We start from the raw sequence: 72,089 nt of genomic DNA, 5'->3' as shown, positions 1-72,089 counted from the left end.
GTCCCTATAAAATTGGGACATCTGGTCACCCTACTGCATCCAGCTGAGTCGCCAAGCATGTGAAGCTCTCTCTGTGAAGTGATTGAGGAGTTTTAAAGCACCCTAACTCACCACCAATCCCTCAACTGTGTATCCGCTGAGTCATTTTTGTAATAATTTAGCCTCAGCTGCACACGGTCATCTACACACACACACCCACAAAAGGAAAGAATGGAGGACGTGGGACATCAAAAAGAAGAGGAAGGAAGATTGAGAGAAGTCATGGGACAGGAAAAGAAAAGCAGCTGGAACTCTGGCAAATTAGTTATGTTGTACTGAACGGTGAGAGTCTGGTTTACCACTCTGTTGTGCCAGTTTTACAATGGTCTGATTCCAATGGAGGCTTTTTGCACATAAATGCTAAGCCAGAACATAGCTTATGAGAACACTGAGCAAAAGGGAAAAAAATAAACTGCTTTATGTATGGAAAGGAACCTGTAGCATGAAAGAATCATCCTTCCTTGTTTACAGAATATTATTATTATTATGGTCCTGGTTCTTCTTCATAGTTTCAACTCTTCCTCTTTCTTTTAGCCCAGTTTCTACAGCATGATTAGAATGACCGCAGTTGCCCAAACAAGGAAGGAGATTTTTATTATATTAGTCTGATGTGTATAGTCCCTTTAAAGTATATAAACGTAGTTTTGTAAAACACAACTCTTAAAGTTACAGAGGCCAATACTATGCAACAAAGTGACAAATCATTTTTAACCCCTTTGGTATTATTACTATACATCATTATAAACCGAGTCTTGATGAAGTTGTGGTAATGAAAGCTCCAGTATTCATTCAAACAGAGAAAATATTGTAATGTGTGTAGCACAATTTCTTACAGGCACAAAAATAAATGATTAATGTTAATGTAATTTGCTAAAAATCTGAGTAATGCTCATGGGGGAAAAATGATTATAGAAACAAGAAGATTAGTGAGACCACATGCAGTCTCCGATACAACATTTTCAATGAATTCTAGCTGGCTTCAAGTACACCTCTACCTCGATATAATGCGACCTGATATAACATGAATTTGGATATAATGCAGTAAAGCAGCACTCGGGGGCCGGGGGGGGGGCTGCGCACTCCAGTGGATCAAAGCAAGTTCGATATAACACGGTTTCACCTATAACGCAGTAAGATTTTTTGGCTCCTGAGGACAGCGTTATATCGGGGTAGAGGTATAATATCAAAATTGTGACATCAGGGAGCTATGTGCATAATAAGTGTGATAATTTTTTTTCCTTTTAATATGTATGTTCTTTTTATGTCAGGAGTGTGAATTTATGTTTTGTTATCTAGTAAAGTCAAACTTGAGCTGTACTTATTGGCTGAGGAAACAATAATAGAAATGTCTTTGTCGTCCTATCACTATACAAGACACTGCATGATGTGATACTTCAACCTAGCACTTCAGGAAAAGCACAGCCTACAAAATATTAATTTACAGTTCCACAAACAGGGCAGGATATTTAATAACTCCGTTAGCTCAGATCAAAATTCTGTTTCAGAGAAATGCATAAATAAATAAATCCTCCAATGAAAGACTAATTACACATGACATTAGCACTCCAAGAGCTACATCCTGCTCACTTTAGTCATCTGTGTAGCCCCTTTGAAATAAATATAGCTAATCATGAATAAGGCAAGCAGGATGTTACTCTAAATCTATTCTTTATCTCTTCCATTCCAATTGGCTACTAGAAAGTGTGACCACACTAGAAACAAAGCAGGCTCGTTGCAGATACTTAATTTAGATTTTTTTTTAAAAAAAAGAAAAGCTTGGAGTAAAATTTGGACTCATAAAACCTCTGCATTAATTATAAACTCTGCTCGAGTTAAAACAAAAAACCTTTTGACAACCTGCCACCAGATACCTTTCTGAAGAGTGAGTCGCTGTCGTTATTCCTACAGACCCAGTGCATATGCACTGATCCTCTCCTGCTGCAGCTTTTGTTTTCAGGCCTTCTTTTTTCAATGGTTGCCATAGAGTCTACCAATTATCATATGAAAAGCACACACACACAAAACCCCCAAAAGCCTGCTGCTAAAGCCATGAACAGTTTTCAGTGTTCATGTAGAAAGGATGGGGGAGGAAGGGGGAATGGTGGGTGTGTGCGGGGGGGGGGGGGGGACAGAAGTCCTGAGGGAAAGATTGTCCTCCCCCCACCCCTTCTTTAAGATGACTTGATTATTACTTTAATAGGTAGCATCTTTTCCCTCACATAGTTCATTATGGACACTATTCTATTTCACTATTTTCACTAGTCTATCAAAGGTTTCCACTATCTGTTCCCACACTCTTACCTTAAAAGCAAGCAACAGAGAGGTTAAAAAAAACTAATAAACAAGCCTTCCTTCTTTTAAACCTTTCAGGGTAGGTGACAGCCATTCACTGGAAATAGTGACAATGTCAGTCATGGGGGCTGAGACACCTGAAGAAGATGAAACGTCCATCTATTTACCTTAATGCTCAGAGAAATACACCAGTGGTATGCTAGAGTAATTCAGCTGAATTCCACGAAGTCACACCAAAGTAACTCCAGCAGTTTCAGAGGAGTTACTCCAATGGCAAACTGGTGTTATGCAATGAAGAGTCCAGCCCCTAGGAGCTGAGAATCCAAGAGGGGAGCCGTAGTTATCACTGGTTATGAGGCCCAGGATATTTGAGGAATAGCTGCATCAATAGGATGTAAGTAGAGGGTAAAATTCTCACCCCATGGAAGTCCATGGGAGTTTCAGCATTAACTTCAAAGAGGCCAGGATTTCACTCAAGGATTCACAAACTGTCTATATCCCTACACTTTGTGTAATCATTTGAACCAATGTAAATTGAATGCAAAGTGGGTGTAACACACTACTATTCTGTTTCATTAATGTTTTACCTCCCACTTTGCACTGATGTAAATGAAGTCACAAGATGCACAGCAACAGATAATCAAGCCTCTGATTTTAAGGTTAAACCTGGATGTGGTAGGTCCTGTTTGCTTCTGCCTCTGCTCAAGTCCACAAAGAGCTCAGAGACCTTATTTGCTGGTAAGTCACCCAGTGCAGTTTACTTACAATATTGATTTCCACCATCCTTTTATACTCTATAGCCTCACTCCTCAGTCCTAGGGAGCTATCAGCTCCTGAGGCAAGCCAGGAAGAGAAACCTCTCTCACCCTCTCTCATTGTGCTTCCCCCCTTCCCACTTACTTCCTGTGTATTTTGTATCATCTTCCTAATGGCCTAGTTAGCATCTTAGTTGTCCTCAGCCCATCAATTAGGCACAGCTCTTCTTAATGAGGTCTGCTCTGGAATAATTAGACTTGCAGTGACCAGAGTGCTGGCTGGCTCATCTGCTGTTGCCCAGCACTCTGTTACACCCGGGAGGTGGGGGAATCACATTAATCCTAATTGTCAAAAGTGTACGGGGGTAACCTAGCAAAAACTATTCTCTAAAAGTGTCCTTATGTGGCAGGTTGCAATTTTACCTAGTTTGTTTGCAAAGAACTTTGTGCCATTTCACATTTGGAAGGTCAGTGGCTCAACCGTTCATTGATGACTTTCATCCACCATTTAGACAAGTATCTTCGGCCACCAACATCATCATCACAACAATGGAACTACTTGAGAGTCTCTCCTCACTCCTTGCCAGCAGAGATCTGCTAGAACCACCCAAACTCCTGTATTGTATGTAAATATTGTTATTTACGAATGAGTAATTCCCAAATTCTTCAGCATGATGGAACAGACACGAAAGAGGCTGGTGATGGCTCATAGCTACTTATTCTAGTCTAGTGTTTAAAAGCTCCTTGTACAAATGATCAGCTTTTACATAAACAATGAGGGAGGGAGGAATTCATCCTAGAATTAAAAATAAGGTTTTAAACTTTCCTGCAAAACTGTTGCATTATTTAGCACCATTTTTAACTTGAATTCCGGGGGGCGGGGAGCCAAACTACCAATAATCCTGCATACCAGACTTTTCCTTGTACCTGAGTTTTTCTTGTTCGTACTCTAAGATGAGGATGCTGATGTCAAAGAAAATGCTGCTGGATCAGCATAAGTGGGCTTCACTGAGAACAGAGCTGCACCTACACAGATCTGATCACACAATTGGGTAGCTTTAGGTAACACTGATTCTAAAGTATCAGAGGGGTAGTCGTGTTAGTCTGGATCTGTAAAAAGCAAGAGTCCTGTGGCACCTTAAAGACTAACAGATTATGCTCCAATACATCCGTTAGTTTTTAAGGTGCACAGGACTCTTTGTTGCTTTTTACTGATTCTAAAGAGACACTACAGTTCTTGAGATGTGAGATCCACTTCTCATCACTTATCCTGGGTTGCTGATGGGTGTCATTGGCTGGGCTAAAGAAGTGGCCTTAGTCAGGTTCTTTGACTGTTAACCTGAATAAATAAGTACAATGCAGTATGTTAAAGAAAAGTTAAAATAAGACATTAATAAAAAGTTTCAAAAAACAAAAAAATTGATGTGAGAAAACATTTCTTAATATTTTGGTGTGTGCTAAAGAGAACTGAAACAACTTCTGAATTCAGAAGAAAAAGGTGTAGAAGAATGCTGGGAGGGCAAACAATCCAGACAAATAACAATCAGAGGATTGGAAGGGACCTTGAGAGTTCATCTAGTTCAGAGCCCTGAACTCCTGGCAAGACTAAGTGTTATCCAGACCATCCCTGTCATGTTTACCAAAGGAAATAAAAGAATGTTAGCACAAAAGAAATGTCTTCTTAAAAAAAGGAAGTCTAGCTTCGAAAAGCTGTCTAGAGCTTGTAAATAAACAACATACGTGGGGGGCTAACCTAGGGTTGAATGTGACCAGATAAATTGAACTAAAAGGTTTTAATCTATGTCTACACTAAGGACTAGGTCAGGATAAGTCCCAGTTAGCTATCACATGCTAGCCTACTTTGATCTAATCTTGACCTCTTTTCCTAATCTAGACAAACCCTTATGTGCTGTGCTAAACTGAAGAGACAAGTGGAACATATCGGCAGACAGCCAATAGGATGATAGGAGGGAAAAGAAGAGCAGAAAGCAGGGATAAAAGTTAGTAGGAGATTAGGAGAAAGTGAGAAGGAGAGTAAAGAGGAATGAGGAGATACAAGTGTGTGGGGAAAGAGGAAAAGAGCTAGGAAACAGGCAAGGAGACAAGAAAGGGAAGAAAATTAACATTCAAATGGGGAAGGGGGAGAGACTGAGAAGGAATAAGACAAAATGAGTTATAGGCAAAGAGAACTAAACATGGAGAATGATAAAATTTTAAAAAGCGAGAGAAATGTGGAGGTGACACAGATGAATGTGGTGGAGAAATGGACCAGAGTATGTGAAAAGGGTAAATGGGCCAGTGTATCTGTAGATAGGTGAAATATTAGAGACAAAGTGAGTTTTATCAGACCAACTTCTGTTGGTGAGAGAGACTAGCTTTCAAGCCACACAGAGCTCCTCTTCAGCTCTGGGAAAGGTACTCAAAGCATCACAGCTGTGATGAAGAGCTCTGTGTGGCTTGAAAGCTTGTCTCTCTCACCAACAGAAGTTGGTCCAATAAAAGGTATTATCTCTCACCCACACTGTCACTCTAATATCCTGGGACATGTAGCTACAACTACTGTACACTGCATAAAGATAGAGAGGATGTTAACTGTAATATTCGTACTGTACCTACTTGTATTTACTGACAATGGGTAAAATAAATAGCTATGGTATCAATTTAAAAATGTATACGTAACACTAAATGACAGATCATGTGTGAGTAATATTCAGAGTGTAAGCTGGGCTAAGAAAACATCCCTCCCTCAACCCTATTGATCCAAAATATACTAGAAGACCACCTTGCAAGAAGGGTGCCATCTTAGGAGTCCTCTAATGTTTGCAGATATGTTGCATGAATAACCATTTAATGAGTCCATTATAGAAACTTTTGGAAGAATAGTCCATGGGAGGTCTCTATTCCAATGGTAGTTACTTATAGGGGATTATCCTAAAAGATTTACTCCCATCTTCCTGTTTCCAAGTGACATTGATAAATAAGCTGGTGTCCACAGAATCAATTAATTATATTAGCCTGTTTCTTCCACAGCCACCATGGTAGTCTGCAAGTCTCTAAGGAGGAAGAAAAAAAATCTAGAATTTTTATTTGGTGTTCCACACTGAAAACTCATGTTTTATTATTTACCAAGATTAATATTTTAAAGGAATACAGTTAAATTCTAAATCAATATGAAGTTTGTACTTCGTACAGTAAACTTTATGGACTGCATTATTAAAAATATTGATGAGCAATAGATCAATGATCTCTGTCAGGGCTGGATATTAAGAAGACATAACTGGAGCTTTTTTTTTTATATGTCATGTTCTGGTTACATGCACATGAGTCATCCTTAGCCCTGGTCTACACTACAGAGTTAGGTCAAATTTAGCCACGTTAGGTCGATTTTATAATGAATGCGTCTACACAAGCAACCCCATTCCGTCGACCTAAAGGGCTCTTAAAATTGACTTCTGTACTTCTCCCTGGCAAGGGGAGTAGCATTAAAATCGACCTTGCTGGGTCGAATTTGGGGTAGTGTGGACGCAAATCGACGTTATTGGCCTCCAGGAACTATCCCAGAGTGCTCCAATGTGACCTCTCTGGGCAGCACTTTCAACTCCGATGCACTAGCCAGGTTCACAGAAAAAGCCCCAGGAACTTTTGAATTTCATTTCCTATTTGGTCAGTGTGGCAAGCTCGGCAGCACAGGTGACCATGCAGTTCCCCCAGAATCACAAACGAGCTCCAGCATGGAGCAAACGGGAGACACTAGATCTGATTGCTGTATGGGGAGAAGAATCTGTGCAGGCAGAACTCTGATCAAAAAGAAGAAATGCCAATATATATGTCAAAATCGCACAGGGCATGATGGAAGAGGCTACAACAGGGACACACAGCAGTGCCATGTGAAAGTCAAGGAGCTCAGGCAAGCCTACTAAAAGACAAAGGAGGCAAAAGGTTGCTCTGGGTCAGCTTCTATATTCATGTCGCTTCTATGATCAGTTGCATGGCATTCTGGGGGGGACCCTACCACTAACCTGCCATTGTCCGTGGACACCTGCAAAGTGGGAGTCTCACGCAACATGGAGGAAGATTTTGTGGATGAGGAAAAGGAGGAGAAGAAGGAGGAGAATGCACAGTAGGCAAGCAATGAATCTGTTCTCCCCGGCAGCCAGGACCTTTTCATCACTCTGGAGCCAATACCCTCCCAAGGCGGGATTCCTGACCCTGAAGGCAGAGAAGACACCTCTGGTGAGTGCACCTTTGTAACTAAAGTACAGGGTTTAAAAGCAATTGTGTTTAATGTTTGATTTTCCCTGAAAACTTGGGATGCATTCGCAGCCAGTACAGCTACTGGAAAAGTCTGTTAACATGTCTGGGTATGGAGCGGAAATCCTCCAGGGACATCTCCATGAAGCTCTCCTGGAGGTACTCCGAAAGCCTTTGCAGAAGGTTTCTGGGGAGGGCTGCATTATTTCGTCCTCCACGGTAGGACACTTTACCATGTCAAGACAGTAGCAAGTAGTCCGGAATCATTGCAGCACAAAGCATGGCAGCGAATGGTCCTGGGTTTTGGTCGCATTCAGGCAACATTCGGTCTATATCTTTCTGCATTAGCCTCATGAGAGTGATATCATTCATGGTCACCTGCTTGAAATAGGGGAATTTGTGTAAGGGAACAGTAAAAGGACACCATTCATGTAGGGCTGTTTGCACTTGGCTAAAAGGGATCATCCCGGAGAATAGCCACATGGTGGGGGGAGGGGTGAAGGGATCATCCCAAATATGGAGGGGTTGGGGGAGATGTGTGCTGCACATCCACCCAAAAACCGCAACCCCTCTTTTTTAATGGCAAACCCAACAGGCATTGCTTACTATGGGAAAGGAGGGTGATGCAGTTTGAAAACATTCCCACATGTTATGAAGACGTTAGAAGCCAAACCCAAGTACCCTTTGGCTTACCATGGCTACCTGGAAAATGAATTCTGTTGCCCAGCCATGTGTGATATGTCACCATACCGGCAATTGCTCAATATAAAAGGCAAAATGCAACCTTGTACCTAAAGCACATGTGCTGTCTGCTGTGAATTGCTTGATTCACTGTGAAAGAGTCTTCCTTTTGTTCTCAGAAATGAATCATCTTAAATTTTACTCTCCCCTTTTATCCCCCTGCAGGTGAAAATGCTTCCATGCTCCCCCATCATCTCTGTCCCTGAGGTTATCGCAGATTAGAAGGCAAAAAAAAAGCACTCGCAATTACATGTTTTCCGAGCTCATGCAGTCCTCCCGCACTGATAGGGCACAGCTGAATGCATGGAGGCAAACAGTGACAGAGAGCAGGAAAGCAGGCAGTGAGTGTGATGAGAAGAGGCAGGAGGTGACACTGAGGCTAATGGGGGAGCAAACGGACATGCTCAGGCATCTGGTGGAGCTGGAGGAAAGCCAACAAGACACCACTGCATCCACTGTATAACCAACTGCCCTCCTCCCCAAGTTCCATATCCTCCTCACCCAGACGCCCAAGAATGGGGTGGGGAGGCTCTGGGCACCCAGCCACTCCACTCCAGAGGATGGCCCAAGCCACAGAAGGCTGCCATTCAAACAGTTTTGATTTGTAGTGTGGCTACAACAAGCAATGTGGCCTTGTCCTTCCCTCCTCCCCTACCCCACCCGGGCTACCTGATTAGTTATCTCCCTCTTTTTTTAATTAATAAAGAAAGAACGCATGGTTTCAAAACAATAGTGACTTTATTTCCTTTGCCAGCTCTGATCGAAGGGAGGTGGGGAGGGTGGTTGGCCTTCAGGGAATTAAAATCAACAAAGGGGGTGGGTTTGCATCAAGGAGAAACACACACAACTGTCACACCATAGCCTGGAAAGTCATGAAACTGGTTTTCAAAGCCTTTCTGATGCGTAGCACACCTACCTGTGCTCTTCTAATCGCCCTGGTGCCTGTCTGCTCAAAATCGGCTGCCTCAACCTCCCACCCCACCATAAACATCTCCCTCTCACTCTCACAGATATTATGGTCACACAGCAAGCAATGGGAATATTGGTTGTGCTGAGGTCTAACCTAGTCAGCAAACAGTGCCAGCAAGCTTTTAAATGTCCAAAGACACATTCTACTTCCATTCTGCACTTGCTCAGCCTATAGTTGAACTGTTCCTTACTACTGTCCAGGCTGCCTGTCTATGGCTTCATGAGCCATGGGAGCAAGGGGTAGGCTGGGTCTCTAAGGATAACTATTGGCATTTCAACATCCCCAACAGTAATTTTCTGGTCTGGGAAGTAAGTCCCTTCTTGCAGCTGTTCAAACAGCCCAAGTTCCTAAAGATGTGAGCGTCATGCACCTTTCCCGGCCATTGCACGTTGATGTCGGTGAAACGTCTCTTGTGATCCACCAGTGCTTGCAGCACCATTGAGAAGTACCCCTTGCAGTTTACATATTGTTTGGCAAGGTGGTCCGGTGCCAAGAAAGGGATATGCATTCCGTCTATCACCCCACCACAGTTAGGGAACCCCATTGCAGCAAAGCCATCCACTGTGACCTGGACATTTCCCAAAGTCACTCTCTTGATAGCAGAAGGTTAGTGATTGCCTTGGCTATTTGGATCACAGCAGCCCCCACAGTAGATTTCCCCACTCCAAACTGATTCCTGACTGACCGGTAGCAGTCAGGCATTGCAAGCTTCCACAGGGCTATCGCCACTCGCTTCTCAACTGTCAGGGCAGCTCTCATCTTAGTATCCTGCACTTCAGGGCAGGGGAAAGCAACTCACAGAGGTCCATGAAAGTGCCCTTAGGCATGTGAAAGTTTCGCAGCCACTGGGAATCATTCCATACCCACAACACTATGTGGTCCCACCAGTCTGTGCTTGTTTGCTGGGCCCAGAATCGGCATTCCGCTGTATCAACCAGCCCCACCACCATCATGATGTCCCAATTGCCACATCCCATGCTTTCAGGAACATCTGTGTCCATGTCCTCCTCACAATCGTCCTTGTGCTGCCGTCTCTTAGCCGGGTTCTGCACATACTGCAGTATAATGCGCGAGGTGCTTACAATGCTCACAACAATAGTGGTGAGCTGAGTGGGCTCCATGCTTGCCGTGCTATGGCGTCTGCATGGGTAACCCAGGAAACAAGGTGCGAAATGATTGTCTGCAGTTGATTTCACGGAGGGAGGGAGTGGGGACTGATGACATGTACCCAAATCCACCTGCAACAATGTTTTTGGCCCTTCAGGCATTGGGAACTTAACCCAGAATTCCAATGAGCAGTGGAGACTGCAGGAACTGTGGGATGGCTTCCCACAGTGCACCGCTCCGTGAGTCGATGCTAGCCACGGTAGTGAGGACGCACTCCACCAACCTAATGCTCTTAGTGGCGACATACACAATCGACTGTATAAAATCAATTTCTAAAAATCGACTTCTATAAAATCAACCTAATTTCATAGTGTAGACATACCCTTAGTTTTTTCTTTCTTGTCAAAGACTAGTGTTCCTGTATTGGCAATTTTTATAGCTTGGCTATTTGTTGCCATTTGAGCATGACAGAAAAAGACTTCAGATTTCAGCACGTCTGTATCCCCAGGACTCTTAACTAACCAGTCAGAAGCTCTTGGCAGCCTCCAAGTGTTTTTGATTGTGCCTACAGCCATATGCAGCTGGAGACAAGATGTTTCATGAAGGCAGCACAAGCTGATGCTGTGGTAACACAGCACCATACACAGAGAAACTAACAAGAAAAATGGACATGGAATTCTGTAATGAGCTTCATTATCTTAGGACCAGTTCCTCCATTGGGCTCATTTCTTTCCTCATGTACCCTCATCCAAATACCATTAAAATCAACAGGAGTCCCACCCCTTTATCTGAATCAGAATCAGCCTTTTTAATGGTACAAACCTAAATACTTTAGGGCCGATGGACCAGCATGAAGTGGAAGTCTGTAAGGGTGAAATTTTACCCTTACTAAATTGCAAAAACATTTCTATATCCCTAATTTTGGTTTTAGCCTTCATTCGTTCTGAGCACCATTATTTCCTCAGGCCATGTGGCCTTTAAAATTTGATGCATTCTAACATCCCTGGAGAGGCAGCTGAAAATAAGAGCATCCTTTTTTCTGACACCCTGTGTTCAAAGGATGACTCCCTGATGACTGATCATCATTAGAACCCAATCATCTCTAGAGACAGACCACTGACTTGAGGAGGATCACCCAGTTGAACATATCAAACCTCTCAAATGATACCAGTTTATTCAGTGGATGCCAGTGCTATCAACTTTTCTTGAAGAAATCTGCTAGTTAATTTGTACCTTGCATTAAACTGCACGAGATTCCAGCTCACGTAACTAGCAATACCAATATATGGAGCCTTTTTTAAATTATTATTCTGTATATGCCTGCTAGCTTTTATTATATCTACAATGGAATTCAAAATTCTTACCTGAATTTTATGAGTCATTGATAAATATTGAACTACCTACTCTCGCCTATCACAAGGCAGACCCTTTCATATGCACTGACAAGGAAACACTGAATGAGCTTTATACGCCAACAGTTTCATGCACAATCACTGTACACGTGAGTATAGAATTGGAAAACTGTCCTATGAAAGAGACTCCATAACTGATCAATAATCTTACCCTAAAATGTAATTTGATGTCCTTATTTGGGGTCTTTCATTGTATGCATGTGAAAATAGACACATACAGACAGTGCCAAATAGGTTGATTTTGTCAGATTTGTTTGTTGTGAGGTGAACAAATAACTGCCTATCTATATGTACATACATGCAGTACCTGCACAAATCTACATATTAGGGTCATGTATGTGAGTTCTGCAAGAATCTTTATAAAGCATCACATCCCTTCCCTGTAATGCCAGATGCCATAATTAACATGAGCAGGAGGTTACAGAACTCAGTGGCAGCTATAAAAAGATTTTCTGTAACTAAAAAGGTTACAGTTTTAAAGTCCATCATCTTGGAAGTTTCTAGCACTAGATGCAAGCACCATTCAGCTCTGGGAAGCTGAGAATCTCTGCTCACTAATGCAAATTCAATACCTCCCACCTCTGCAGGACATGAAATAAGACAATATAGCTGCAATGTTTTTATTGATGGTGTAGGACTGAATTTTGCCCCTCTTGGGCAGAACGTAGGGGTAATGTCAGGAGAAAATCCACATCTGGAGGAAGAAGGAAACATTTCTCTGGTGGGTGGATTTAGTTCTAATTTCTTTATTTAGTGCCAGCTGCCTGAAGCTGTTCGGGTATTTGGAATGTTAAAATAAATCCCAGGAGAGATTGATTAGTTAGCAGAGGGCCCATGAAGTGTTCAAAGTTATATGATAAATCCACCTATCATATGGTTCTGCAATTGACATAGTAGAGAACTCCTTTCCTCCTTTCTGCTCTCCCCAGGAATGCAAAAAAGCTTGTCCCTATTGCCTCCATTTCTCCTCTTTAACCACATCTCCATAACCTCCTTTTCTGCCTCCTGACTCTTCCAGCCAAACCTGGCTCCTGGCAACTTTTAGCAACCCCCTTGCCTTCTTTCCCTAATTCAAACAGTAACATGGCATTGAATCCTAACCCAGGTACACAGCTTACACAGCCCACTGCTGGAGGGCTTGCAAGGTGTCTGTACGTCTGCTGTCACCAAACCTTGCTCAGCAGAGTTCGGTTTGGTGACCTCTCAGCAGAGCTTCATGCTTTAAAGAGATGGGGCAGTGGAAATACAGCCCTGACACTCCAACAGCGCGCACACACACCCCTTCATTTTACACTAACAAACTAAGGGTGCATACAATTACTAATCAATGAGTCATGTAATACTAGAACTATAACTCTACAGTGCAAAAGGACACATTCACAAGAGGCCGGCTCTGGTGGTCAGGCAATATGCTCAGGCTCTGAAGGGATGAACGTGAGATGCACACCATGATCCCTGTGTTACACTTCAGTGTAGCAGTCTGCAGTTGCGCCTGCTGTGCATGGCTGTGGGAAGGCTACAGCAGAACCAGCCACAGTGCACCAGAATTTGGAAGAGCAGAAAATACATCTTAAAAGTTGCACAAAGAAATGATGCCTCCAGCAGCAGCACAAAGCTGGGCAGGAAATGAACCCCCGAGAGGGCTCCCTCTCTTCTCAGCACCAGCAATTATTGTGTGTGACCCCACTCCTGGGTGCACCCCACATCTCCACAGTCATCAGCAAGGCCACGTGCCATCCCAAACCTCCTACATCCAGCTCATGGGACGAATAAATTCCCAGTGCTTAGAAACTTGCCCAGAGCAGCGGGGCCACAGTGGGAGGGAGGAAATGAGGCTTAGCTGGGGCTTCCCCTCCTCAATACATCTCTGGACATGCAACTGTATAGGAGAAGCACCAGGTCATGTGGTCTCAGGAGCAGAAATATTTCCCAGGGAAGAGCCAGCCTGGCTGCACAGAGGAACCAGCAGCACATCCTCACAGCCCCTGGACACCAGTGGAGTCATATAATTAGCTGCAGTTTTCACTCTGGATACTCTTTTCCTCTGCTTATTAGCTCTGTGCTCCATCTGCCTTCCCAACCTCTCCCTCACAGGCCCTTGTCTGCCAAATCTACTCTCCCTGCTCACAATACTTCAAATGGGATAGAAGGAAGGCAAAAAAATGTAAAGCCCTCTACTCAGTCCTTGTGTCTTTCCAATTAACTAGTCCTTTCTTGTTTTCTTTCTCACCCCACCCCTACCTCAATATAGACATGTATTAAAAAAGAAACCCCAACAACCTATTCATCCCCAGTATATAACCACCCTACAAATATTAATGTGACATTTGCCAACATTTGGTTGTAGTTAAGACCTATATGTGTATTATAAATAATAACGCAGAAGTTCTTGGTGGTGTTAGCTTCACCAGCTTCTGATGATCAATTGGCAGCAGTAGGCTTAATTAAAGGACTGGTAGGGACCAAAGGTGACAGGCACTGAAGAAAGCAGACTGCATTGGGAGTCTGCAATGGGTGAAGGTTGACTGTAAATTAGCATCTCTGGTTTACAATGCAGCCCTAATGGTAAAATGAACAGCAAGTCATAGCAAGGACTGATTTCAGTCTGCAGAGAAAGGTCTGAGAGCCCATTTTTTTAGTCTGATCTTATTATGTTGTCCCTGGTTTCTGACAATGACACCAGCATCAACATCCTGTATCTCCCATGTACATCACCACACTTCCTTGAATTCCAGAGCAACTCTATGCCACCTGAGGTTTTCCACTCAGCGGTTGGCTGTGCCAGCTTTCAGGCTGTTTTCTATTGCCAGAGTTGCTGGATTGGGTCCCAATATATGACCCTTTAAGTGAAAAAGCCATCTTTCCTAAGCCTTTTGCATCACTTGGCTTCTGAAATCTTTCCTATGAACTGATCGTAAGTAATTAATAAGCAAAAATATTGTTCTGACAAGGGAAATAAGCATTATTACCTGATAAAGGACAGAAAAAAGAAAGATGGCTGTTTACAATCTTTTTATTTTTATGAGGCAGGGTCCACTCACTATTGCACACCTCACTATGGCAGGGTCTGAGGATTAGCTTTCAAGTCAGATACCCCTTTTTAACAGCAGCTCACACCTCATCCCTCCTCACTCTACAGGACTCCCAGTGCTCTCTCTTCATGTCTTGGCCCTCTGGCCAGCTCTTTATAGTTTCCCCCTTCTGGGGTATCAAAGTCCCACTGGATCTACAGTCCACATGCCATTTCAGACAGACAATCTTCCAGTCCAAAGCCAGGTCCTGTGCCAGTGGCAGGTGAAGGAATCCAAGCCTGCCCACTACTCCGGGTTGCATTCCAGTGACTCTATGTCTAGTAACTATGGCCTTCTTACACCCAGGCCCTGTCACTATTTCCCTGGACTCCTTCTTACTTCCTTGCCCTATCCTCTACCTCCCTACATGGGTTTTACCAGCCTAATTTCCCTCCTCACAGGGGTAACTACAGGCTACCTCTCTCTCTGACTTCTTGCCAAACTCTGTAGCCCTTTCTCTCAGGGAGTAACTACCAGCTACTTCCCTACAGCCCCCTTCTGTTCTCAACCTGCAGTCTTTTTACAAGCTCAGTATCTATCCCTGCACAGCAGGGCTTTGTCATCAATTAGCCTTTGAGGCCCTGGCTCTCCCACAGGTGCAGCCTATCAGGCTAATTGTCCTAACAATCTGCTTTGCCTTGTGTGGGGTGGACACCCCATCACAGGCACACATGGACATCCTGATGATGAAGGCCTTCATGATGATGTCCCACAAAAATTCTACTCAGTGTTACATTAACTTTCTTCCATTAAAATACTCACTACAGCAGACAAAGACCTGTGCAAATTGTAGCTTTGGTAGCTTGTCATCTCTTTCAGAGGTGGGCTGGTAATGTCCATCTGTACGAGTATGACCACAGGCAGCACTAAAGTATTGGTCAATTCACTAAGGTGATTCCAAATACATGATAGTGTTTGTCTGGATAGTGAATCCTATTAAACTAGAGACAGCAAAGGACCTGAAAGAAATAAGTCAGTAAAAGTTATCAACGATAATGCCTTTCCCTACGCATAGTAACATTTTGCTTGTAGTGCTACAGGAAGCCTGATAAGTTGTCTTGCTCGATGACACTCAACCCCAACCTTGGGAAAATAAAGTTACACATAGAGGTGAGCTATCTTTTCTCTCTGGAAGATTCCAAAGTTCTTGTGTCTGATAGGTCTTCTCAGGGGGGATGCTACAATTTCCTATTCTTTCCCCCTTGCTGTTCAGTATGTATGTGAGGTCAGCAGGGAAGACAATGAAACAGTTTGCATTACGCTGTGTGATGCTGCTAGACCAGGTCAGATCAGGGCCACAGGCCAATTCACTTGTGTATTAGTATAGATCAAAATGAGTATAAATGTAACAGTGTATTCAGATGTTTAAACTTCATGAAAACTAGTGGAATGTTACTTGTATTGTTGTCACTCATTTGTTCCTGTTATAATGTAATGGCAAACATTTACATTGCGTATACTCCTGTAACTAAATAATCCATCAAATTATTATCAAGAAATCCATTTCTTGTGAAATACTAATGAAGTACTTAAGGACTTTAACAGAAAATGCTAAATTCAAAGCAAATGACTATTATGTAGGAGGGTCTAAAGTCAAAAGAGTGAGTGCATTTCTCACTCACCATCATCAAAGGAAAAACCCAGATGGATAGAGATACTGTCAACTTGCCTTCTGTGTGAAGAAACTATACATTTGGATTCATGGAAAGATCCTTTACCTTTGACTGTTTGGACTCTTACAGGGAAGGTACCAGATGCAAACCTGAGATCCCCAGAGACAATCTGTGTTACCCTGAAAGACTTTTTGGAAACTGGCAGTTCATTACATCACTGCCACCATTTGGAATTACAAACTATGACTTACTTATCTGTTAATATATTTTACCAGCTTTAACCTCTCAATAACTCTCATTTCTTTTTCATACTTAATACATCTATAGTTAGTTTACTATAGAACTGGCTGCCAGCATGGTCTTTCATGTAAGATCTAGAGTACAATTGATCTGGGGTAAGTGGTTAGTCTCTTGGGACTGGGAGAAACCTGATGTGGTGTGATTTTTGGTTTAAATAACCTTTTATCACAAAGTCCAGTTTGTCTGGGTGGTAAGACAGACTGGGAAATCTAAGGGAACTGTCTGTGACTCCATGGTAAAACTGGTATAGTGATCCTGGAGTTCACATTTGTTATTGGTTGGATCAAATCTACTTATAGAACACAGCACCAGCTTGGGGAATCTGCCCTGTTCTCTGACAGTCTGCACTGAGACAGGCACTCACAGTTGTGAGCCACTCCAGACAGTGTGACACACTACCATCAGTACAATCATGACACTCAGCTGTGTGTCTCTTCTTCATTTTCTCTGAACCATGCAGCCCTTTACCTTTCCCAGTATCTAACTAAACCTGGGTCTGGATGAGAGCTAACTGGCTGAAGTTCAGTCCAAACAGGCTGAAGTGATGTTAGTAGAATAGAGGAAATATCAGAGGTTGAGATGAGTCACTGAAGTTAATATTTCCTTCTTTAACACAGAGTTTTGTTCAGTAAAGATCATAATCTAGGATCCCTTGCTGCCTTTTTTTTTTTAAGATGATTAAGTAGTAGTAGACATTAACAGAAAATTTTCTCTCTCTCTTTTTGGCAGGGAGACTACAATTCTTTGGATTTAGACCTTGCCACATTCATTCTTGGCTTTTTTACCTCTCCAGATTGGATTACTGCAGCGTGATTTACTTGAGGTTACACCTGGAGACCTCTTGAAAACTCGGTTAATGTAGAAAGCTGCTTTCTAACCACTTGGTTGTGTTTCTCACAAGGAGATATCACACCTGTGCTCCACATTCTGCTCTGGCTTCCACACTGTTTCCAGATGCAACTCTAGGTGCTGGTCTTCACCTATAAACCCCTATAAAGTTTAGCCTCTAACATCCCTGAGAAAGATACGCTCTCCCTGTGTTCTATCCTCAATGTTGAGATCAGGGGAGATATTCAGCCTAACATCCCACCTAGTTAAATACTTGCGGGGGTGGCAGTTCATGTGCACAGAGAACTCTGGAAGATGTATTTTGTAAAGCTAATAAATAAACAAATCAAAACAAATTATACACCTGTATTTTGGGGAACCTGAATGTAATTCAATCCTGGCTTTGATTTTTCAAACTTGGAACCAGTCATTGAGATTTTACAGAACTAAAAGCAAGCTTGACTTCCCCCCATTTTCCAGTTTTACCTGTCTACAATGGTAATAGGATCTAACAAAACTACTTACCCAGAGGTATCCTTTCACCAGCACCCTCAAACAAACAAACAAAAAAAACCCCAACACTGTGAAGTATGAATAACTGGAACCTGAATTTAAACTGAGTTTGAATTTGCAAAACCAAATCCCAACCAACAAAGTTTTGCAAAACTAATCCACCTGGGGTTTCTCCCATCCTCACCTGAGTCCTGCTCCTGAGAAGTGCTGAGTGTTTGCAGCTTCCATTGACTTAAATTTGACCTGCTGGCAAAGATAGCATCTCAGGGGATGGGAAATGCAGCACAGAGAGGTTAGACCATTTCTCTCACACTGCCTCTATCTTCTTTCCCTTTACCCCCAAAAGATATCCTGTAATTACTTATGTTTTGTAAATGGTTACAGATAAAAATGCATAATAAATGTATAGGACAACCTAGCAGCCCTAGGCCCATTCTTCAAATGAGGAAAAGAAAGAAAATAAATGAGAAGTTGGTTGCTTGAAAAATAGTCACCATGTGATTTTCCTAACTTCTATTGCCAGACTTTTTCATTCTTCTTCCTTTTAGGGACACATTTTTCTTTTCTCTCCAATCAAATTTATTTACAAAATGCAGAAGCTAAACCTGTGATTGAGAGGAACTAGCTCTGAAATGTTTCCTCCTGTTCCTAACACACACACAGAAACCTACAGACAGCAGCTAACATGTCAAGGCAGGATCAACTTTATTCCTCAGTGTGAATGCATTTATTCATGTATGACCAGTGGGTTTGGGGGGGGGGGGGGGAATGAACCAGGGATGAGGTGGTTGGGGGAAAGGAAAGCCAATTGGTTATTTCTGAAAAGAGATAAGAAAATAAAAACCTCATCCAGACATGCAGTGATTTTGAAGTAAGTAAATAATACCTGGCCTAAATCTCTCCCTGGCTTCCCATGCTGTTGAAAAGTGTCAGCTCTTCTTCTACATATCTGCTAAGTACATTTTTTGAAAAAAAGGCAAAGAGTAAACTTAATCTTGGAATCCTTAAAAAGTCACCAGTGCATTTTTCTAGCTCTTGGTACAGCAAACCAGGTTGCCATGGGAAAATGGGTCAGAGCAGTGAGCAAGTCAGCCTGTGTAACTGAAATCAGGCTCCTAGTGCAGTGATAGCAGCAAAGGCCAGACCAGACAGTAATCTACAGCTGAATCTAGGTCATTGGGATTCTTTGAAGCTGCAGCTGTCCATGTGGGACCCTGATCTCAGACAGGGCTCACAAAACCGTCATGACGGCTGGGCTTCTGCTTAATGGTTAGAATGTATTGCAGTAGCTGCTGCTTTGTCTCCTGCAAGAACAATTCATAATTTTAGATTTTTTGTTATATAGACATATATATGCAGTGTTTGAGTGTATACACACACACAAACACACACACACACTACAGTATAGAAAATTCTTAGTAGGTTCTGGGCACCAATTAGGTGAATTAACATTCACAATACAAATTATAATATCCAAATGTGGACTATACATCCCATTCAAAAGAACACATAAATATGCACCAGCAAATATAATCAGAATCCTCCCTCCCCCCGACCCATAGCATACATAATGAACCCTCAGACAAATTCCCTCCACAAAAGCATGGGAAAAAAGCAGTTCTTTGCAAAATGCCCACAAAGTTTGATAGACCTACACAGATTAACATTCATTCCTCCCCCTCCCCTCCCCCCGCCCCATGCATATACTGCTTCAGTTTCCTATGTGTAAAATGGAGATAATAGTACTTCCCTAACCTCCCAGGCTGATACAAGGATAAATACATTAAAGACTGTGAGGTGCTCATATGCTACAGTGACGGGGGCCATATAAGTATCTTAGATAGTTAGAGCATTTTTAGGGCTCTAGTCAAAACATCATATGCAAGGCCCATCTAGGTTCTCCTCTGCAGAGTAATAATAACCCCACCAGATGCTTCCTGCCTGTGACATCTCTCACAATGTGGCAAGCCCCTTACAACCATTACCTGTTTAGAAGGTGTGTATGCACAGGTCCCAGAATGAGCAGGGCCAGCTGCCTAAGTCACACAGCCTTGAGGCCACCACTAAGAAAAAACAAGGTCCTTTCCCTCAAAAGCTTGCATGTCAGCTCAGACCAATATGGTAGGGACAGTTCAAAAGTCAAATGGGTGAAGGTATAATCAGCGAGAAGACTAATGCCTAAATCTATAGTAGGCACTACAATATATTCAAAGAGTGAGATGACTTATTCAAAGAGGCTATTAATTAATTGATAATAAGATCATATTTTAATTTAAAATAACTATATGAATGCACAACTAAATTTTAAATAAAAATATGTTTATATTATAAATTCATCAAGAGCATCATTGAATAAGTTGTCTGATTTTTTTTAATAAGTTCTAATGCTTACTATATATTTAGGTATTAGTCCTCTCACTCGGGTGACCACGGGTCCCGATAAAATTGGGACTGTCCCAATATTTAGCTGTTTGTCCCACATCCTGACCGATGTACGGTCGGGGGCTATTTGTCCTGATATTTGTTACGGGGCTGGATTGGTCACCCTAGCTGGTGGGGAAGTGGCCAGCAGGATCCTGTAGCCCCTAGGCGGAGGGGCGGCCAGGGGGCTCTCCGTGAGCTGTGCCCGCCATGAGTACCAGCTCCGCAATGGGAGCTGTGGGGGCAGGGCCTGTGAGCGTAAGGAGCACACAGACCCCCGGCTGCCCCTGACCCTAGGAGACAGAGGGACTTGCCTGCCGCTTCCTGGGAGCCACCCAAGGTAAGTGCTGCCGAGACCCCGCCCCCAAACACAGCAGATCCCTCTGGCTCTTAGGGTTGGGGCAGCCAGAGGGCTGTGTGCACTGCTCATGCTCGCAGGCCCCACCCCGCAGCTCCCATTGGCTGTGGTTCCCAATGGCTGCTGAGCCGGTGCATGTGGTGGGCACAGCCTATGGAGACCCCCCAGCCACCCCGACCCTAGGCACTAGATGGACCTGCCGGCCACTTCCGGGAGCTGCCCCAGGTAAAGGCCACCCAGACCCTGCCCCTGCACCTCCTCCCCCTGCCCCAGCCCTCAGGTAAGGAGGTGAGCAGCGGGTGTGGGGGACAGCCAGGGTCAATGGGGCATGCATGGCATGGCCAGACACGCATTGTCTGCCCGGCCCTGTGCTGCCAGCATGCCCCTTCCTGTTGTGTGTGGATCTATGCCACACCACACAGCTCCCCCACCTGGCACCCCCTGGACCTGCTATGTCAGTGTCCCCCTGCACAACTCCCCCACTAAAAATGGACAGTGCCCTGCACGCCACCACCCCTGCCCAGCATCCTCCCACCGACAGCCCCACCACAGATGCCCAGCACTCCACACAGAACCTCCTACTCCCTAGTTCCCCAACACACACAGATCTCCCTGTCCCCCACTACCCAGTGCACTTCCGCAGAGCCCAACTACCACAACTACATGATGCCCCACACAGACCCCTACTGCTCAGTGCCCTGATACACAGAGATCTCCCCCACTGCCCAGTGCCCTCCCAACAGACTCCCCACTGCCTAGCACCCCGAAGCATACAAACCGCTCCCACTGCCCAGCACCCTCCACCCCCTAACAGCCCGGCACCCCCTCCCCCCAGACTTCCCAGACACTCACTCCCCCATGTCCTGCCCCCTCCCCTGGCCACACTCACCGGCCCTGCTGGGAGGTGAGGTGACTATTATCTGGGCTGAGCCAGCAGCGTGGCTGGGGTTGGAACTGGAATCATGCGCCCCTGCTCTACCCCATGGCTTCTGCTGGGGGCTGGAACTGGAGCTACGAATCCCTGCCCTCTGGCTTGTGACAGGGACTGCAGCAGGGGCCATGCGCCCCCTCACAGCTTCTTAGGGCTGTGCACCTCCCTTCCCCATGGCTCTGGTCAGGGCTGTGCGCCTGTGGCACCACTCCTTCCTCACCCTCCCCGCTTCCCCCCATGTGTCCTGATATTTTACTCTTGTGATCTGGTCACCCTACCTCTTGCTGATCATATGGTATGATTATACACTTGTTTTTTAAATTAAAGTATGATGAGAGAGACAGAGAGAAGAAGAAGAAGAATGGGCCTGATTGTTAAATTTAGATTGCAAATGCACATGCAAATTGTGTGACCAATTGCATGGATCATTTGTCCAGAAATACCATGAATATGTAAGCAAGCTGTGTAACTGTGTACAAATGGCCAGTTGCATCCATAAATAACGTGCAGAGGCCTGGCTGTATATGCAAATTAGAGAATGTGCAGCTGTATACAGACATAGTAACATATTTATGCTCCAAAACCATAAATAATACAACAAATGAAGCGGAAAAAAAGAGGTAAAGCAAAGGAGAGAGAGAGTGAGCAGGTAGGGCAGATTAAGGAAGGATTAGTCTTCTGTAACTAGATAAACATGTTTCTTCACTTAAGCTATAGTTGATATGCATAAAAGGAAAGAATAAATATCTCAGGCCTTATCTGCCTTCAATGTACAAATAATGTATATTTCCTTCACTAATTTCCACAAAAATTGGGCTTAAATCCATTAGTCTTCTTCCACCTGATTATTCAGTAATATTTTAACAGCTCTGATAACCTATGTGAGGCCATAGAGTGACTGAAATATTTGTCAAACAAGCATCTTCTTGTAAAATCAACAAACACTACTTTATTCAAAGAATCCTATTGAAGACAGCAGCCAAATGTATTATTGGTGAAGCACACTGCATATGAGATACGTGCCTAATGTTCACCAGAACATACTCATTTAGATATCTCCAGATATAGTTTAAAGATCTACTATTTTGTTGATAAAATTCTTTTCATTCCTTTGATGACTAAATAGCCAACTCTGCAGCATCACAGAAAGCACTGGCCAGGCATACAGCCTTACCTGGGGGATGTGTTTCTAGTACAATCAGAATACAAGCCTCAGCAAAAAAAGATTACAATCTGATTTCAGGAAAATGAATTATGAGGAATCTTGCTGTTAAGAGGACACCTAAGAAAAACTGAACGTACAACTTGGGAGCGGAAAATTAGTAAAAAACGGAAAAGAAAATAAGTATTGCATTTCATAACTTTTAAATAATTCTCATTTCATGTTTGCATACAGCTCTTAGCCTTCCTGTAACTACAAAGCAGTAAATCACAAACTCTGGGGATTGTATAAAAGTTTACAAAATGAACGATTTGACTAGATTCCAGGGAGTGTGGAGGGAGGGACAGATTTACAGGTATAAAAAGAAAAAATTCCATGGAAGTAAAGCTGGCAGACAAATCCTATGTTGTTATCTATCCCCACATTCCACTGTTAAAGGGCCATGAGTTCATAATAAGATGTCATTCTCTTTAATCTGGCCAAACAGGCACTTCATGGAAGAGAGCTAATGAACTCTGCAGCATAGAGGAGGAGGTGAGGTATTTAGCATACCTCTGTGTCACACTCTATTGTCTAACCCGTGTGGAGCAGATGTTGACTAAAGGAGAAGAATCAAGGAAATGCTATCTGCTGAAAATTCCCCCTTTGAACTGATTTCCCCCAGGATGAAAGTGTTTTAAACTGCAACACAAAGCATAACCCTAAAAAATGACTGGGCCGAATCCTGAAGCTGATACTCAGGTTTCACTCAGTCCTTACAAACATCAGCCAGACTCTGGCTGGTGTAGCTGTTTCTCAGGCATCCAGCAGCTCTCAGGATTTGGAAACATGGGGAATTTTGCACCTGGAAGGACTTCATGAATTGGTCTGCTGAAAACAGAAAAGATGGAATTTCACAAAGGTCTTTTTGAAGATGCACATACACCCCACCTACTCGCTAGATTGCCAGATACATACTTTCATAACAATGACCTTGGGGATTCCACCAAAGAAGTGCTGGGAGTTGCCTACTCACTTAGTCTGGGGTGGATATGGACTCTTCCCTTGTTGACTGACAACCAAGGAATGTCATAATTGCACAATTATTGCCTCTAACCTCTTCAAATACTGCTGGGAAGGGGAACACAAATATCTGCCGCTCTCCCTGGAATGTGCTAGGAAGGGGCCAGTCACTCAGCCTGCGAAAAGGATAAAATCCCCTTTCCAAAAAAATGAATTCCTTGAAAAGCAAACTGGAGACACCCTCCAGTTCTTCCTAACTCAGGCAGATGTCATTTTAAATGATCCTTTAGAGAATAGATTGCAGAGTTCATCTCCCCAATTGTGATTGCATAAAGCATTTATATCAGAGTGAGAATATCTTATTAAATTATCAGTTGACTCACACATCAAGGATGACAGTTATCACAGTAAATCAGCTCAACCAAGACTTGCTTAGCAGATACAGTGTAGCCTAGTGGGTGAGGCACTAGAGTAGGCCTCAGACCACATGGGTTCTAGTCCCAGCTCTGCTACTTACCTATTGGGTCTCCTTGGGCAAGTTACTTCACCTCCCTGTACCTCAATTTCCCCACCTGCAAAAGAGAGACAATGATACTAACCTTCTTTGTAAAGCACTTTGAGATCTCCTGCTGAATAAGGCTTTATTGTTAAATAAAATGGCTAAGAAGTCTGCTGCGTTGGTTACCCGCCATCAAAATCCACAATCTTCCAATACTTCTATCTGCAACGTAGCTCTGCTTAGAAAGCCATGACTAATATTTGATTAATCAGCTGGGTTTTTTTAAAAGGCTCTGTAATGAAAAGGATATACCAGGAGGACAGGCCAAACTACAGAAAATTGGAGCTCCAGCAACAAAATCTAAAAGAATGGGCATTTTAAACAGAAATACTTTAATCAAGCATAATGTCTGGCATGGTAACAGTGGAGGAAGTATTCCATGTCATCAGTGTGGAAGCCTTCAGGCGAAAAAAAAAATTCCTTGGCCACTCAATAAGTGACGAGAGTTATAAATATTTATGTAAACGTTAATTTGCTTTCAGCTGTACCTTGGAAAGCTCCTTCAGTTCTGCTAAATTATGCTGCTACATGTCAAATTCACAATTTTAGAAAGTTATTGTCAACACTTTGTTATAAGTGGATATTAACTAGTATTAAATTGTGATGGAGTTCCATAAAACTACAACGAAAGAAAAAAAGTTAATGGATACCGCCAGTACAATGAATAGAGCCCTACCAAATTCACAGTCCATTTTGGTCAATTTCACAGTCATAGGGTTTTAAAAAACATAAATTTCATTATTTCAGCTATTTAAATCTGAAATCCCATGATGTTGTAATTGAAGGGGTCCTGACTCAAAAAGGAGTTGGGGGGGGCAAAACGGGGGAGGGTTGCAAGGTTATTGTCAGGGGGGTTGCAGTGCTGCTTACTTCTGTGCTGCTGCTGGTGCTGCTGCTACCTTCACTCTGGGCAGCTGGAGAGCGGCGGCTGCTGGCCAGGATCCCAGCTCTGAAGGCAGAGCTGCCGCTGGCAGCAGCACAGAAGTAAGGATGGAATAGTATGATATTGCTACCCTTACTTCTGCACTGCTGCCTGCAGAGGTGGGCCCTCAACAGGGCCGGCTCCAGGGTTTTTGCCACCCCAAGCAGAAAAAAAAAAAAAAAAAAAGCGATCGCGATCTGCAGCTCTACCACCACCGCTTCAGTCTTCGGCAGCTGGTCCTTCACTCTGAGAGGGAGCGAGGGACCTGCCGCTGAAGAGCTGGATGTGCTGCCCCTCTCTGTTGGCTGCCCCAAGCACCTGCTTGCTGGGCTGGTGCCTGGAGCCGGCCCTGGACCTCAGTCAGCAGCCCCCACTCTCCAGCCACCCAGCTCTGAAAGCAGCAGTGCAGAAGTAAGAGTAGGGTGACCAGACGTCCCGATTTTATCGGGACTGTCCCAATATTTACTTGTTTGTCCCGCGTCCCGACCAATGTTAGGTCGGGACACTGGACAAACAAGCAAAGAGAGCGAAGGAAGCCCGCCTCCCCCCCCCCCCTCTCCTCCCTCTCCTCCCATTCCCCTTCCCCCAAATCCTCCCCCCCCCCCCCCCCCCCCCCTGTCTTGTCTCCCCCAAATCCCCCCCCCCCCCAAGCGCACCATGCCCAGAGACTGCGGGAGGGAGGAGGAGGTGGGGAGTGCGGGTGTGGCCTGGCGGCCAGCCCCGGGCGGGCGAGACTCGGCGCGAGAGGAGGGGAGAGAGGCGGCGGCCCGGGTGGCGGCTGCGCTGGTCTCCCCCCCCTGGGGGGGCTCCCACTCGGGCTGCCTGGCTGCCACTCCTGCGGGCGGGGAGAGGGCGGCGGCACGCGTGGCGGCGGGCTGCGCGGGGCCCGGCGGCCCGAGGCCCCCCGCCGAGCACTCGGCAGCCCAGTCCCGCTCGTCTCTGCAGACCCCCGAGCGGATGGGGGGGGGGGGCCTGCTGCCCCCACTCCGGGCCCGCCCGCAGGGATTGCACAGGCAGCCAGCCCAGCCCAGAGGCGAGGGGCCAGGGGCTGCGCGCGCGGCGCGGGCCCTGGGTCAGCAGGCCCGGGCTCGGGGGGTGGGATGCCAGCAGCCCGCCCGCGCCTGGCCAGCACCAGCTCCCCGCCACAGGGAGCCGCAGCAACAGCAACTGCTGTCTGTGCTGCCCAGGTGGGGAGAACAGCCGCGCTGCTGCCCCCAGGCCACCCCCCACCCTCTCCCTCCAGATACCACGCCTGAGTCCCTGCTGCTCGGGCCCAGGCTGGATCACACTCACCCCCCCCCCCCGCCCCCTCCCGCCCCCCTCCCAGCTCTCGGAGGGAGAGGAGGAGGGAGGGGGGGGGGGATTTTTTTTTTTTTTTTTTCCGAAGTAAGAGTGACATGGTATGGTGTTGCTACCTTTCTGTGCTACTGCTAGTGAGCTGCTGCCTTCAGAGCTGGGCGCTCGGCCAACAACCACCACTCTCCAGCCACCCAGCTCTGAAGGCAGCACAGAAGTAAGGGTGGCAATATCACAACCCCCCTAAAATAACCTTGCGAACCCCCAGCAACTCCCTTTTGGGTCAGGACCCCCCAATTTGAGAAACACTGGTCTCTCCCATGAAATCTGTATAGTATAGGGTAAAAGCACACAAAAGACCAGATTTCATGAGGGGAGACCATTTTACGTTTCGTGATGCATTTTTCATGGCTGTGAATTTTGTAGGGCCCTAACAATAAATAACAATAAATAAGTGAGCATGATTTTCCACTGCTTGTAATAAAATGTTGCCAACAGCTAAATTAAACTAGACTTCTTGTTACAAGTAGCCACTTGAGTCAGTGAATACTGACCCTGGTCATGTGACCAGGGATATTAAACTTCTGTAATCCTGACCCATATCAGGTGACTAAGGCCAGTAAAGAACAGTAAGGCAGTAAAGAACAGTCTCTTAGTAGCACTCCCATTCATCAATCTTTATTGCATGGTGCTATAGGAAAATTGAATCTTTTTGACAAGAATGGAGTCAAAACAACCTCATGAATCACTCATCTGGAAGGGAATCTGGGAGAGTACAGAAGAGATGGTTCCAACACTTAGAAATTTTCCTGGATGCAAATTTTATTGATGAGAAATTGGGGTGAAATCCCTCATAGTGATACAGAGACACTGGAGATCTCAAACTGCTATATAAAGTCATTCAGAAATTTAAAAAAATACTATGATCCTCACAGTAACGTCAAATAGAAAAGGCACATTTTGTTTACAAGCAAATAGTGGCCACGTGAGGCCATTGCCCATTATGTTACAGACCTACATAATAAAGCTAAATTAACTTGAACAGTTAACAGAGGGGCTAATTTTCAAGATATCAAAAAATTCTCCTGTCCCCAGTCAGTAGAAATATCAAACCTTTGGGGAAAATGATAATCTGGGGGAGGGGGAGAGAGTGGAGCAGGTCAATCAAAACATTTGGCTTTGATAATTTGGAAATGTTCATTTCCAATTCTGACTTACCTATCTCATAGAACTAGAAACCCCCTTAAACCTCTCTTCCCGGCTATTTTAGTATCAATCATCAAAAATTTCAGAACAAGTTGTTTCAAACCTACAAACTAAGATTTTCATTCTGGAAAAAAAAATGTCACAATGGGATGTTTTGATAATTGCAAAACTTTTTTAAAAAATTGAATTGGGAGATTTATCTCAACCAATCCTTTCCCACGAACAGTTTCACTTCAATGAATAGGTTTTTCCAATGGAAAATAATTTTTGCCAGAAAATTCCTGACCATGTCCACAAATTAGAGACCAAAATATGTGAGGTATAATTGATAGTAAGGTCAAAGTAAGGTAATTGTGAGGAATGGATTTGACTGCAAAAAGCACTGAATATATAAAGAGCTGGTGAAAACTGAGCTTGAAATAGAAGTATTAGCAAATAGTGAAAGAAGTTAATCTAATTAAGAATGCGTATGAAGGCATAAAGTCAGAAGCAAAGGAAAACACATGGCATAGACAAGAGTAGTAAATGCAATAAATGTGGAGCCAATCACAACTTAAAGGTGTCCAGCCTAAGGTGTGTTGTGTCTTGTAATACAAGCAACCAGATTGTAAAAATGTGTCACTCTTTGCACAAACTGCAAAGAAATTAAAATAAAAACACATTCATTAACATACAACTGCAGGACAAGGCTATGATTATGATGCAGAAACAAGCCATGCATGATATCTTTCGTGGGTCTTTTAATACATTTACACAGTAAAGTTCTACAACAGATTGTTTTGTGACACTGGAAATAAATGAATAAAAAGTGAATTTCAAATAGATATAGGTGCTCAGGAAGCATATATAAAAAATCTGACTGCTCAGTGTTTAAAAACCCACACACTTTTATATAGTAAACACAGAAAGAGCCCATGTAGTAAAGTCACATTGGCACATCTGTAGAAGGAGAGATACCACTCAAGTCTGATGTATGCTCGATTTGAAAAGCAGTTGACAAATGCAGATATCAAGCAGGTTTATAACTTATCTACTAAACAGGGTGCAAAAGAATTTGATCAGGCCCATGTTTAACATCTCAGGGTGCATTACAGTTATACTACATAACAGTAATATATAAATCTCCACCACAGAAGTCTCAATAGCTCTGTGACACAAAGGTTTCTAGGCAAAGGTCCTTCTGTTCTTTGCAAACCACTCTTACCTCAGACCTGACAAACTCATTACACCAAACGCATCTTACAGGATATTTATCCATAAAGAGTAACATGTAGGTATCTTCAGAAAGCTCATAATGTGTCAAGATTCATAAACACTGCATGTGATAATTACTGGTAATATTTAAGGAATAATGTATTTATACTGAAGTATGCTTATGGACTTGGAGTAAAACTTAGTCACCAGGTGAGAATCTATCTCAGTGATGGTCCACTCATGCAGAGGGAGTTGTCACCCCACCCTTTTTGCCAATGATTCAATACAAGGTTCAATTGTTTAGCTTTATGCAATATTAAGACTTTCAAGGAAAAACCATCAGATGCAATTGCAAACAACTAAAACCAGTAAGACGAAAAAAGCATGGGCGGCCAGGTTGGAGGCTAACCTCCGGCTCCTCCCCTTGTGCCCGAGGCCCTGCCCCTCCCCTTCCGCCCCCCTTCCCCGCAGGAGCCCAAAGCACCCCCACCATGGGCCCCAGCGCCATCCGGCCAGGGGACAAGGCCCCAGCCCCAGTGCACCGCAGCCTCAACGCCCACAGCCCCTGGGCAGCGTGGCCACAGCACCCACAGCTCTGGGGCTCCAGGCGGTTGGGCAGCTTGGCTGCTGTGCCCCCAGCCCTGGGTGGCCCCCAGTCCCGGTGCTCAGGCAGCCAGCCTCAGAGCACCGGGCAAGCAGCACCAGCTTCCCCGGCAGCCCCAAGTCCCTGCGGGAGGCACGCTGGCCTGGGGGCAGGGCCACGGTAGGCTGTTTGGGGAGGCACAGCCTCCCCCTGCCTACGACACCCACCGCCCATGGAAAAAAGGAACATTAGAAAAAAGGAACATTAGGGGTTTGCCCTGTCTATGAATAGGAGCAAAAGCCTGTTTCAACTATAACACAGAAGAGGGAGAGACCCCCTGGCTTCATTCACTGATGAACCCCCTTGTGAAGCAGGGGGTGTTTTCTGATTAAATCCTTATGGTTCTTGTGAAAGCAGCCAGCTCTGCAACAGACTGAGGGGGACCTACTTTATCAGATAGGAAAGGAAAACGTTAGTAAATATAAACCCGGGTTTGTGTGTTATGGTTTTGTTTTGTATTGTAATCATTTGTTTCCATCACTTCCTCTCGTTTCTAGTTACATCTTTATTTTTTCCCTTAAATAACCCTTCTTTTGTTTCATTAGAAGTGCTCACAAGTGTTGTGTGGTTTACAAAAGTGGTGCTTGATGGTAAAATTAGTAAACTGGGGTACATTGCCCCTTTGGGGGCAGAGGCTCTGGGATTTCTGTGAGTAGCCAGTGTCAGGTGCTGGATACCACAGGGGGCACTTCAAAGTGACTTGGGGACTAAGTGCAAGGCAAAGACAGGCCTGGTATAGCCAAGGAGAGAGTGCTTGAGTGGCTCAAAGACTGGTGGTGTTAGGGAGCTGACTCCCAGTCAGGCACAGCCAAGACTCCTTCATGTAATATGAGGGGGGTGTAACAAGGTAACTCACCATCCTGGGTGCCCCAAGAACCATTACAAGCTCTGACGTCTATTAGATAAAAAGCTGAACTTGATAGAATGTCAAAACTACATGTTATTGAGCAAATTCTGACACAGACTAACAGGCTTAACAATATGGTCACCATAATAAAACCAAGGCTATGTATAGATCCAACATTTTTGAAAAGGGCATCAAATATGAGTGCTTCTCTATGAGAACAGATGGTGAGGCCATGTCTAGACGTCAAAACACAAGGGCATTTTCAGTTTTGGATGGAAGCCACTGTTCTTGGCAGGGCTGATTAAACGCAGAAAGTTTGAAACTCTGCACTTTCAGCTGCCCATTGAGTAAACGTATGTTTAAGTACCTTCCCTTTGGGATTGTCTCAGTGTCTTAGTTTTGCCAAAATATTGCCTCCCAGATATTTGAGCGGTTGAATGAGTTGGAAGTGATTATTGCTGATCTCCTGATTGGGCCTGAGAATGATCAACCACACAGTAAGAGCTTGTATAATATTCTGCAGAGGACCAAAGAATTCTAAACTGAATAGGAGCAAATGAATAAGATTCAGTAGGTAGGACACTATACTAGGGCATGCTGTCCTTGAACTGGATCAGACTTTAAGTGGATAATGCTGTATGTCTTAGATCAGTTCCAGCCCAGAGTTTACTGGGGACCAGGAAATTACTTGGGTAGTCAATGTGCTGTGTGGTCAATATATGCGTGCTGGTTTAGTGACTGCATCCACAAACCCCAATAAAAATTATTTGGCTAGGCATCACTGGGGTTGTCTAAGGGTGGTGTTTTTAAGATGGTCTTGTCTGTGTTACCTAAAAGGTGACTAGTGTCATAGTATTGCTCTAGAGGGTGAGGGTCCCAGGGTCATTTTTCCCTCTTTGATTTCTAATTGGTTAGATTGTCAGATTGTCCTTTCTCAAATGGTCCTATTCAGGGCCATCCCTAGCCATTTTGGTGCCCTATGTACCTATGTAGCCCCAGGCCTCCACCGGGAGCGGGGCTGGGGGGGGCTGGCCCCAGGCCTCTGTGAGTGGAGGAAGAGGGGGCTGGCCACTTCCTACAGAAAGTGGAGTGACCCAGCCCCAGCCTGCTCTGCTCCCCTGGCTCCCAGGCTTGGGAGGCAGCGAGGAACCGACCCTCCAGCACTCACTAGCAGAGCGTCTGGGAGCCAGGGGACCAGAGAAGGCTGGGGCCAGGTCACTCTACTTACCATGCAGTGAGTGCAGGGAGCCCAGCCCCTTCTGCAGTCCTCAGGGGAAGGGCTGGCTAGAGTGGGGGCGGGGCTGGGGCGGAACAGGAGTGGGAAGAGGCAGAGCAGGGGCGGGGGCCATGTGGAAGAGGCAGAGCAGAGGCTGGAGCAGCAGACAGCTGTATAGGGCACCAAAAATGTGGTGCCACAAATTTCCTGGTGCCCTACGCAGCTGTGTATTTTGCGTATGGGTAGGGACGGCACTGGTCCTATTTTCCCTCCATCCACTTGGAACCTAATTTAACTACAGAATACAGTAAAACACTTAGAATTATAATATCCATAAATTTGCTAAACTTTGCTTTTTTTAAATCAATTATTTCTGCCATTTTCCTCAGCCACATTCTTTTTAATGCCACAGGAATGCTGACTTTAATATCTTTTTATACTGTTCCTGTTTCTGTAGTATGTTCATGCTCAGCATGACCCACAATGATACTTTTGATAATACTGAGCTGCAGAAATGGCTATTGCTGGTTTTGTTAAATTAAGCTACATGCAAAATATAAGAATGTCTCTCTTATGGACAATTTACTGCACCAAATTGGGCCAAATTGATTCCTAACATAATTTCATTAATGTTAATGAAGTTACACCATGATTGACTTTGGCTAACTGTATTAAACTGTTAAAGAAAGAAAAACTTTGGCAAGCCTTGTTTTCTACCACGTGGAGCTAAGTAATAACAAATCTTAACCAAAAACATACTGTTTTGCTTGAATCAAGATTATTACAATAATTTTTTCCCATTCCCAGATGGAAACAGAAGTAACTGTACAGAAGAATGAATAAATACAAAACTAAAAAAATGTTCCTAAGCACTCCTTTACTTCTGAAAGATGACTGATCAAAATAAGTGTAACAGATTTTAAAATGTCTCATACTCCTTGGAATTTAGGGATGCATAAATCAACCCCAATAAAATAAAAATTGAACCAAACATTAATTAAAAAATTAAATCAAAGTGGAATTTCACTAGATCAGTTTCAAAGAAATTGTGTAACTTTTCTTGTGCTTTGGTTTTTCATTAACATTTTGATTTTGGTGAGGACCAGAAACAGAGATACCATCATAACAAGTGAAAGAACATTTCTGAAATGCCTGAAACTCAGAAATATTTAATATATTGGAAAAATATGACCTTATGAATTGTCCAGTGCAATTTCCAAATCAGAGAAGTTCTAATAAATTAGGATATGCTTATCCTAAAATCACTACTTGAACAAAAACCATGCCACCAAAAATACCCATTAGTAATCAAATAACACGACAAACCATTTTTGACTTTGCAGAAATCATTGGACATTTGACTGTTCAGTGCAACATTGGATCAATTATCATTCCGCACCATTCAGCAACCACTGTTCTTGAAGGAAGGAATATATCAAAAGAAAGCATGAGGGGCTGAGAAGATCAATGATTTGCAGCTCTTTGAGAATATCCATCCTGACAGTGAAATGCATCTGTTTCAGGTGTAAATGTGTAGCTACCCTAATGCAGGTTCATTAGTTTCATTATCATGCAGGTAGGTCACAGATGAAGAAGTATGAATGGAATGCAAAGCATAGTATGTGTATGTATAGCTAATGACATCAGCCTGAACCCACAGATCAGAATACACCTAAACTTTGGGGCATTCACTTACTGATCCAAGCTGAGCCATTCAGTTCCATCTCTAGTGCTAACTACAGATGATGGACTTGATTTTATCTTGTGCCAAAGTTCCTCTCAGTACAATAGAAAAGATGGGGGTGTCAGGGAGCTGAATGCAATAACTTTCTGATTCTCAGGGCAGCCCCAGCCCTGACTTAGAGCTGTTCCCTGGCCTAGAGCTTCACAGATGTCCACACCTTTCATAGTATATTGAGGAGGAGCTAGGTGTGAATTTTGAGTTTGTAATCCAAACCAGGTGAATGTCTTGTCATTTGGGGTTTGAATATGCATGTTTTGGACAGCTCTCGCCATGATGATGCACTGCAACTTCTTGATTCTGTCACTGAATTGTGACATTGCCAGGGGCAGCTCTATGTTTTTGACCGCCCCAAGTACAGCAGTCAGGGAGCCTTCAGCGGCGTTTCTGCAGGAGGTCTGCCGGTCACGCAGATTTGGCAGCATTTCTGCGGGTGATCTGCTGGTCCCGCGCCTTCAGCGTACCTGCCGCCAAAGCCGCGAGACCGGCGGACCTCCCGCTGAAACACCGCCAAAGGCTCCCTGACTGCCGCCTGCATGAACACCGTCACGCTGTCCCCACCGGCCTTGCCGCCCCAGGCACGCGCTTGCTGTGCTGGTGCCTGGAGCCGCCCCTGGACATTGCAACACATCACAATTTTTCAAGCTGAGTATACTGCATCAGTCCTGAAAATGTCTCAAATCAGACTTGACCTAAAACCAAGCTCCTGACCACTTGAGATAATTAAAATATCTCATCGCACTTTTTGTAATAGCAAAGGTATTAAGATTGCTTCTTTGTTAGGGTACTGATAACTCTTAGCCATGGGAATAACCCTTCCAGTATTCCAATCTGAATGATTAAATTCTGCCTACACAAAAGCCCCCTGTGGTTTCAGTTGAATATGGTGTTATTCACTCCCTGTGTTGAACAGTCCTATACTGTTGATGTGAACTGTAAACAGATGCAATGATTCCACACCAGAAATAGCTGCACTTCAGTGGAGGATGAAGTGTATAGCCTGTTTGGGAAGTAAAACACTTTGGGATCCTTTGGGAGAAAAGAGATATTTCTTTATTACTTCAGGTTGGCTTTAAAATCCTGGCTTTAAAATCTTTCTTGCAGGAAACACTAAAACCAAATCAGGGCTGTCTCCTGAAATTGGGGCAGGTGACAACTTCAATTAAAATGGACATTTTTCTGTTTTTATTATTCTGTCAAGGCAGATACATAATTTCCCTTATCCCAATCTACTACAGCTCCTTTTTTTCTTTCCTTTTATATCTTAGTGCTCTGTATCTCAGAGAATGTTTATCTCCCAAACCGCTGTCACAGGCCACTAATCTGTGACAGAGCTCAGTCTCCATCTCTAACAAAGTTCAGAAAGGGAAAGTCACAAAAAAAGCCTTTTTTCCTCTTTGGCTTTGCTCTTTTCCTCACCCAGTTTGCAGCAGGGATGTTCCACAGCTTGGTGACTAACTTGCAGCAAATGAGAGATGATGGAATGTTACAGGAAAGAGCCTGGAGCAAAGCCCAACCCCCTGATGTGTGGTTTCAGTGTGTGGACTGAAGAGATGCTACTGCTGCCATTTCAGCATCTGTCTCTGGCTCTGCTGTTTCTGCCTCATCTGCCTTTACCTGTACGGATGCTAATTCTGCACCTGTCTCTGCTATCATTTCTTTATCCCACATGCTCTTTGATAATAAAAACATTACAGGGGTTGGTTATTAGTCAATTAAATTTTATTGTTTTCTCTGGGTCTTCATTGATACTTTCCAGTTATGTGAGGTTTTTAGTCTTTCATTCTCCCCTTTCCCCATCCATCACTGTCTGCACTTTTCTCTCCTCCCTCATCCACACTGAAATTTAAATAAACAATTAGTAGTGGTAGTAATTTTGTTTTGTATTAATTTGTATTATCGTAGCACCTAGGAGATGGGATGTTGTTCCAGGAAGAAGGATTGCTAGAAAGAGATGGGATCCACCTAACAAAGAGAGGGAAGAGCATCTTTGCAGGCAGGATTGCTAACCTAGTGAGGAGGGCTATAAACTAGGTTCGCCAAGGGATGGAGACCTAAGCCCTGAGATACGTGGGGCAGTTGGGTACCAGGAGGAAACACAAGGAGGAGGGTGCAACAGGGAATGCCTCCTGATTCCTACACAAAGGCAAGAAGCTTGGGAAACAAGCAGGAAGAATTGGAAGTCCTGGCACAGTCAAGGAACTATGATGTGCATGGAATAACAGAGACTTGATGGTGTAATCACATGTCTGGAGCACTGTCATGGATGGATATAAAATGTTCAGGAAGGACAGGCGGGGAGAAAAGGTGGAGGAGTTGCACTGCATGCAAGAGAGCAATATGATTGCTCAGAGGCCCAGTATGAAACTGAAGAAAAGCCTGTTGAGAGTCTTTGGGTTAAGTTTAGAAGCGAGAGCAACAAGGGTGATGTTGTGGTGAACATCTGCTATAGAGCACCAGACCAGTAGGATGAGGTAGACGCGGCTTTCTTCAGACAACTAACAGAAGTTTCCAGATCACAGGACCTGGTTCTCATGGGGGACTTCAATCACCCTGATATCTTCTGGGAGAGCAATACAGCAGTGCACAGATAATCCAGGAAGCTTTTGGAGAGTGTTGGGGACAACTTCCTGGTGCAAGTGCTGGAGGAACCAACTAGGGACTGTGCTCCGCTTGACCTGCTGCTAACAAACAGGGAAGAATTGGTGGGGGAAGTAGAAGTAGATGGCAACCTGGGCAGCAGTAACCATGAGATGGTCGAGTTCAGGATCCTCAAAAAAGGAAGAAAGGAGAGCAGCAGAATGTGGACCCTGGAATTCAGAAAAGTAGACTTTGACTTCCTCAGGGAATTGATGGGCAGGATCCCCTGAGAGGCTAACATCAGGGGGAAAGGAGTCCAGGAGAGCTGGCTATATTTTAAGAAGTCTTATTGAGGGCACAGGAACAAACCATCCTGATGTGCAGAAAGAACAGTAAATATGGCAGGCGACCAGTTTGGCTTAACAGAAATATCTTCGGTGAGTTTAAACAGGGGGAGGGGACCTAGTGACAGATGAAGTGGAAAAAGCTGAAGTACTCAATGCTTTTTTTGCCTCGGCTTCACAGACAAGGTCAGCTCCCAGACTGCTGCACTGGGCAATACAGTATGGGGAGGAGGTGAGCAGCCCTCAGTAGTGAAAGACCAGGTTAAGGACTGTATAGAAATGCTGGACATGCACAAATCCATGGGGCTGGATGCAATGCATCTGAGTTGGATGATATGATTGCAGAGCCATTGGTCATTATCTTTGAAAATTCATGGCTATAGGAGGAGGTCCCGGATGATTGGAAAAAGGCAAATATAGTGCCCATCTTTAAAAAAGGGACAATGGAGAATCCAGGGAACTACAGACTGGTCAGCCTCTCCTCGGTTGCCAGAAAAATCATGGAGCAGGTCCTCAAGGAAGCCATTTTGAAGCACTTGGAGGAGGGGAAGGTAATCAGGAACAGTCAACATGGATTCACCAAGGGCAAGTCATGCCTGACCAACATGAATGCCTCCTATGATGAGATAATTGGCTCTGTGGATATGGGGAAAGCGGTGGACGTGATATACCTTGACTTTAGCAAAGCTTTTGTTACAGTCTCCCACAGTATTCTTGCCAGCAAGTTAAAGAAATATGGATTGGATAAATGGACTAAAGTTGGATAGAAAGCTGGCTAGATCTTCGGACGCAATGGGTAGTGATCAACATCTCAATGTCTAGTTGGCAGCCAGTATCAAGCGGAGTGCCCCAGGGTCTGTCCTGGGGCTGGTTTTGTTCAACATCTTTATTAATGATCTGGATGATGGGATGAATTGCACCCTCAGCAAGTTCACAGATGACACTAAGCTAGGGGGAGAGGTAGATATGCTGGAGGGTAGGGATAGGGTTCAGAGTGATTTAGACAAATTGGAGGATTGGACCAAAAGAAATCTGATGAGGTTCAACAAGGACAAGTGCAGAGTACTGCACTTAGGAAGGAAGATTCCCATGCACCACTACAGGCCTGGGACCAACTGGCTAGGCAGCAGTTCTGCAGAAAAGAACCTAGGGGTTACAGTGGATGAGAAGCTGGATATGAGTCAGCAGTGTGCCCTTGTTGCCAAGGCCAATGGCATTTTGGGCTGTATTAGTAGGAGCATTGCCAGCAGATCGAGGGAAGTGATTATTCCCCTCTATTCAGCACTGGTGAGGCCACACCTCGAGTATGGAGTCCAGTTTTGGCCCCCCCTACTACAGAAGGGATATGAACAAATTGGAGAGAGTCCAGCGGAGGGCAACAAAAATGATTAGGGGGCTGGGACACATGACTTATGAGGAGACGCTGAGGGAACTGGTCTTATTTAGTCTGCAGAAGAGAAGAGCGCGGGGGGGGGGGGAATTTGATAGCAGCCTTCAACTACTTGAAAGGAGGTTCCAAAGAGGATGGAGCTAGGCTGTTCTCAGTGGTGGCAGAGGACAGAACAAGGAGCAATGGGCTCAAGTTGCAGTGGGGGAGGTCTAGGTTGGACATTAGAAAAAACGATTTCACTAGGAGGATGGTGAAGCATTGGAATGGGTTACCTAGGGAGGTAGTGGAATCTCCATCCTTAGAGGTTTTTAGGCCCGGGTTGACAATGCCCTAGCTGGAATGATTTAGTTGGGGTTGGTCCTGCTTTAAGCAGGGGAGTGGATTAGATGAGTTCCTGAGGTCTTTTCCAACCTTAACCTTCTATGATTCTAAGATTACAGTATTTGAATCCCTTCCTTTTCCCCCAGCATGATATACATGGTTAAAAGACAGGGAACAAAGGGTAGGAATTAATGGTAAATTCTCAGAATGGAGAGGGGTAACTAGTGGTGTTCTCCAAGGGTCAGTCCTAGGACCAATCCTATTCAGTTTATTCACAAATGATCTGGAGAAAGGGGTAAACAGTGAGGTGGCAAAGTTTGCAGATGATACTAAACTACTCAAGATAGTTAAGACCAAAGCAGATTGTGAAGAACTTCAAAAAGATCTCACAAAACTAAGTGACTGGGCAACAAAATGGCAAATGAAATTTAATGTGGATAAATGTAAAGTAATGCACATTGGAAAAAATAACCCCAACTATACATACAATATGATGGGGGCTAATTTAGCTACAACGAGTCAGGAAACAGATCTTGGAGTCATCGTGGATAGTTCTCTGAAGATGTCCACACAGTGTGCAGAGGCAGTCAAAAAAGCAAACAGGATGTTAGGAATCATTAAAAAGGGGATAGAGAATAAGACTGAGAATATATTATTGCCCTTATATAAATCCATGGTACGCCCACAGCTCGAATACTGTGTACAGATGTGGTCTCCTCACCTCAAAAAAGATATTCTAGCACTAGAAAAGGTTCAGAAAAGGGCAACTAAAATGATTAGGGGTTTGGAGAGGGTCCCATATGAGGAAAGATTAAAGAGGCTAGGTCTCTTCAGCTTGGAAAAGAGGAGACTAAGGGGGGATATGATAGAGGTATATAAAATCATGAGTGATGTTGAGAAAGTGAATAAAGAAAAGTTATTTACTTATTCCCATAATACAAGAACTAGGGGTCACCAAATGAAATTAATAGGCAGCAGGTTTAAAACAAATAAAAGGAAGTTCTTCTTCACGCAGCGCACAGTCAATTTGTGGAACTCCTTACCTGAGGAGGTTGTGAAAGCTAGGACTATAACAGTGTTTAAAAGAGAACTGGATAAATTCATGGTGGTGAAGTCCATAAATGGCTATTAGCCAGGATGGGTAAAGAATGGTGTCCCTAGCCTCTGTTCATCAGAGGATGGAGATGGATGGCAGGAGAGAGATCACTTGATCATTGCCTGTTAGGTTCACTCCCTCTGGGGAACCTGGCATTGGCCATGGTCGGTAGACAGATACTGGGCTAGATGGACCTTTGGTCTGACCCGGTACGGCCGTTCTTATGTTCTTATGTACATGCCCTCTGCAGCATGTAACCCATATATCTCATGCTGGAGGACAAGGAAGGTATTAGGATAATGCAGTGGTTCAGATAATTTTTGGGTAAATGGGAGTATATCGCATATTTCTTTACATTATAACAAAAAATCTGTTATTAAATATGACTCTAACAATAAAAAAAAAGATTGTTTCAGAACAAGGTGCAGGAGTTTGAAGGGTTTTTTAATCCTCATGTAACACAACTCAAAGCAGCTTAATCGTTTAAACTGAAAGGTTTCCAGACCATTCTTGCATAATGTGGATTCCATGTGCCCTTCACTGCTGTTAATTTAACGGAATAGCTCTGCCAGATGGTGCCTCCAGGACTGGGCAGATACTCCGGTGCACAAAGGAACATTCCAACAGGGGGCTGTAATGACGCAACTGCTTCATTTTGTGTAGTTCTAAGGAGAACTTTCTAAAATCCTTTGGAATAATGAGCGCATATCGAGCTAAAGGTATGGATTTTCAAAAGGACTTAAAGAAGGCGTGGTCTACACTAAAAAATTTGATCTGCATAATTCCATCGCTTGGGAGCATGATAAATCCACATCCGTGAGCTGCGTAGTTAAACTGACCTAAGCCCTTGTGTAGCTCATGCTGGGTTAATGGAAGAATTCTTCCATCGCTCTAGCTATGGCCTCTTGGGGAAGTGGATTACCTATGCCGACAGGAGAACCTAGCCTGTCACTGTAGGTAATGTCTACACTAAAGGGCTACAGCAGCGTAGCTGTGGCCGTGCTGCTGTAGCATTTTATGTGGGAACATACCCTAAGTTAGGCACCCAATGGACTTGGTGTCTAACATCTTTAACCCCCCATTGAAAATCCAAGTCAAGGCCAATTATGGTCCTAAAACATTGATCCAACAATTCCATGGGGCTTGCCACCACACAATAACATTTCCTAAACAGACCATATTAGCTCTGTTCAGAACAATCATTCAGATGCTCATGACAGTAAGAAATCTGGTTAAAGAATCTATATTTCTAAAACTCCCTTGTCAAGTAACATATGGAGACTTTAATATATGCCCCGATCCTGCAAGTTATGAGCCAGAGACAGATCATTGTGACCATACAAATTTACAAAGAATAAATCGTCTTCTTAACTCAGGTTAGCTAATCTGCATTAGCTAATGCAGGTTAAAATAGCAGTAAAGTCACAGCAACTCGTGTTAACAGCTTGAATTAAAGCCAATAGGCATTACAGCGTTGAACTCAATGTGCTAGCCCAAATTAAAAGCCGAGTTGCTGTGTCTTCACTGCTTTTTTAACCCAAGTTACCTAATACGAGTTAGCTACCCTGATCAGTGATTTACACTGTATAATTTAGAACGCAAAACACAGTTCATATTCTAAATATAACGTGCAAAAATGTATTTTCACAGACTTGGACAGCTGCTATTGAAAATGACTCTGTATTAAAATGTTCATATTTTAGACCGGGTACTTGTAGTTATTTTTTCCTATTAAACAGATGGATTATGCCAGGAGCACAACACATTATTAAAATGACTATTGATAAAATATATGTTTATTAGGTGGCTGTCTCAGAGAATTAGACCTATTATACTAGCTATGCTTTTTGCCTGTCTCTAATTATATTTTGGTCTGTTGTTCTTGGAAGTTTAACTTAAATTAATTTACATTTTGTAATGACACTGAAGCCTAAAATGCATTGAGGTACTTAGTAATGGCTAAGAAAAAAAGATATCTGTAAAATAGCCTTATTTGAGGATTCATGATTTTGTCATGACAAATAGCCCTCCTTAATGCTTTTTACACATTAGGTGAAATCCTAGTTTAATTAAAGTCAGTGAGAATTTTGTGATTTAATTCAGTAGGGCCAGGATTTCACTTTTTGTCTTGATGTTCTTGTTAGTGGTAGACTGACTTCAACAAGCGTTTTGCCTAAATAACATGCAGGATTGTGCTGAGTGGAATGGGGAGGACAAAGGTGAATTGAGAAATGAAACTAAGGCTTTGTGTACACTGGCACTTTTGTCAGCAAGTTTTGTCAGACAGGGGTGTGAAAAAAACACACCCCTGACCAACATTAGTTTCACTGACAAAAGCACTGTTGTGGACAGCACTATGTCAGCAGGAGAGCGTCTCCACAAACATAATTACAGCTACTCATTAGGGGTGGTTTAATTATGCTGGCGGGAGAGCACTCTCCCACTGGCATAGAGTGGCTACACAGGAGATCTTACAGTGGTGTAGCTGCAGCAGCACAGCTGTGCCACTGTAAGGTCCATAGTATAGACATGGCCTAAGGGTCAGTCTATAGAAGGGACTGGCAACCTTTGGCACGCGGCTCGCCAGGGTAATCCCCCCGTTCGGCTGGGCCAATTTGTTTACCTGCCGCATCCACAGGTTCAGCCGATTACAGCTCCCACTGGCTGCGGTTCACTGTCCCAGGCCAATTGGGGTGGCGGGAAGTGGCATGGGCCAAGGGATGTGCTGGCCACCACTTCCTGCCACCCCCATTGGCCGGGAGCGGCGAACCGCGGCCAGTGGGAGCTGCGATCAGCTGAATCTGAGGACGCGGCAGGTAAACAAACCGGCCCGGCCCACCAGGATGCTTACCCTGGCAGGCTGCATGCCAAAGGTTGCCGATCCCTGGTTTATACTACAAAGTTAGGTCGTCTTAACTACATCACACAGGGCCTGTGTGATGTAATTAATCCAACATAAGTCCTGGTGTAGACACCGCTAGGTTGATGGAAGAACTCTACCACCTGTCAGGGTTTGTCTTCACTTGAAATTCTACAGCAACACAGTTGCACCTGCACCACAGTAATGCTTCAGTGTAGACACTTACCTGTGCCAACGGGAGGGGTTCTCCTGTCAGTATAGGTAATCCACCTCCCCAAAAGGCAGTAGGGAGGTTGACAGAAGAATTCTTCCACTGATCTTGCGCTGTCTACAATGGGGGTTAAGTTGGCTTAACTATGCTGCTCAGGAGTGTGGATTTTTCATACCCCTGAGCAACATAGTTAAGATGACTTAATTTTCTAGCATAGCACAGGTCTCAGAAAGGTGGATTTACTACAGCAATGGAAGAACCCCTTCCATTTGCTGTAGTAAGTGTCTACATTACAGGTGTTGCAGCTGTGCCTCTGTTGCATTTCTAGCACAGACATACCCCAGATAAAGGAAGGGTGCACACATATATATTTACATGTTAGGGTAATAACTCACAAGGTACCATGAGCATCTAACTGAGTCAGCTCACCTAACTACACAAAGGATAAGAATAGCAACGAATGACAGTGATGAAATAATGCAACCTAGTCTGCAGTCAAACTTCTTTGAGCTGTGACCATATCACATATGCTAAGCAGCCATACTCATTTAAGATCTAATCAAGTCAGATAAACTAAGCAGGGCCTGTGAAGTACTTGAATGGGAAAGTGCAGAAGGAAATGTAATGTTGTAACTGGAGGTGGGGCTGTTGAATTACTGTATATTTATAGCTAATCTGTATTGATCCACTGCCTTAGCATAGTGCTTTTATCGTGCATTGTTTATATAGTGCCAATTATTTCCATGGTGTTTTACTTAATTTCAAAACAAATAAAAAGAGAGTCCCTGCTCCAAAGAGATTACCATATAAAGGACAGACTGTAACTCACTCTGGCAGCAGGGCAGGGTGCAAGGAGCCTTCTCCTTCTTTACAACATCTGCTTATGGGCTACCCACAGTTGCAGTCCCTGCATTCAGTGTAGGAATTGCTGCCTTCTTGTCTCCCCAAGAAATACAGCACCCCAAAAGTGGTGATAAGTAGTAGGAAATAGGCAGTTCCTCAAACACATTCCTACCCACCAGTTTGACATACAGGCTTAGCTCACCACGGGAGAAAGCTGCACTGTCCTAGAGGATATACAGGCTATACAATCACTCTGCTGCTTGGGGAAGGCATAGAACAGTAATAACAAATTGGCCCTAAATTACAAGAAAAAAATTGGAGATGACAACACAATGCCCAGTCCTGCACATTTGATGCAGGCAGCAGGCAAATCTCGCCACTGCCTTCACCAACAGTTTTACCTGAATGACATTGCAGGATTGTGTTGCGTGGGTTGGGGAAGATAAAAGTAAAGACAATGACATAGTATGGCCACTTGGGTGAACAGTGCTACGCATTATGATGGTTACACAGGTTTATTGTTTTTGGTTTTGCTGTGGGAGGGTTGTTTTGTTAACACAACTTTTTACAAGCGCTGATCACACTAACATAGCAAAGAGTCCTGTGGCACCTTATAGACTAACAGACGTATTGGAGCATGAGCTTTCGTGGGTGAATACCCACTTTGTCAGATGCATGATCCAGACTAACATGGCTACCCCTCTGATACTTGACACATTAACATAGACAGTGTTTTATTTAAGGGCCTAACCAACAGGGGCTGGGATATGTCAGCCTGTTCCCTTGGCTTTGTTGTTCCTCGTGCATAAGAATCTTAATGCTGAGTGGAATTTTGGTGCATGTATGGATTTATATGTGTTTAGTTCAGCATGTCATTTCTTTGTGCCTTTGCTTTCCATTCCCCTTCTGCTGATATCCTGCCAGCTCTTTCTAACATACATTTCTCTCCCTGACCCCATCTTGTCATTGCCTCAGGATATTTCTATTTGCCAGATTTAAGATGAATGTTAAAAAGAGACAGAGAGAAAATGAACCCATATCTTTGGCTAGGAAATTGTACTTTATTTTTGTACTTACTGTACAATATCTTGAAGTTCTGTTTTTCATATATTCTTGCTCATTTAATAAGATGAAGCACCATGTGTTATGATCTCTTGACTTTTACGACATCTGAGAATTGAAAGACAATGCTAGATACATTAAATATTCAGAAAAAGGAGTCAAATAGGGTCACTGAAAGTGTTGTGTATTAATCACACATATGTGGCATTCCCTTGCTAAATGGTACAGTGCAACTCTGCAGTTTCTGACAAAATGAGCTCAAGATGTTGTTTAGCATTAGAAATTAATTAAAGGAAACTCTTCAAGTTTACTAAATGAAGAAATGAAGCCCCTAAAATTGGAAATGTGAACAAATGAAAAAGCAGAAGAATTTGGTCTTAGAAGATGAAATTAAAAAATAGAACCCCCAAAGCCTAACTTTTAGGCGCCTAGAAAAATCAAAGGAACAACACTGCAATCCACAAAGCTAAGTTGGACACCTGGGCTCCCCATACAATGAATAGGGAGAGACAGGCACCTAAGAATGCAATCCGCAAAAAGCTAGTACACTAATCCCAGAGCTGCCTAAGCTAGTCAATGGAAGATGCCAATGACAGGGGTGATTGCTAATCCCCTCCCCTCTCTTTCAGATAAGTGCTTATATCTAGGCTGGAAGGAAGAGCCTATCTCTGCTTAGCCATGTGCAAACGTCAGGCAGTTTAGGAGCCTAAGACATATCTTACAGAAATGAGTTAGATACCTCCCTCACTCCACACGAACTGGCCAGAGAAAGAGTACGGGGTGCCCACCTTATGAGTTTTAGCCTCGTGTTTAGAGCCCTCTCTTCAGAGGTGGGAAACCCCCTGTTCAAATCCTTTCTCTCCCACTGGCAGAGAAGAGAATTGAACTTGACTCTCCCACATCCCGGGTGAGTGGTCTACCCAGTGGGCTGAAAGTTACAAGGTGGGTACCCCCTCCAGCTAGATTGTGAATGGGAGCTGCACTCTGGTAAATCTGCTCAGAAGCCACCCTCCAGAGTGGGCCTTGCCTGCAATTTAGGCAGCTGAGTCACTGGTTCCTGGATTGCTTTGAGGCTCAGGCAGGAGATAAGCATCTGAGTGCCTAGAAGGAGGTAGCAGCCCACATGCTCAGAGGCAGAAACATAGGCACCAAGGGAACTTTTACCCCTGAAAATTTAGGCACCAAGTGAGTTTAGGACAGTACCTACTAGGTTTAGCAGGAGTTTTGTGGATCGCAGTAAAGCCAAACTGGGACTTAGGCACCTGGGCTCGAGACTTAGGCACCTAAGTCCCTTTGTGGATCTGGGCCAAAGTTCATTTGGCTTAGCTTCTAATAACATCACTGATCAATGAAGCTAAGGCAAGGATAAGAATCAATGTTTTTTAACAACTACAGATAAGAGGAAAACAAAGGGAACGCCATTTCAATTTGTAAAGTCTACCATTGTTTGAGCCAGTATTCTGTATTATGCATTAGTGGAATGACATTAGAGAGAGACTTGCCAGCACTGAGATCTGTTAGGGCTGGTCCACACTAAGAAGCGGGGTCGAACTAGGGTACGCAAATTCAGCTACGTGAATAGCGTAGCTGAATTCGAAGTACCCTAGTTCGAACTACTCACCCGTCCAGACGCCACGGAATCGAAGTCCGCGGCTCCAAGGTCGACTCTGCCACCGCCTTTTGCAGTGGTGGAGTACCGGAGTTCGAACTATCGCTTCCGGAGTTCGAACTATCGCGTCCAGATTAGACGCGATAGTTCGAACTCCGAGAAGTCGAACTCACCGCGTCGACCCGGCTCGTAAGTGTAGACTAGCCCTTAGACATTTATAAAAATTAGACTGAACAAAGCAATAGAAAATACCCTGTGAAGGACAGTTCTGTGCTAACAAGGGGCAGAGGGTAAGGCACTAGACTAAGCTGACAGGTCTTTCCCATGTGTGAGAGACCAGTTTGAACAGAAGAGATTTTGCATTCTTTACTGGAGTTTAAACATTTTTATTATGTGCTTCATTGTAAAAGAGAAGAGTAAACATTAAAAGAATATTGTGCCCCTTTACAGGCCGAACAAAAATATAACAGGGTTTCCTCTCAGCCAAAATCCAAATCAAAGGCAAGATCATTTCTAGCCTAGTGTGAGTATATTGGTATTGGGGAACAGCACGGTGAGAAAAGCATACAAAGAGCTTTCCACCCCTCACTCAAAGGCAAGGACCAAGAGCTGTAATGGAAAGATCATGCTTCCTGGATCTTGCCCTGGCTTGTTATGGCTCCTCTCTGAGCCTAAACATATAAGGCATCACTTGCTTCAGTCAAGTCTAAAGTATAGCTTATTCCTGCCAAATTCCACAGAATGTCCCAAGCAGAGCCACCACCCTCCATGGGTTCTTCCCTCTCCAACTCAGCCAAAATTCCTCATAGCACTCCCCTTTTCTGTAGCACTCTGTGGGGAACTAACTCTCCACAGCTGGGCTAGTGCTTTGAACCTGCTACTCTGAGCAAGCAAGTGTGGTTCATCTTGTAGCCAGAGAGGTAATCTTTCTTGCCAATTTGTGGCATAAACTCTAGCTGCTGTGATTTTAAGAGAAGGCACTGTGAGTACTAACACTTTGCAAAGGGAGATTTTTTTTAAAGTAAATATTTAGTCATAGTTGTTAAGTGCCAGGGATAAAGCAGAATTTGTAAAGGTTGGTACCGTACTCAACAAAAATCTCCAAAAATTTCTGAGCATAAATATGTCCCTCTTCCCACTAGGAAACAAGTCTTGTCATCCCTTTACCCTACCACCCATTATTACTTTGGTGCCAAGTGCAGAAAACTTGCTACTGACCTCTGGGATATTCCAGGAGCAGCCACCAGGCCCAGTTCCCACCCAGGGAGCAGGCACTGCCCCTCACGCTAGTTGTTTGATAGGCCTCTGGAACTGGAAATTTGGGATAGCAGACCTGCCAAAAGAAGAGAATGGGCAATAGTCATTCCTATCATCTAAAGGAGAGCAGTCCTTCCAGTTTCCCTTAAGAGGAAATTTCTACCACTGGAAGACCCCAGTGGGAGATGTGGGCCTACAAAATATGCATACAAGTGGGAAGAAAGTTAGCTGGCTGCCACCTGAGGGAGGTAGCAGGCTAATATAAGATGAAGAGGTTTCGGGCCTGCTCCAGGGGAGGAGTGATGGTGCGCGAGACCGAAAAATTGGTAGTGTGATTTGGATGGAGGTGCCTCCGTACACGTAATGTTTGTAAAGTGCTTTAAGATGATCAGATGAAAGACATTCTATCAGTGCAAAATTTTATTATTTTTAATCCAGCGTCTTTGTTTTTGTATTATAGGCGAGTGTAAACAGAAAAGTCAAACTGGCCTTCTTTGTAATATTAATTTGATTTTACCCTTAGGGTTAGCATGTAACACTATAATATCCTTCCTCTGAACAACAAATACCACCCAGCCAAATTCTGCAGTGCTTTCTCAGGACTAGATCCAACTTCCATGAGCTTTAGTGGAAGTTGTCCCATAAAAACAACTGTAGGATTATACTCATTTGTATAAATAATTGCAGTGCTTGCCTTTTAATCCCCATTGAAGATATTGGTTTTAAACATTCATGTATTTTTAAACTTTTTCCTTAATATTTTATTATTGATGTACAGTGTCTTGAATACTTTGAGATGGGACATCCTAAAATATATAGATGTATTTGTAATTATATTTATGTCTTGTTAATTATATACTCTTTTACTATTATTGGTTCTGGCCTTATGACACTTCTTCTGCCCTAATGTCATGTCTTACTCTAGTTCCTAGCAGTATGGCTGGGAATGAAACTGGGCCTTTTGGTTAAGAGTTTCCATAAAGATTCGTCTCCTTATATTATTCTGTCTCACTTTAAATTTGAAAAATTCTGATGTTTAAAATTCGTATTACACTAAGGCCAGTTGTGTTGTTAGCCATCATCCCTAATACAGTTCCTCAAATTAAAGCAATTGAGACAGGCAAGAAATTGAATATTCTGCATATATTTAATGATTTATTTTAGTAATTCCTTACAAGACAGGGGAAAAGACCTGAGAGACCACTAAACAAAATATATTAGGGGCCTAATCCAGCTTCTATTCAGGTCAGTGGAAACCTTTCCATTGACTTCAGTGGGAGTTGGATTAGACCCTACATCAGAAAGCACAGTTGGCAGCCTTTAAAAAAATACAGTATTACATACTGTGCACACATATGTTTATGTAATCTGTCTATATATTCAGACTCATTCATGTAGCCATTGGTATAGATATAATCCCTGACCCTCCAATACTTATGGATATGCTTAACTTTACTCCAATGGGACTGTTCGTGTGATTAAAGTTAAGCATGTGCTTGAGTGTTTGAAGATAGTAGCTTGCAGATATATTTATTGATATGCATATAAATGTTTCTTTAAATCAAGTATACCCCCTTTCCCTCCCTCTCTCCCCCTCCCCCAGTAAAAGGAAAAATATCTCAGTCACACATATTTGGCTAATCAGAGCGATACTGGATTACATATTGTTTCACAACTTCGCCCATCTTGTGAGGGAAGGGGATATACACACACAATTATTTCTTCACACACACACACACCAATATATGTGTTACCTGATCAAACAAAGACAGAGAAAATCTATAAGCACTGGATGAACTGAAGCACAGCACATCACTAAGCTAGTCTTACAAGAGTACATTAATGTTTGCAAAACCTTCAATAAATGCCACTATACATGATACTCAATGCTATAATGTTTATCTAAAGAGGGGAGTTCACTTCAAACAAGAGTTCTGCATTTAGTGCCTCACCTTTAATTGCAGATAGAAGCAGACTAAAATATGTTACACCACATTTCTGATACTAGGTATCAGCACAATATACTAGTTGCCAGTAGCTATCCCTCTTCCTTTCCCAAGTTCCTTTGTAGAAGGAATATTGTCTGTCAACATTCACCTATCAAAAGCACAATCACTGACTGAGACAGATAAACTTGTTTGAATACTTCATTTAAAATCCCCAGTAATCACTCACGATTTGGATTAGACCAACATGCATTTGAAGTTATGGGCTGATAAGGGGAAGAAAAATCACTCTGGTTCTCCATTCTTCTGTGATGTGTAAGCATCCTGCTTCCTCTTCATAGAGCCATGAATAACATGCTGTAAATTAAAGACATGTCTAGAGGACTTAACTAATGCTACATAACACCTTCTGCTGTGTAGCTGCAGGCCCTATTGTAGTTAATGGAGATTTTGGTTGTGTGTCTGAGGGTTGAATTTGGCCCAAAATGCCTATGGACTGAGAATCTAAGAGAGTTCCTCCTTTCTTTCTTCAAATTAAATTGTAACTTCAAAGATTTGGGTTTTGGCACTACGTTTTGTTTTTTTAATTTGCTTAATTAATTAATTTAATTTAATCTGAGAACTACTCTGAGCATGTTTAGACAGCAAAGTGGTAAAAAATCTGAGTTTAATAAGAGGAGACATCTCTAAATAGTCAGTGTAGACTCAGCCCAAATGTGGCTTTATTTAACATCTGTATTATAGCATGGCCAGGCCAAATTACATAGCATGAACCTGTTTTCTTCTTTTAAATGTGGAGCCTCTTTGTTAAAAGTGCTTTCTTCCCCTCATGAGCCTGCAATAATTAATTAAAGCTTTGTCCAGTGAGAAGTATTCTGAATCATAGAATCACAGAATATCAGAGTTGGAAGGGACATCAGGAGGTCATCTAGTCCAACCCCCTGCTCAAAGCAGGACCTAAACCACAACTAAATCATGAAGTCCTAAGATATTTATTTTTATTGGTTGGCATGGAAACAAAGTGCCTATTGTAGGATTGACAGAGAATTCTTACAACTAACTTCAACTGATCTAACATCTTAAACATGAAAGCATTTCTCAGGGGCCAAACTACAGAATGGCAGAACCACAAATACCATGGAGATTTCCAGGCCTAAATATTCAGAAATATGTACCCTATGCCAGAGATAAAAAATGAATAAGAAAATAAGTACTTTATGTCATTATATAAAGATGCCAAAAATTACTTTATCCCTTGTCTGGCTTCTTCCCCATCCCTCCAAACAAAATAATAGGTACATAAGAACATAAGAATGGCCATATTGGGTCAGACCAAAGGTCCATTCAGCCCAGTATCCTGTCTGCTGACAGTGGCCAATGCCAGGTGCCCCAGAGGGAGTGAATCTAACAGGCAATGATGAAGTGATCTCTCTCCTGCAATCCCTCTCCACCCCCTGATAAACAGAGGCTAGGGACACCATTCCTTACCCATTCTGGCTAATAACCATTAGTGCACTTAACCTCCATGAATTTATCTAGTTCTCTTTTAAACCATGTTATAGTCCTAGTCTTCACAAACTCCTCAGGCAAGGAGTTCCACAGGTTGACTGTGTGCTGTTTGAAGACGAACTTCCTTTTATTTGTTTTAAGCTTGCTGCCCATTAATTTCATTTGGTGGTCCCTAGTTCTTATATTATGGGAACAAGTAAATAACTTTTCCTTATTCACTTTTTTCACACCACTCATGATTTTATATACCTCTATCATATCCCCCCTTAGGCCTGGTCTACACTAAGGGGGCAGGGGGGTCGAACTAAGGTACGTGACTTCAGCTACGCGGATAGCGTAGCTGAAGTCGAACTACCTTAGTTCGACTGACTTACCCGTCCTGACGCCGCGGGATCGAAGTCCGCGGCTCCAAGGCCGACTCCGCCACCGCCGTTCGCGGTGGTGGAGTTCCGGAGTCGACCGGAGCACATGGGGAGTTCGAACTATCGCGTCTTGATTAGACGCGATAGTTCGAACTCCGAGAAGTTGAACTCTCCACGTTGACCTGCGCGGTAAGTATAGACCTACCCTTAGTCTCCTCTTTTTCAAGCTGAAAAGTCCTAACCCATTCCAAACCCCTAGTCATTTTAGTTGCCCTTCTCTGAACCTTTTCTAATGCCAGTATATCTTTTTTGAGATGAGGAGACCACATCTGTATGCAGTATTCAAGATGTGGGCGTACCATGGATTTATATATGGGCAATAAGATATTCTCTGTCTTATTCTCTATCCCTTTTTAAATTATTCCTAACATCCTGTTTGCTTTTTTGACTGCCGCTGCACAGTGCGTGGACGTCTTCAGAGAACTATCCACAATGACTCCAAGATCTCTTTCCTGATTAGTTGTAGCTAAATTATTACTTTACATTTATCCACATTAAATTTCATTTGCCATTTTGTTGCCCAATCACTTAGTTTTGTGAGCTCTTTTTGAAGTTCTTCACAGTCTCCTTTGGTCTTAACTATCTTGAGCAGTTTAGTATTATCTGGAAACTTTGGTTTGCAGATGATACTAAAGGAAATGGAAAAAATGGTAAAAGGAACAAATCCTGAATCCCTGACTCTATTATACATCATTCACTACAAGTCTGCAACTGCTAAAGAAAATATTATAAATACAATATTAAATGAAAAAAAATCATACCTTCAGTGTTACAGTTGCACAAAAGGCCCAAAAGTTGTTCCTCTATGGCGTCTTCCTCCTCTTCAGTGAAGTACTTCCTGACTTCAGGAATGCTGGTGGAGGTTTCAGCATATCCAGAAGGAGGTTTCAGCATATCCAGTCCATCAAAGGATACTGTGGGGAGATCCCTCTTGCCAACTAGAGGATTCTTGGGAGTCAGGGACCTCTTGCCTATCTAGCAAAGGATCCTGTGGGTGGGTGCCCCCTCTGTCAGGTTCCAACCATAATGGTGAGGTCTATGAGCCCTCCTGCTCCCCAGCAAAGTGTTCTGTGCTGGATGGCTTCCTGCCAGAGTGGAGGTGTTGGCAGCAAAAGACCCCTCCTGAAACACTCATTGCCTGGGTGGCAGGATGGCCACCCCTCAGCAGAGCTCTGTAGTGATGCCAGAGACTGCAGAGCCAGGGACTCTATGCCTGGATCTGTTCTATGTGGTGACTAATCTGGTCCTCCTGTCATCAGCAGTGCTGGCTCCACTTCAGAACCAAAGTCCAGAGCCAGCAGAGCCAAAGAATGAGTGGAAAGGAAATACAGGCAGCAGTCTGGAGTCTAGAGGGGTTAGAACATGTTTCCATTTACTGTGCACATTTTGAGCCAGTGTTACTAAACAGAGAGGGAAACAAAACCAGGAGGAGGGTGGCCAGAAAATTGTGGGCTCAAAGACAAAAAGTCCTGTAATTTCCCATACTCACATTTTCCAGCTCTTTGTTGACTTTAAATTCATCTATTAAGAGCTGCTAGGCCACTACCCTGCCACGAGACTGAAGTAGCACCATGGAAAATCTCACTGACTCATGCACTGGAAGAAGGTGGCGCATCTCAGAAAGCTAGTTCAGCACTGTGGGTTCCTGACTCAGCAGCAGCTGGAAGAGATATAAAAGGAACTTGAATCATCTGTGAAACCAAGCTCCTGGCCACTTGTGATAATTAAAGATCCCAGGGCAATTTTCACGAGAGAAGAGGTATTACCCACAGTGTCTTGGCCAAATTCTAATGCAGGTAGATACAAAGTGCCTACCTAAATATTCCCTGAAGTTTCCACATTATACAGTACATACCCTAAATTATTATATAGTGTTGCTGCCTCCCACCCAAGAATTGGCTGCAGTGATTGCTTTGCCTACTTCACAGGCAAGTTGTGAGGCTTAGTTAACTAAAGCACTTTACCACCATCAGACAAAAACCTGTAGTAAAAAAGTAAAAGAAGACCAAAAAATGAACAGGAAAATGAGATCTGGAGGGAAGAGAAAAGTGAAGAGTTCAAGCAGAAAATTTCCTCACCTGTCTTTGACCATCCCTATTTTTGGAAAAGGTACCTGAAATATGCCAAAATAGCTGTCCTTGACATTAATTCCAAAAAAAAAGGGGCCTGATGCTGATCTCATGTAGGCTAGTTTTATATCTAGTTATCTCCATATACTTCAGTGGAGTTATTCTTGATTTAAGTGAGATCAGAACAAGGCTCAAAGAGCTCAGTGTAAGGATGAGTCCAATCAGGAACATAGATTCTGAACCCCCTGACACTTTGGACCCTGATTAGGATTTGAACCAGAACACCTATCCCAAACTCCTCAAACCCTGAGGACTTTCAGATTCAAATCCAGAGTTCGTGGCTTTATTCCATCTCAGGTGAAGAAGTATTTGAAGCCAAATATAGTTGCTTAATGTCACGGTTTATAGTTTACATCCCAAACCCATAAATTTGCAAGAGCAACACCAGCTGGGCTTGATTCATCAAAATGTCTTCCTGCTAGGAGCACACCAACCCAAACCCCAGAGGGCTTTTATAGGGGAATTGGAGAGCACCGTATCCAGACTTAGAGCAAAATTCTCCTCTTAGATTTGTACAGCAGAGCTCAGCTCCCATATTCTGCTCTCCCTACTGGCACAGAACACACATACTGGGGTCTGGTCTACACTAAAACGTTAGGTCGACCCAGATATGTTGCTCAGGAATATGAAAAATCCACCCCTCTGAGTGACATAGTTAAGCCAACCTAATCCCTGGCATAGACAATGCTACATTGACAGAAGAATTCTTCCCTTGACCTAGCTTCCGCCTCTTGGGGAGATGGATTTCCCACACCAATAGGAGAACCATTTCTGTCAGCGTAGGTAGTGTGAGTGTCTATACTGAAACCGCACAGTAGCACAGGAGAGAAGAATAACCGAGTCAAGATTTGGCATATGGCTCTAATGTGTGATTCCATAGCAGCAAGGTGGAGTCTAAACAAGTAGGTAGATGAATGAGGGCCCTAGTCCTCCACAGAAGGGCCCATCAATTCACACAAGACATTTTTCAATGAGTAACAGTGACCACTATTTTTCCTGCATCTGCACAACAGTAATTAAAAAGCAGCAGCAGAAGTAAGCCGGTTTTTTAAATATCTAGCTCTTCAGCTACTGCTCCCACCTCTCCTTTCTTTCCCTAGCCCTCATCTTTCAGACACCTTTTCAAATTGTTTTATTATTCAAAAAAAGTTGAAATTTTATGACACATTGAAGGGATATGTAGGAAAGGATATGATCCAAGTAGAGCAGTTAACCAAGCATTAACAGTAACATTTGAGAAATGGCCCCTTATTGTAAAACCAACACCTTAATCAACGTAATGGACAAGAATTTACAGCATGTATATGAAGATGGGTAGTTAAAGTGAGACCTTAGCATTAATGTCCTTACCTCTGAGACAACATACTTTATGGGCCAGCAATGATGCTCTGTTTGCTATAGTATCTCCTTGTTCTTTCTATTGAAGAGTACTGCAAATAGTCACAAACATTTCTGCATAATCAGTTCACGAGTTACTGTAGACTTGCTTTTAGAGAAGATGAGCCCATTCCCCCAAGTAGGAGTCAGCACCTCTGTATTAATTCACACATCAGCTTGAATTTTCATAATTGCACATGCATAAGTTGTGGTACCTGCACATAAATTATGGCCACCTGGGCTATTATATATCATACTTTCTCATGTCTGCTCCTTCCTTGCAGCATGGGGGCATAATAAATTATACATGTTATTTCCTACTTTAACCATTACACATGGATGTATGCTACCATTGAGGGGAGGGCTATGTCTGAGAGTTTCTACTATGGCCTAGGAGATTCCAACACATGATATTATAAAGAACAATGCAAACACATGAGTGCAATACAGTAATGGGCTCCAGTTACAAAATTTAAATCCAAATCTGGATTTCAAGCACCTCAAATTTTGTGGCCAATCAGAGTTTGGATCAGCCAATTTAGCAGGCGCTGACTCCGGTAATCATGCCTAGTGGTTGAAGCATAGGTCACAGAAAAGTATAGGGTTGGGCCAAGGGTGGCACTGGAATTGAGATCTAAGGACAGGCTGGGATCAAAACTGAGATCAGAGTCCACTGACAAACCAGAATCAGACCCATAGCCAGAGTCCAGGTGTAGGCCAGAGGTCAAAGCTGAGTAGTCAGAGTCTGAGGGTTTGGGAAGGATCAGTAGGTGAAGGCAAGGCTGGAGCGCGTTGGTGATGGGGCTGGAGTGAGGCTGGAGTAGGGTAGGGATGATACTGTAACAGGACTCAGACAAGGCTGGGGAAGGAGCAGACTGGGAGTCTCAAGAGTCTGTTGCGTGGTGAGGCAACAGGAGGGTTCCCTTGTGCTGTTGCTCAGACTGAGCTGCAGCTTGGTGGGATTGTGAAAGTACCTGACCCCTGGGGGCGGGGTGTCATCTGACCAAGCTCTGCTTAGCGATAGGCTGCTGCTGCATGCCTGAGGGTGGAGCCACTGGTGGAGTGATAAGTCAGTGCAGCTAGGTTGTTGCTACCTGAGAGCTGACTCACCACAGCACCTATTGAATCACCAGGGAAGGGTGGGCACCCCCCAGCCGAAGGGGAGGAGCAACTGGACCAGGCATCAAATGATCATGGGGGACAACTAATGAAAAAACAGGGAGTGAGGGTCACAGGGTCAAAATCAGGAATCCAGAGGAGGACACCAAGCAGAGAACTACTGCTTCTCAAAGGCGGACTCACTACAGCAGCTGAGCCAGCAGCCCTGGCTGGGCTTTGAGTTTTCCTCATATCATTAAAAAGACCAGGGCAAGTGGCAAAATTCCAGTATGGAACTGGATTTGAATTCTGAACCACCAGCAATGTTTGAGGATCAATGAAGCAAAGGTTTTGCTTCAAGTCTCTCTCTAGCAGAATGTATACTTTCCACATACAACCTTTCAACAGTAGTACCCACCCCCTCAACATACTAGTGAGGTGGATTTGTGGGTGCTTGAATTAAAGGGAAATACTGGTCTTGAGATGAGGAGGAGAAAAAGCATCTCCATCCATTCTGCTTATGCTGATGGTGCTCATGCAACCAGTCTCTGCTCTTAGACAAAACTCACTTTTCTGTAACTTCGCACCAACAAAGAAACGGAACTGTTGCTGAATATATCAATATATGGCATCTGCTAATTACCCTTTGGCATGGGAGCTTGTGAGGAGACTCTGAAAATAGACATGAATGCAGAATATGTTCCTGTCCTCCGAGGCAGGAACCATCTCTCACTTTGTGTTTTGTACAATGTCGAGCACGCTGTCAGTACTTAACAAGTAGTGAATTATAATAGTATTTCTGCAATAACATCAGACATTGAGGATGCAAACAGTAACAAGCCCTGATTCAGAAAAGCATTTAAGCACATGCTTAAATCCATAACTACTCAGAACAGCATGTGGGTGCTTGGGATTTAAGCACATGCTTGAAGTTGATTTTGAGTCATTTGAACATTGAGGGTATATCTGCATGGGGATAAAAAACCTGCGGCTGGCCTGGGGCTGAAAAATTGCTGTATAGACATTTGGGCTTGTGCTGGAACCCGAGCTGTGGGACCCTGCGAGTTTGAGAACTGCAGCACAGGACTGTGACCAAAGACTCAGCAATGATCAGTGTCAGCTTGTCACTTTTGGGCCAGAACATCCCCTCCCCCAGCAATATTTGTGGAAATTGGTCTGGGTAGCTGGAGAGTGAGAAATCCATGAGGATCCAGGCCCTTGCAAAGCTTTTCTAGGAAGCTGCAAATGGGGCAGGGGTTGCTCCCTGCACAATCCAGTGGTTCCATGCAGAAAAACCGAAGGAGTCACCACTTCCCATGTCCTGTCTGTCAGTTGGAGACAGTGTCAGTGAATCCCCAACAGCAGCTACCCTTGAAGAGCCCCTTTTAGATGGTTTCCTCCACTGTTAAGTGGGAGGAGGAGCACAAAATAGTTAAATGCAACCCAAAATGTAGTTGACACTTTTGAGAGCGTAGCCAATATATCTTGCCCACGGTCACAGCAAGTCAGCAACCTGAAAATTCTAACTCGCAGTCCAAAGTGCAGTGCACAAGGTCAAACAGTGTGCCTAATGAATCATAAAACCACTGTGCCAACCAGAAAAGTTTGCTGTTTGCACTGATACAGCCAGGAGATCACGTTTAAGATGAAAGCCTGGAGCTGGAGCTTATTGTTCAGTGATGAAACACTTCTGTTAGGCCCTCTGAAAAATACCTACTTGGTGTTTGGGTGGACATCTGCTAGACAACTGGGACCAAACAGAGTAAAAGCCAGGATGTTTTCTAAGACTGTTTACAGCAAGAAATGGCTGATCATAATGCTGGAGATTGAAAGACATTTTGACTGGGGAAATTCAAAGGTGCACAGTTTTACAATCTGTTTAGTTGCACCACTTAAACTCAAGGGGCATTAGCTGTCAGGAAAGCAAGCAAACAGGACTCTTCGCAGATTGCTGGCCTTCTATTTCCAGCACAGCCTGTGTCAGAGAAAGCTTGCCTCAGCTTTCCTTTTGAGCTGGAGTTAACTGGCCCTGTTACTCAGAGATGTTTGTGTTGTGTCTATGTGTAATATTTTTTAATACCCTGTTCATTCCGATGCTCACATCTCAGTTCTATTTTCCTGGCAATAGCACCTCACATGTAGTCCAAGCAACAGATGCAAAGTCCCCAAGCTTTAAAATAAAAATCAGAAACAAGAATTATTAGAGAAATGGTCTTGGTGTGTGACACAGAAGTATTCAAATTCACAGATTACAACTACTGAGCTGATAATAATTAGTTTAATTTTCACAGGGAGTCAGACTTGCCTGGCACTGTGTCCATGGCCAGCAATGCACACTCTCAGGTGCTGGGTGTGGTGCAATACAGCAGTATGGTATGCCAGTACTGCCAGCACCAGTAAGATATTTATAGATGGTACACCATACCAGAAAGACACAGAAAGAGCAGGACATGGGGCCGCTGGGCGGCTCCACGTTGGCAGTGCCTCTGGTGTGGCTGTACCGCCCCCCAGCCCTGCCCCCGGCCCTTCCATGCAGCTGCATCTCCTGTCTGTACAGCAGTCCCGCTGGAGGACAGGGCTGGAGGCGGAGCTGGGGGCAGTACAACCACGCCGGAGGAGCTGCCGGTGTGGGGCCATGCTCCCCTCTCTGCTGCGGTTCTGGAGAGCCCTGTGGTTCAGAAGTTTCAGACACAGTGGAGGAGGACAGAGCCTGCCCCACAGGTAATTTGGGATGGATCATGGTGAGGGGACAGGGAGAGCGTGGAGGCCCCAGGCTGAGGGCAGGGAGGAGTCACGTGAGGGGGTCCCCCCTCTGTGTCCCTCCCATGAGTGCAGCATACTGGTAAGAAATGAAATCTACTTGCACCACCTGGTTAAAACTCATACAAATTAGTCAGTCAGCTGCAGGAATAGAAGTATAAAACCCATTAACACTTGATCCTTTCACACCAAGAGGGACTTCGGTTAAATCAGTGTCAAGAAGTTGAATATTTTTTACTTTGATTTTAAAAGATATTTGTTCTTACTACAGTTCCCTCTGAGGCTACCCAAACATAAATTTGCCATTCTTTGGCTGATTAACAATAGACAACCTCAGTCCTTGCATTCAGAGGAAATATACTTATGAAAAAGAATTCCAGAATAATACGAAAAAAAGAAAAGAAGCCAAAAAAAAAAAAAAAGAACCAATGTGCACCATTATTTTGCCTCAGTCATTCTGGTCCTATTCTGCACTGTTGGAATTCTGTATAAAATTTCTGTAGTTTAACTTGCTTCTACTGGTGTTTGACAACTACTTCCACTAAAGTTTTCCTTACTGACTGTACTGTAACACACTTAGGAATGGATCCAGAGGTGAATCAAAGGCTTTGTCTACACTAAGCAGGTTTGGCAGTGTATCTATGTCAGCAAAATCCTATAATGTAGATAGATACAGTTGTATTGGTATAAAAGTGCTTATGCCACTAAGCTTTTTGCAGGTCAGGCTGACTTTCCAATGCATTTTAATGACACAGGGATTTGCCTGTTACTCAGTGTCTAATAGGAATAAAGTTATTTACAGGTTTATTAAGAGATAAACATTTTTGGATCTTAAATTTCTTGTGTGTAGGACGTTGGTCCAAAGTGTGGAAGAGGGAGGGTATCAGTCATAGAGAGCACTTTAGAACTAGAACTTTTCTATGGCCCTAGGTTGTGTAACATCTCAGTTGTTGACTAAACTTTGGCCATGAAGTATGAAGGGTTTGGGTTTTTTTGTTTTTTTTTGCTAGTGAGTAACCGGGAATCATCTGATTAAACCTACTTCATATTTGTTTTTGTTTGTTGGCATCCTTTCATCTGCGAGTGATGGTGGGAATTGCAGCCTATGATGTTGATGGTTTGCAATGTCTCATGTGACTAAATAGTCCACTGTGAGATTTACATGATCTTTGGCAAAAACAACAAGGAGTCCAGTGCTAACAGAAGACTTGAAGACTAACAGATTAATTTGGGCATAAGCTTTCATGGGTAAAAAAATCTCACTTCTTCAGATGCGTGTGCTGGAGGCAAGGTGCATCTGAAGAAGTGAGGTTTATTACTCATGAAAGCTTATGCCCAAATAAATCTGTTAGTCTGTAAGGTGCCACCAGACTCCTTGTTGTTTTTGTGGATACAGACTAACAAGGCTACCTCCTGATACATGATTTCTGGCAGTTATTGCAAATGCATGTATCTTGGTTGGGAGCTGCTTGCTTCCTACGGGCTCTTTTCTCTTCAAGCTGTAGGAGCCAGCTCCTTTCATACCTTGATACAGACAATGATGCCACTTGTTATGATCACTTGCCAAGATTTCTCATTGGTCAGGATCAATTCCAAATTCCTTCACATCTCGCTTGCAGGTGTCTTTATAGTGAAGCTTGGGACGTCCTGTTGTTCTTGTTCCCTCTGATAACTCCCTGTATAGCATGTCCTTTGATATGCATCCATCTTCCAACCTACTCAGATGGCCCAGCCAGTGCAGTCATCTTTGTCTGAGCAGGGCTGTCACAGTTGGTAAATTTATATAGCTTTAGGTTAAAGCGTGTGCTGGAGGCAATGTTAATCTAATTGCTAATACAATTTGTTTTCAACAATCTGATTTCAGGTTACTACTACTCCAAGGTAATGGATGGATGTGTCCAAACCCAGATACATCTGTTTTATTGTTTATCAAAAGAAGGAAGTTTGCTTTGGAAGGCAGCTGCTTAGTGCACCTGGAGGACTTATTCCAAGAACTGGTCTAATTTTATCTCTTTACACAGATATAATAGTTGGACAATAGTCCTAAAGTTTCAAAGCATTGCCCAAGGCTCAGGCACACAATGTCCAGCAATAATCAATGGGAGTTATGCAGCTGAAACATCATGCAGTACTGAGAATTCTCCCAGCTAAGTGGCCTATTTTAATAGATGTAATGTTGTTGGGAGTATCATGATGGGAGAAAAGTTGCAGAAGCAAACAGCAACGGATGCACGCATTGGATGCCTAGAGTTCTGCTGACAGACGTGGTGGGACCAACGTAGTTGAGTTTGTCATCAACTCAATCTGGCTGAGTTCATAATTTTCAAATTATTTAGGATCTGCAACCAATCAGGGCAATTCTGAAAATGTTCAGGATGCTATCATTTCTGTTGATAGGAGGATATAATTTTCCATAAGGAGTGAGAGACTTAGCTCAGGGGACTTTTTCCAACCTGACATGGACATTTCTAATTCCCAATGGTGACTTTGGATAGTTCTCTTTTGGGGAGAAAAATAATCAATTAAATACACTATTCAAACAGGTTTATTGAGAATCATACAATGGAGCTGAAATTTGAACTTGTGTATTATTTAGCACGTTGCACTTTAGTATTTGTCACAACCACCTCTTTTTAGGATTTGGAACACCCACAGATGGATTTCCCTGCAGTCTCAGACAGATTAGCAGGTGAAGGTTCAGGAATCAGGGCACAAAGTTAAGCTGTGGCAGGATGTCACATCATTAACTCCTGCATTCCCAGAGGGCAGATACCAGAAAAGGTATGAATTTGTGAATACGTATATTAGGCTGATAAAGGCTACTCTACAAGCAGTACTGCTTGTACTTGATTTGGAATTTAGGAGGAAGACGTCTCACTTGAAGTCAATGGGAAGAAGGCATGTGATGTGAAATGAACTTTTACTGAAGATGTGTTCTACCACCTGCCCTATAAAGGGAGAAAGCCCATAAGGTATTGAGATTATTAAGAAAAACAGGAAAATCAAGCCTTAGACTAGTAACATCACAAATGTTCATGGGGGAATGGCAGATCAAAGGTGGTTATTATTAGGAATGATAGCATGGTAAGAACCCCTGAGGTTATCCCAATCACAACTGGTATGGGGCTGACATGGAGCTCTAGGTCTGGAGCTAATATTTTGAAGTGCAACTAACAGAATACTCTGTAGATTTTTAATTTAACAGAAGCAATGCTACAGGCGCCAAGTGAGCAATTAACACGTGTGTCTTTTGGCACTGGAAGCATGGCGAGGCAAAGCCATTTTTGAAGCTCATAACTTATGTTATGGGCACTTGGAACACTCCTTACACAGAGCATTGTGGTTGAGGGGCAGGGACTCATCGCTTTACATATGGGTGAGGAATTCAAATCTTTGGTATCAAGGATTTCTGTTTGGAAATGGTTTCTGGTTTGCTTAATTGGCATGGTCTGGCCTGCCTGCTGGCACAGTCTGTTTGTTTTGTAGTACTGTGTGGTCCAATAAAAGCGGTATCATGAGTACTTCCTGTTTCCCTCCTTCCCGCCCCCATTTAATGTTATGTAAATCAAATTACTACCTTACAGTAATGGCACAATGCTGCCGAGTTCTTTGGAGGGGCGGGACGCTAAGGTAGGAGGACGTGTAGACACGCCTGCATTAATGTACTCATTAAGTCAGTAGTTGGCAGACAGGAAAATGCTTGTCATGAGAGCTGATAACAAACCTAAACCTGACAGGCTTGTTTTCAAAAGTCATCCAGTCACTCTGTTTACTTAGGCTACTGCACGCAGCTCCAAGCTACTGTCATCTCTGTTTATATTGATCTAGCTGCATCACCAGTTTTTTGCTTTGATAATAGCCTCATATGTTTTACATTTCAATGGATCAAGAGGTGTCTGTAACAGAAGTATATTTACCAACACATGGCTTCGCACAGAAAGCAAAGGCAAAGGGTCTGACAAGATGAGATACGTTATGCATTGATTTTAACTTCACAAGTGATTTAAAGAAAAAAATGTCAGTGCTTAGCTCGAAAGCTATTGAATGCTGAATTAACATGTATTAAATAAATAAATGCATATTGTATATTTTTAAAATGCATTTTCAATGCAGTTCGAGGAGGAGGGTTTGAATGCAAGATCATAGTTTCAGTATCTCTATTGCTAGCACAGTATCTCTCAAAACAAGAGTTGCTGCATTACTTATGCTTCACTATGGCAGTGACCAATAAGCTTGGACCAATAGATGGAACATCTTATTCTTGGACATGGAAAAAAAGAACAGCTCCAGCAGTTAAGGAGAAGGATTTCATTATAGACCATCTAATCTAAAAGAAATCCTTTGTGAGGAACAGATGTTTCTATTGATCCCTGTAGTGGCTCACCAGCGGTTAAACCCCGGACCATCAGCACTTGAACTAAGAGTAACTCTGTTATCAGGTAGCAGTCCTAGGTTCTTATCCTCTATGTGCATCAGTCACTAGAGGGGGTAGAACACATTTAGCCAGTGTGTTACATACTCTCCTGTCAGGGAAAGTTTGTCCTATACATATGTGAGCTACAGTAGATCAACTCCCCGTATGGCCACCACTTTCTGTGTTACATCGATCTCATCTCCTTCATCCACTTCTCCCCCTTATCATAGCATCTGAGTGCCTCAGAATCTTTATTGTATTTATCCTCACAATACCCCCTTGAGTTAGGAAAATATTATTATCTCCATTTTGCAGATGAGGGATACTGAGCCACAGGCGAAGTGATTTGTCTAAGGTCACACAGGTTCCTGTAGTGGAACTGGAATTTTAACCCAGGTCTCAGGCTAAAACCATAATCACTGGACCATTCTTCCTCCCCAGTTTTGTAATGATTCCTCCCCCCAGCAACATGGCTGAAGGCAGCAAGCGGGGACGTGGCCTCAGCCAGAAGAGATGGGGCAGGAGGCTAGCCCCAAGGGGAAGCTTCACCCGCCGCCTATGCCCAGCAAGGGTTAAACCTGGGACCTTCAGTACCAAAAGCACAGGCCTCTACCACTTGAGTTAAAGGAGTAACTTTGTTAGCTAGCAATTCTTGTCCACTGGGGATCAGCCACAAAAGACATAACACTTAACCATTATGTACAGATTGTAGGAAGGCTCAAGTCCATCAACCTTCCAACGCCAGCACAATGAAATATGAAGCATGCTTTTATATGCTGGTCACATGGTATTTGATATTCCTGTGAGGAATTCTAAAAAACCCATGTCACCTTCATGAGGTGTCTGTAACAGAAGTATATTTACCAACACATGGCTTCGCGCAGAAAGCAAAGGCACTCCCCATTCCTTTTTCATCAATAAACTTCTATTTTCTCCCATCCTCAGCCACACTCCAGCCATGATTAAAATGTCTTCCACCAGAAAGAAGAAACTAAATTAAGGTCTTGTCTCTATTAGTGTGGTAATAAAGCTGCGGGGGAGGGGTAGGTTACTCCTTTCTCTGCAGCGTGGGCATTGGGCCACTTGCTGGTTTGAACTAAAGAAAATGCTGGATTGTATATACCTTGAAGTCTTTAAATCAAGATCTGAGGACTTCAGTAACTCAGCCAAAGGTTATAGGCCTACTGCAGGAGTGGGAGGGTGAGGTTCTGTGGCCTGTAATGTGCAAGAGGTCAGACTAGATGATCATGATGGTCCTTTCTGGCCTTAAACTCTGTGAGTCTACTCCATACCTTGGGCAATCAGTATCAGAAGCTATATTCATCTATAGCAGTAGCTACAGCAACAGCAATTTCTAGATAACAATGACAGGAAATAAATGGAGCTCACTAAGCTTTTCACAACAATCAAGTGTTGTTAACGCCAGTGTTCTGGCCAAACTCCAGATTGGTAATTACATTCTGGCTGACCTAAATTCATTCCCCCTGTAGTTTCAATTAGATAAGTTATTCTTAGGAGGGTAAGTGAAAAAACAAACAAACAAACAAAACCATTATGAGCAGTAGCTAGAGATGCTGGCACGAAATGGCTTTCATCCAGAAGGTTCCCAATGTATTTTGCATACTGGAGGCTCAGTTTAATCATAAGTAATGCCAGATTTCACAAGCATAACTGAAGATGCAAGATTGACAGAGGGGGTTAATGGTGGAAGAAGTGCCCATGGAAACCCCACTCCACCAGGAAACTGACAAGGGTCAGAGCACCTCCAAAAGTGGACGGTGCTGGTAGAGGAGGGAAACATGCCCCGGCAAAGTTGGAGATATACTGCTGTAGTGTATCCCCTGGATAGCCTCTGCCAGCAGGGCTCCTCTACAACCCTGACTAGAAATTAAAGCTCTCTTCCCTTGGTAAAAACACCATAGTAGTGGCTGAATGATTCCTATCTATAGAAAGCTTTATTTGCCATTCCTAGCACTGGGGTAGGGAGATGGGGGAGACAACCTATACCAGCAGGAGAAACTGTGCCCTCGAGAGATTCTAAAAGGATTTAAGGTAGTTGAAGGTAGGTGGTATTTGTATTCCCCTGGGGTTCTGCCATTAGTCGGCAGCTTTAACATGCTGCTGAAGAAGAGTAACTGGGAGATGCACTGAAATGGGGATACAGTCCCACCCACCTTCCTCTCCAAGAGTGGCCATTTTCAGGGCTATACTGGCCCACTCAGAGTCGCTTGACAGACCAGGACCTATAGGGGTCTTGTAATGTTATGACCCGCACTAGGTAGATTTCTACCATTTGGGAGGCTGTATCTCAGATTATACAAGTGGCAGATGGCATAAACAAAGGCTGAACGGATCTTACAGCTTGTAAAATATAAAGAGATTCAGCTGTATGAAAGATACTGGCCACTTTTTTTCAAAATGGCTGCCAAATATTAGGCTCCTCATAGAATCATAGAATCATAGAATTCAAGATCAGAAGGGACCATTATGATCATCTAGTCTGACCTCCTGCAAGATGCAGGCCACATAAGCCGATCCACCCACTCCTTAGCAAGCGACCCCTGCCCCATGCTTCGGAGGAAGGCGAAAAACCTCCAGGGCCATTGCCAATCTTCCCTGGAGGAAAATTCCTTCCCGACCCCAAATATGGCGGTCAGCTGAACCCCGAGCATGCGGGCAAGACTCTCCAGCCAAACCCTCTGGAAAAGGTTATATCATACCATTGACCCATTGTACTATTTACCAGTGTGGCACTTAATTGACCTATTGACTAAGCCCGTTATCCTATCATACCATCCCCTCCATAAACTTATCTAGCTTAATCTTAAAGTCATGGAGGTCCTTCGCCCCCACTGTTTCCCTCGGTAGGCTGTTCCAGTATTGCACTCCCCTGATGGTTAGAAACCTTCGTCTAATTTCAAGCCTGAATTTCCTGACTGACAGTTTATATCCGTTCGTCCTCGTGTCCACATTAGCACTGAGCTGAAATAATTCTTCCCCTTCCCTGGTATTTATCCCTCTGATATATTTAAAGAGTGTAATCATATCTCCTCTTATCCTTCTTTTGGTTAAGGAAAACAAACCGAGTTCCTCAAGTCTCCTTTCATACGAAAGGCCTTCCATTCCTCGGATCATTCTAGTGGCCCTTCTTTGTACCTGCTCTAGTTTGAATTCATCCTTCTTAAACATGGGAGACCAAAACTGCACACAATACTCCAAATGAGGTCTCACCAACGCCTTATATAACGGGACTAGCACCTCCTTATCCCTACTAGAAATACCTCGCCTAATGCAACCCAAGACCGCATTAGCTTTTTTAACCACATCACATTGCCTACTCATAGTCATCCTGCGATCAACCAGGACTCCTAGGTCCTTCTCCTCCTCCGTTACTTCCAACTGGTGCGTCCCCAGCTTATAACTAAAGTTCTTGTTAGACATCCCTAAATGCATAACCTTACACTTCTCACTATTGAATTTCATCCTGTTACTAATACTCCAGTTTACAAGGTCATCTAAATCTCCCTGGAGAATATCCCGATCCTCTTCCGAATTGACAATACCCCCCAACTTGGTGTCATCCGCAAACTTTATCAGCCCACTCCTACTCTTGGTTCCCAGGTCAGCAATAAATAGATTGAATAAAATCGGACCCAAACCGAGCCTTGAGGAACTCCACTGGTAACCCCCTCCAACCAGACAGTTCCCCTTCAATACTACCCTCTGCAGTCTCCTTTAACCAGCTCCTTATCCACCTCTGGATTTTCATTTCCAATTTAACCAGTAATTCTTCATGCGGTACCGTATCAAACGCCTTACTGAAATCCAGATATATTAGATCCACCGCATTTCCCTTGTCTAAAAAATCTGTTACTTTCTCAAAGAAGGAGATCAAGTTGGTTTGGCACGATCTACCTTTCGTAAATCCATGCTGTAATCTATCCCAGTTGCCATCGGCCTCATGCTCCGGAACCACTCTCTCTTTTAAGATTTTTTCCATGACTTTGCATTCTACAGATGTTAGACTAACAGGCCTATAATTCCCGGGTCACTTTTTTCCCCTTCTTGAATATAGGAACTACATTAGCTAATCTCCAGTCAGTCAGTACAATCCCGAATTTAGGATTTATTAAAGATTATCGCTAACGGGCTAGCAATATCCCTCGCCAATTCCCTTAATATTCTAGGATGAAGATTATCCGGGCCCCCTGATTTACTTCCGTTAAGCTGTTCAAGTTTGGCTTCTACCTCAGATACCGTAATGTCTACCCCCATATCTTCATTTCCATCGGTCCCTCTATCACTATTCCTTAGCCCTTCATTAGCCTCATTAAAGACCGAGGCAAAGTATTCGTTCAGATATTGTGCCATTCCAAGATTATCCCTAATCTCCACTCCGTTTAAAGTTTTAAGCGGTCCCACTTCTTCTTTCTTGGTTTTCTTCCTATTTATATGGCTAAAAACCGTTTGCTATTGGTTTTAATCCTTCGCTAGGTCCATCTCCACTCGTCGCTTTGCCTTTCTCACAGCTTCCCTGCACCCTCTGACCTCAATAAGGTAGGTTTCCTTGCTGATCCCTCCCATTTTCCACTCCTGGTACGCTTTCTGTTTTTTCTTAATGACCCCTCTAAGATGCTTGCTCATCCAGCTCGGTCTAAAACTGCTACCAACGAGCCGTTTCCCCCTTCTCGGGATACATGCCTCTGACAACTCCTGCAACTTCAACCTGAAGTAACCCCAGGCGTCATCTGCCCTTAGATCCCTAAATATGTTAGCCCAGTCCACTTCCCTAACTAGTCGCCTTAATTTAGTAAAATTAGCCCTTTTGAAATCATACACCCTAGTCTCAGATGCACTATTGATTATCCTCCCATTTATTTGGAAACGAATTAGCTCATGATCACTCGAGCCAAGGTTGTCCCCTACTATATTTAGGTAGTTAAATAAGTGATCTGATTTTTAAATGAAAGTTATTATTACTAATAATAGGGCTGTTGATTAATTGCCGTTAACTCACGTGATTAACTCAAAAATTAATCATGATTTAAAAAATTAACTGCAATTAATCGCATTTTTAATCACACTGTTAAAGAATAGAATACCAATTGAAATGTATTCCATATTTTGGACATTTTTCTACATTTTCAGATATATTGATTTCAATTACAATACAAAGTGTACAGTTCTCACTTTATATTATTATTAATTACAAATATTTGCACTGTAAAATAATAAAATAAATAGTATTTTTCAATTCACCTCATACAAGTACATCAGTGCAATCTCTTTTTCATGAAAGTACAACTTACAAATGTAGATTTTTTTTGTTACATGTCTGCACTAAAAAACAAAATAATGTAAAACTTTAGAGCCTAAAAGTTCACAGTCCTACTTCTTGTTCAGCCAATTGCTAAGACAAACAAGTTGGTTGACATTTACAAGAGATCATTCTGCCTGCTTCTTATTTAAAGTGTCATCTGAAAGCGAGAACAGGCGTTCACATGGCACTGTTGTAGTTGGCATAACAAGATATTTACATGCCAGATGTGCTAAAGATTCATATGCCCCTTCATGCTTCAGCCATCATTCCAGAGGACATCCTTCCATGCTGATGACACTTGTTAAAAAAAAGGTGTTAATTAAATTTGCGATGCAACTCCTCAGGGGAGAATTGTATGTTTCCTGCTCTGTTTTACCCACATTCTGCCATATATTTCATGTTATAGCAGTCTCGGATGATGACCCAACACATGTTGTTCATTTTAAGAACACTTTCATGCAGATTTGACAAAACACAAAGACGGTACCAATGTCAGATTTCTAAAGATAGCTACAGCATTTAACTCAAGGTTTAAGAATCTGAAGTACCTTCCAAAATCTGAGAGGGATGACGTACCTGGAACATGCTTTCAGAAGTCTTAAAAGAGCAACACTCTGATGCAGAAACTACAGAACCTGGACCATCAAAAAAGAATATCAAACTTCTGCTGGTGGCATATGACTCAGGGGATGAAAATGAACACGCATCAGTCCGCACTGCTTTGTATCGTTATCAAGCAGAACCCATCAGCAGCATGGATGCATGTCCTCTGGAATGGTGGGCGAAGCTTGAAGGGACATATGAATCTTTAGCACATCTGGCACGTAAATATCTTGTGATGCCAACTACAATAGTGCCATGTGAATGCCTGTTCTCACTTTCAGGTGACATTGTAAACAAGAAGTGGGCAGCATTATCTCCTGCAAATGTAAACAAACTTGCTTGTCTGAGTGATTGGCTGAACAAGAAGTAGGACTGAGTCGACATGTAGGCTCTAAAATTTTACATTGTTTTAGTTTTGAATGCAGTTATTTTTTGTACAGAATTCTACATTTGTAAATTCAACTTTTATGCTAAAGAGATAGCACTACAGTACTTGTATTAGGTGAATTGAAAAATATTCTTTCTTGTTTTCTATAGTGCAAATATTTGTAATAAAAATAAATATAAGGTGAGCATTGTACACTTTGTATTCTGTGTTGTAATTGAAATCAATGTATTTGAAAATGTAGAAAATATCAAAAAATATTTAAATAAATGGTATTCTGTTATTGTTTAACAGCATGATTAATCGCAATTAAGTTTTTTTAATCACGTGAAAGGCCTAACTAGTAATAATAGTAGTGTAATATTACACTTGCATGTACAGGCCCCAGCCAAGACCAGGGCCTTATCATTCTGGTTGCTGAATATACACAGTTGCTGGTACATAGTAAGAAATAGTCTCTGCCACAGAGATTACAATCTAAATAGACAATATAGGCAAAAAATGGGAGGCAAAACAAAGCCAAAGGGAGGTAAAGTGATTTGCCCAAGGTCACAAATCAGGTCCATGTCATAAGGAAATTAACTTTCATCCAGAACATTTTTAGAGTTCCGGGTGCCACAAGCCACCAGTTTCTTTCTTTGTTAGTTCTTATTAGCTCTGTAATAGCTCACAGCAAAACTCCAATTGGCTTCAGTGGGGCCAGGACATCACCTTTGGTCTCTTTGTAGTGCCTTCGGTGGATAATAATATAGAAGAAAGGATTCTGAACCTTTTATTTTTCTTGTTTTCCTTACTACTCAAAAAGACAAAGACTCCCTGAGATTGCACTTGCACTTCTGTTCTTCAAAAAGGGCCTAATCAACAGCCCACTGAAGTCAATGGAAAGACTCCCATTGACTTCAATAAGCTTTGAACGTGCTCTTCTTCCAGACAGTTCCACAGTGATTCTAGAAGCAGCAGTAATAGAGGTAGCAGCTTGCCTCAAACTCAGGCTTGCTTAATGTTACAGAACTCACAGAGCCAATGCCAATTGGGATTCAGAGTAGTGAGCCTTTTCTCCTCCATTATGTCTGAGAGCTACTCAGTTGCGGTTGAGAGTCATAGAATTTCCAAAGCAATGCACATGGATTTAACTGTACAACTTACAGCAGTGGAAGTCATGTGGCTAAATTCCCACAGACCACTTTGATGAGTTAGCCAGGAATGAAAAGGCTCTCTCTTCTGTTATCTAACTGGTCTCCAATGATTCATGTAAAAATAAATCTCAAAGAGTCTTTGAGGCAGTCTGAAATTCACTTAAAACTTAATAGAGTGGTTCTTACCAGTACATCTCCACAAATGGAGTCACAGACTCCACTTCAGGGAAGAGGGCAGCTGCATAATGCCTAATCCAGTATTGCACTGCTGCTATTAAGGGAATAGCTCTTTTCTGAATAGTCTTCACAATCCACCACAGCATTTGGGGTGGTCTGCAAAGCTTCTGTGGGCCAGCACAGAAGCTACTCTCTGCAGGATCAAGCTCTGTATTATTCAAAGGTTCTGTTACCCTTCTGCAAATCAACACTTCAGGTTTCAGTGCATGTGTAGTCCATTATTCCATCATTTGCATTTATACAGCACCATTCAGCTATATATGCAAAGCACTTTATTATACACACACACAAACACACGCTCTAAGAAGACACCAAAAGTTATGTGGTTTACCCAAGTTCACTCAGTGAATCAGTGGCAGACCCAAGAAGAAAATCCAGAATCCCTGTTGCCAAACTGATATTGCAACCACTTAACCATACTCCTGCCTCTTTACGGTGAGGGAGTAATTTGAATAGGATTATTTCCTGCCGACAACATAGAAAATAATCTAGTCTAAGGAAACATTTAAATTGCAAATGGAACGATGTACACAACATAGGACACAGCAGAATGTAATGTCCTCAGTCAGATTTATTTTCCCAACATAAACATTTATAGCATAAGTGTAGTGAGTTTGGCAGGCTTAGCAAAACCGTTGGAGACTGTTTGGTCTGCTAGAGCCCAAATTTAGTGACCTCAACACATATACCACAAGATCCACCTGTTTTCCTGGGAAAAGGAAGAGATATCGACAGGCAAGGTAATGGAGGGCATTGACTGGTGCTGCCTGGCATTGGAAAGAGTTAGCAGAAGATCTTTCTTCCTTCATTAAGATGGATGGTATCTTGGTATAGTCTTGTTTTTTAGCAAAATACACAGCATTTTGGACAACTATTTTGTAAGGCACACCTAGTTAGGATAGACACTGTGAGTGTGTACGTTCATATAAATTAATACCCCTTCATATCACACCACTATATAATCAGTACAATTTGACATCTGTTTGGAATTGAATATTCTTCTGTTTACTGTCCCTTAGAATTCATTATCCAGAGTGCCTGAGTCTGAATAGCAATCCCTATTACCAGTTATAAGATTCAGAAAGGCTTCTTAAAGAAACAAAAACAAGAGGAAATGTGTAAGCACATATTTGCCATCAGAAAACATATAATGATGGATATTATTGCTCATTATCTCATTATTTTGTAGTGAATTTAATGCTGGTCAAAGACATTGGCTAGAATGATTTGGAGAATAAAGTCTTCTGTTTCTCCACAAGAACAGACATTAACGGTGCAACATTTTCCACAGAACCCAGCCAATGTATGTCAACCTTCAAATGGTGGATGCACCTCCTATAGGGGATACAGGGGAGGCTAATCTCTATGGCTATTATTTCTCTCACCTTGTTTTTTGTCCTGTACCCTTACCCTTTTCCTTACAGTGTTGCCAATTTTTTAGTTTATTAATCATAAGTTTTGAAATATTTGATGGGGGGGGTTAAAGCCCCAGGTGCTAAAGTCCTGTGAATATGAGCAATCTACACTTTCATTTATTTAATGCATTTATTTATTAAAGTAAGTTTCTAGCCCTCATTGCTTTGGAGAAAATCATGAACATGTGACCTCACTGCAGCCTACAGGCTCAAAAACCAGAAAGTAAATAAAAAGAGCACCCAATTGTTTTTTTTTAAATCTCATGATTTTTAAACAACTCTTCTGGCTTTGGGGGAATTCTTGGACATTTGGATTGGCAACACTGTAATATCTTCCTCTTTTTCCTCTGCCTCCCCCATAAATGAATATCTTCC

At 43.2% G+C, this 72,089-nt stretch overlaps 2 long non-coding RNA genes across 2 annotated transcripts in view; both read right to left on the bottom strand.

Moving 5' to 3' along the window:
• Nucleotides 1–17,956, bottom strand: part of LOC120400290 — a 25,151-nt gene extending 7,195 nt beyond the window's left edge. The window contains exon 1 of the long non-coding RNA XR_005595685.1: nucleotides 17,905–17,956. This is a non-coding gene — a long non-coding RNA (uncharacterized LOC120400290). The remainder of the gene's footprint in view (nucleotides 1–17,904) is intronic.
• Nucleotides 17,957–23,429: 5,473 nt separating this feature from the next.
• LOC120400291 lies at nucleotides 23,430–51,722 on the bottom strand. The gene is made up of 5 exons (XR_005595686.1): nucleotides 51,602–51,722; nucleotides 46,925–47,039; nucleotides 44,113–44,205; nucleotides 24,284–24,338; nucleotides 23,430–23,634 (listed from the first exon to the last, which is right to left on the bottom strand). It is a non-coding gene; the product is annotated as an uncharacterized LOC120400291 (long non-coding RNA).
• Between the last annotated feature and the right edge of the window lie 20,367 nt (nucleotides 51,723–72,089).

This window comes from Mauremys reevesii, linkage group 3 (assembly GCF_016161935.1).
Source record: "Mauremys reevesii isolate NIE-2019 linkage group 3, ASM1616193v1, whole genome shotgun sequence".
Taxonomy (NCBI): domain Eukaryota; kingdom Metazoa; phylum Chordata; order Testudines; family Geoemydidae; genus Mauremys; species Mauremys reevesii.
Note: the sequence above shows the minus strand (reverse complement) of the source record. Positions and strands in the feature narration are given on the sequence as shown.